The sequence below is a fragment of the Zingiber officinale genome, chromosome 2A (assembly GCF_018446385.1).
Source record: "Zingiber officinale cultivar Zhangliang chromosome 2A, Zo_v1.1, whole genome shotgun sequence".
Classification (NCBI taxonomy): domain Eukaryota; kingdom Viridiplantae; phylum Streptophyta; class Magnoliopsida; order Zingiberales; family Zingiberaceae; genus Zingiber; species Zingiber officinale.
In genome coordinates, this window is record NC_055988.1 from 177,406,196 (window position 1) to 177,478,284 (window position 72,089).

The following is a 72,089-nucleotide window of genomic DNA, read 5'->3' on the forward strand; positions in this document are numbered from 1 at the left end:
CCGGTCGGTCCTCCTGGGTCGCTCGGATATCCGCTCAGCTTGAGCCTTTTATCACTATTGCTCCACGAGCTTAGCTGCTCTTGCCTCCATTAGAGCGTCGAGTTTCTCCTGGGGGAGCATCACGGTGTGAGGTCATCCAGCCTCGTCCATCTATTCCGCTCGGATACAGGCGCGTTCCCACAGACGGCGCCAATTTGATCCTGTCCGAGTCGCTGAATCGACGGACGCTGGGCACGTGGCGCTCTCCTCTGTCTCCGACCAGCTGCACCGACCTCCGGCGAACCTGCACAGAAGTCGGGCCGGGGAGGGGTCCCCGGCGACGACCCTCCGACGCACAAGTCAGGCAAGCAGACAGCAGATATGAGGCTCCAACATGCGAGAGAGCGTACCTCCAGCGAAGGGTGAGGACCCTTATATAGGGCTGTGAAGAGGCATGTGCACTCATACCGAGGTGCACACGTGTTCTGTGTCATACCTTAGTATGGGCTTGTCAGATGAGCTTGCCTGACCCCTTACTGCTACAGTCCGAGCACGTCTCTGATGGGACAGTGAGCCCATGCCCTAAGATCCTGCGTATCACCTGCTGTCAGAGGATGTTTTTGTCCTTGTCTCCATGCCGAGCGTTCGGACGGTCGGCGGTTTCCTCACGTCCGACCGGTCGGATGTGCTGATCCGCTCGGGAGCTTCCTGGTCGCGTGCTCGGGACTGTTCGCAGTGTTGATACTTTATTCTTTCGGCCGAGCGGGCCATCCGCTCGGCACTACTATACTGTTCATCATGAGCGTCGGAACCCCGACTCCCTGCCGGGGTGTATCGCTTCCGCTCGGAAGCTTCAGCCGGTCGTCACCATCATAATCAGCTCGGCCAAGCTTCTGGTTGGCCTTTTACCTTTCGACCTCCACGTGGCATTGACTCTGCTAAATGGGGTCCCTCATTTTTACTGCCGGATCAAAATATATATATATATATATATATATATATATATATATATATATATATATATATAGCACAAAGGACTAATAAAATGTGGCTTCATTGTTTTTTTCTCTAATATAATTATATATTATGCATTTATGCCCCATCAATTGGTATCGTTTGATAATTACAAGATTATTTGATCTAAAAAATATTAGGATTAATTTTTAAGAGTCAAAAATATCTCATGGTGACGTACTGAACCGCTTAGGGTAGATAATATTTTATTTTAATTATATATTATGTGTTATTCGATGTATGATACAATGATGATTATATATATATATAACACACGCACTCACAATGCTCATTCGCTATGTGATTTTTTATTTATCTTAAAGGTGATCACCTCATTTTAGTAGTTTGAAAGAGTTAGTAATATTAAGGTAAAAATTAAAAAGATAATTATAAAAGTTTAAAATTTGGTTAAAAAATTGAAAAGATATTCTTTTTTATCATTTGTCTTGTAAATTAATTAAACTTAATTAAAATTAATCATCACGTGTCGTGTTACATAATACATAAATATATATAAATTACTACCATAGGTCAATAAATTATATTTGATAAGAGTATACTAGGCTCATGAAAAAAAATCTAACATACTCTCTTTCATAAAAAAATTAATTAATTAATTTAACTAAAAGAGTAAAAATGTATATTTTCTAATATTATATGTCTAAAATATTTATAGAAACTTTTTTATTCACAAATTATCAATTCTAATTGTGTGTTTGGTTGAAGATTATTCTTGATAACTTTAGTTATCTATCCAAAATTATCAATAAAAACACTGTTTGGTTTAGATAATTGATGATCCTGAGTAATGTTTCATGCCCAACACCATTAACAAAAGGGACATGCAATCAAGAATAAGAAAATCTCGAAAAACTAAGATTTTTCTTGATTTCAGGGTTAACAAATTTTTTTTACACAAAATACCGTCGAATACGAGAAAAATGTGACAAAAAAAGGAAAATATAAAGAAAAAAATAAAATATATAAAAAATAAAATTTAAAAAAACAAAAAACCATAAAAAATAATAAAAAATTGGGGAAAAACTTAAAAAAAAAATAGAAAACCATTTAAAAAATAGAAAAACATAAAAAAAAAAAGAGAAAAAACATAAAAACGCAAAAAAAAGTTAAAAGTAAAAAATAATAAAAAAATGTTAAAAAACATAAAAAATAAGAAATTTTGTAAAAAACATAAAATTTTTTTTAAAAAATAAAAAATAAAAAAACTTAAAAAATAAAAAAATGGGGAAAAAAAATAAAAACATAGAAACAACAAAAATAAAAAATATATATAAATAAAAAAATGTGAAAAAGAAAAAGTAAAAAAATTAGAGTTAAGTATAGTTGGTTTTGTAACTAAGGGTAATATAGTAAAATAATTAAAATATGTTATTCATTAAAACCTTTAAATAAACATATTTTTGTTGCATTATCTAAATTGAACCAAACAATATATAATTATATTTTATTTCTCATAATCTTGGTTATATGAGTATCTGATAATCACATAACTAAGGTTATACATGATAATTTGAACCAAACGCACCCTAAGAGATGAGACTAAAGAGAACCGTGCATATTTTTAAATAAAAAATAATCAGAAAAAATTACTAATAAATTTTAAATATTTTTTTAGTGTTAAAAGAAAAATGAAGGATATTAATATAATTTAATTTTAAAATTTATCAAAGTTAGTAAAAGGTCAGATTAAAATATTTTAATTTAGTTAACTTTTTTATACCACCTAAGTACTTGGATTTTATCTAATTTAATTAAATAATCTTACCGCCCATTCCCACTGGAAATATGAAGCATATATATAATATAAAATATATTACAATAGCTATAATCATAATAACCTATTTAAACTTATTAAAATTATAACAATTAAATTTTAATTACATTCGATAACAAATGTGGCTGTAGTTTAGTGGTTAGAATTCCACGTTGTGGCCGTGGAGACCCGGGCTCGAATCCCAGCAGCCACACTAACATTTTTTTTCCTCGAATCATATTTTAGCCTGAAAAGTTATTTTTTTTTGGCACCGTAACGCGGATCGGATGTTTCAGGATTTGGGTTCGGATTCTACTTGGATCCGATCCGATATGCAACCAACCGGGCAACCTTCTGGAAGACCAACCTAATCCACGTGCAAATGCGAAGAAGAGCGATTTGATAGAGGAAGGATCGGAAGATTTCCCCTCTTTCCTTTCTCCCAACCACCTCGCGCTTACCGATTGCGCTCTCCCACCCTTTCCCCATGGCCAGATCCTCTCGCCATCACCTCCTCGCCTTCCTCCTCCTCCTCTCCCCCGTCGCCTCCTTCGCTAGCCAACGATCGCAGCCTGTGTGTCCTGTCTCGGACCTCTCCTTCCTCGACCACCTTGGATCTCGATGCCCTTCTCGTATCGATCTGTCTCCGTCCGTCGAGGTACGCTCCTTGTATCCCCCTTGAGTATTATTGTACAAAGGCCGGTGCTTTGATGTCGTTTTTTGGTGACGAGATTATTTAGGGTTTGATTTTTCTTCCATTGCTATGTCTTAGAAGAATCCCTATTGCAGTTCTTAAAATTGGTATTTTTGGTGTCCCGTGTGTGTTTGGCTATTTGAAATAGGTTATTTGGGACTCGTTGTTTTTGCTTTGATTGAACGAACGACAGATTTTTTTTTTCCTTTATTGCTTTGATTATGTGTTGAATATTTGATTACAGACGGGGAATGGAACTATATGTAGGGCAAATTTCAATGCTTTTATTTAGTTGTAGGCGTCAATTTCAATTAGCCTACTTTTGGCTTGCTTGAGTGAAAAAATGTGTTCATTGAAGTCCAACTCATGGCGCAGAAAGTGCAAGACTGATAGAATATGTGAAGTAGTTGCTGACCTCTTTTATGTAATTCTTTGAATAAACGTTGAGGTGGACCTATACTAAGATGGAATAAGTCTGCCAAAATTTTAACTTAATTGTGAACTCATAAATAATCTAACCATATTGCCTTGTTGTGTGAAAGAGAGTCTTGGCACAACGGTAAAGTTGCTGCCGTGTGGCCTAGACGTCACCGGTTTGAGTTTCGGAAATAGTCTCCTGCAAAGCAGGGTAGGTTGCATACGATAGACCTGTATTGGTGGGAACTTCGTGCACTGGGCTGACCTTTATTACCTTGTTGTGCGCACCATGATTTTTTTTTCCCACCCTTAGCTAAATCATTGGACTCCTTAAAGAAGAAGTGAAGGAACATTTTTTGGAGCACTAAGGATTATGCTGCCACATACTATGAACCTAACCTAGGTTCTATGTAGGGACCAACTTCAGTGTCCATTTTATAATGCTAGACAATTGGCTACTAATTTAAGATATTGTTTAGTTGTTCCGGTTTATTCTTGTATTGGCATGATCTCTTATTTCTTGCTCATTTAACAATCTCCCTTAGAATAAAAGAAACCCACAATGCTGGCTGAAGATAAGAAGGTTCTGTGGTTTTCACAAAAAATAGTTAACTACATGTTTTTTTGTCTTAATCTATTGTTTTTTCCCTTTTTGGAATTGAGAAGCATCTACAACATTTTATTGAGGTTTCTCTGTGTTCCCATTTGTTAAATAATATTGTGTTCTTCTCATAGATTAGAGAGGTTATATTTTTTAGACTTGAATTGGGTAATAAGTTGATAATTTATCACTAGCATTATTTGATCTTACATGGCTACGTGCCTTTTTAATTCAGGTTAAAGGGAAAGTAAGTGATAATTGTATTATTGTAAAATTCATTTTCGGTGTGTTTTGGTCATCATTAAATATGTGCGCAAAAGGTGTCAGTCATCAAGGTTGAGATGATATACACTTAGATAGATCAGTAACTTATTTAAGGTAGTGATGGGATAACTGATTTAGGTCTTACAGAAGATATTTGCCTTTGACAAGATATTTATTGGTAGTTTGGCTAGTGAGTTTCTCCTCAATGCTCATTGGCAGTGAATAAGAAATATTGATGCGCATGGGGACACTGATGCCAAATTGACGCATCATGAAAATTGAACTCGAACTAACACAAAATTGAGGCAAATTAATGTGTCACAAGGGATAACTATCTCAAATTGACAAGCTTACACATAATGAAAACTCACAGAAGAATATTATTATGCAAAACTGAATTACATAAGGGAAACTAGGATCCTTATATAGATTATAATCCAGACTAAATTGATAATAAATTAGAAATAATTAGGGAAAGAAATAGCCTTATTTCTTAAAAGATGCAAACAACTTGGAAATAAACTCAGTTGTAAATTGGGAAAGAATTAAGTTAATTTAAACTCTTATCAAAGTTTTTCTACAATTCTAGATTGATATTACCAACTTTGAAACTTCTTCAAGGATTTAATCTCTTTAAGAGGAGATCCACTCCAGGAACAATGACTGAAATCCTCTTTAGCATCTATCAGATGATACATGTAGTTAGACCAAGGCCGATTAATTCTTGTTTCTGATATAAAATAAGCTGATGGAAAGAAAAATTTACATAGTAATATAAAACAACCTTTTAGTCTCAGCACCTATAGCTGGAAATTTGATGTATGATACTTGCACAGGAAGATGGGAGTTTGAGGATTAATAGAACTAGTGATTCTCTATTCATTATGAATAATTGTTTATGATTGTGATTCCTCCTTGCCTGCCGATTTCTGCTTCATCACAAATTGAGTTTTGTCTGATATTTATGCTTGTAATAAAAACCTCTTTGGATTTTTTTTTCCTTTTTGTTTGTGGGAGCAACTGTGAATGAGGAGTTTTTGTATGATTTATCTCAAATCATTTTGAAGGTGAGCGGAGAGATGCTTGAGAAAGAGCTGGGTTCTGGTGAGAGCAGTGCTTATTATTCTGTTCTCTTCTATGCATCATGGTGTCCATTCTCACGCAGCATTAGACCTACCTTTGATGCCCTTAACTCAATGTTCCCTCAAATAAAGCATTTAGTAGTTGAAGAATCATCCATCATGCCAAGGTATGTTGAAGCAAATTATTTCAGTTGCTCTGCTCCAAATCCTGATAAGTTGCCAGCACACTGTTTTTTGCAACTACCTTTTGGATGATAACTTCTGTGCTGTTATTCAGTGTCCTCTCAAGAAATGGTATCCACAGCTTTCCCTCTATATTGCTGATCAATGGAACAACAAGGATTCGGTATCACGGGTCAAAGAGTCTGAACTCTCTGGTGTACTTCTACAAGAAAAGCATTGGTACACTGCTCTAACTGCTTTCCTTCTCTTAGCTAAACTCTCATTTGTGTTATCCAATTTTCTACCATATTTGTTTGTTTTCCCCTTTTTAGGTTGACTCTTGCAAGCATATAACTGATTTACCTTTGATTATATAATATCATTGGCTTTTAGAATGAAGGATCACATGATTTGATTTTAATTTCATCTACTGAGGCTATATCTTATGATTCTCATCATTTTCTTCATTTCTTGTAACATTATTAATTTATACCTTTAAATTGTTTATCTATTTTTATACAGGTTTGGATCCAATCATACTTCTAGAAATAGATCAGGTCAGTTCAGCAAAGATCAGGACCCCTGTACTCCATTTTGAATCTGCAAGGGAGTTGATAACCAAGGAACCGTATTTGGCATTTTCCCTTCTTTTCATCTTCCTGAGAATGATCATATGCTTCGTTCCTTTGCTATACTCTCGCGTTAAAGCTTTTTGGGCCTCACATGCCTGGTGCCTGAACTTGAGATGCCTTCGCGAATCAAGCCAGCTGTTGGAGCAGGTGTTGCACTTAGTCGACATCAAAAGGGTGTGGAGCAATCTTAAGATTTGGAACCGGACAAGGAACCTTCAGAAAGGAGCAAATAACGCACGGGTTTGGGCATCTTCCCTTACCTCCGTCTCACTCGGTGAGTCATCCTCTTCATCAAAACTCTCTCTTTCCAACACACAATGATATCTTTCCAGTATTCATGGTTGAGACTAGTTGTGTTTTGGTGGAATGCATGTTCACTTTCATAGATCAATGCTAGGCTTAGGCATATGGGAAGGCATATGAGAAGCAAAATCTCATGTAAATTTTTGGATATGAAATCTTTTTGTATATTATTTACTGTCGTTGCATTTTCTTTTAAAACAAAATGCACTCTGTAATTCCCTCTCAACTGTATCTTTGTATGTCTAGATTATTTATTTCATCTCAATTGTATCTCTGTGTCTGAATATCTCTAAATTTCAAGCTTCATTAAAAAGGCAAACTACAGTAGAATCCTATGCAAGAATATGAACTGAACATATATTTAGGCTGTGAGCTAAATTGACATCATATACATGTTGATTGTCAACCTTCTTCATTTCAAGCAGTCATCCATGGCAATAATAATAATAATAATATCTCTATCATGAACATGAAAAGGAGATATAAAGTGAGGTGAAAGGTGAAGGCCCTCAAAATAATGATGGAAGAAATAATTTTGTGCTTAGGATATCACATGAGAAAAAGTTGCTACCGCTTAAAGTTGTCAGTCACTTTCACATCAACCCTATAACGAAGAGTTTCGAGTCAGAATTCTTCTTTACAAAATTATTCAATTTAGCTTCTCTCTAATCTGTCCAATTCATTCATTCTATTCAGTTTTAGGAAAAAAAATTGAAGACGCTGAAACATACACAATCTCATTTAGAATGTTTGGTTGATGAGTTTGGGAATAAGAGAATGAAATGATAGTAAAAGATAATGTTTGGATTTTAGATTTAGAAATAATAATTTAGAAATGATTTTCAGATTTATAGAAATTAGCCAAGTTCGTCATTTCAGTCATTTAACCAAACACATCCAAAACAAAAAAAAAAAAAAATCTGAGGACAGAATTACAAACCAAAACAAAGAATTAAAGTAACAAAAACTTCTCTCCAAACACAGATCAAACTGAAATATTTATGGGCAATTGGAGTTTCTTCCAGGACCTCCAAAGTAGAAGTAGTTCCCCCATTTGCCACCACCATGGCCAATCTGCACATTATAGCAGTTTGCTTGCTCAGTGAAGGCAGCAATGCCTGTTGGATCTCTCAAGTTGTTTGATCCATCAACTACTTGGATGTTCCTGAAGTAACTGGATTTGCCGAAGCCTTCTTTGGGAAAGTGGCCACTGCCCATGGCGGTGGAAGTGTGCTCGCCGCCTGGCTCTAAGTTCACAACCTCCCCTCCCCATTCAATCATGGAGGCACACTCCGAGAGGTAGGAGAAGAGGAAGGAAGGCCAGTAGCCAAGCACATAGTCGTTCCCAAATTGTAGCCACCAGTGACCTTCCTTTGGATCCTGCTCAAACAATCACCATGTTTAGTCGATGCCATCAGAACTCAAACTAGTTTAACCTAACCAGTTCAGTTACATAGTTGCATGAAAATGACATTATATAACTACTAATACCTTCCAAACAAGGATACTGATATCATATTGGAAACCTTCATATTTAGAAACAGGGTAGATTGTGGCACCCATTGCAATCTCACTGTTTACTTGAATGAATCCAGAACACAATAAGTTGTAGCAACCTGTTGCTTGGTAAGAATCAGTCTGTAAGTTTCAAACACAAACTGTTAAACAAAAAACAAAACAATGAAACACAGAGCAAATTGAGGTGGATGAAGAAGCTTAAACAATGGCAGGCTTCTTCTACTTTGTGAGTGATGACTTACAGTCCAGTAAGTGAAGAGTCTTGTGTTGTTATCACCATAAAGGTCTGGACTCACCTGATGAATTGTGATCGACACCAGAAGAATCACATCAAGACTGAAATGCTTGATCAAAGTTCATCAGAAGGATAGTTAATCACCTGCCAGCCAGCTTCAATGCTGTTGAGATCCTCTCCAAAGGAGCCCCCAATAACCCAGACCTGAGACAGACTGAACTCATTCCCCTGCTCAAGCCTTGGCTCCCAGACATTAATGGTCGCCCTTGCTCCATAGTATGAATCCCCCTCCACATAAGCAATTGCATGCTGACGACATGACTTAAAAATTCTTACTTACCACTTTACAGAAAATGGCTTCTCTGTGTGTGTGTGTACCTGGTGACCACTCTCATCGAGGAGGTCAGGTTGAAGGGAGAGTGGATTAGGGGTGGTCCTTTGCAGCTTTCTGCCATATTTCTTCATGGAGCTTGCTCTGAGCAGGTCTTCCTTCTTTGTTCTGCGAACAGGGATAGTGTTCTGGGGACACCTGCCAATGTTGTGCCAGAGCTGGGATCGGGGAGGGGGTTTCTGCTTTGAAGTGATCAGTTTGTTCTCGTCAAGGAGCACTTGTCCTTCTGGGTGATGTGATGGTCTCATCTGGTGAAATCGGCAAAAGTTTTAGGTAGAGTAGAAATGAAGACGAAGAAGGGGAAGAATTAATGGACCTGGATCGTGTGGTTCTTGAGGAAAGGGTGGTCGAAGGCTGGCTGGTGAGATATGTGTACGCAGTCGATGATGTCTCCATCAGGGCTCTGCAGAAATGGAGAAGATGAAATCGTTGCAAGAAGAGAAAAGATACAGAATTAGGTGAAAACGAACTTGAATTTTAAAATTTTAGACGAAATTGTGTTCTGGAAGAACAGAGGAGGTCAAGGGAGCAACTTTTATGTTCTTGAAGAAATGGAGATAAAATCTTTGATACAAGGAAAAAAAAGAAATAAAGAGAACAAAATTAGGCGACGAATTCAGAGCACAAAATTTGTGCTCTGAAAGGAGAGCATGCAGCTCAAAGGAGCGACCTTGATGCTCTTGACAGCTTGCTTGTTGAGCCTCTTTAGGTGTCTCTGCACCTCCACCCGCCGCGTCGCCGCCGCCGCCTCGGCGCACGATAAGCAGCACACCACCGCTACCAGTAGGCACGCCACCCCGAGCCTCGCCCAATTGTTAGACTCCATCCCTCTCAACAGCAAAAAAGTACCTTTTCTTCCTTAAAATTAGCTCCTTTCAGTTGTTTCCTTCCCCGAAGCAAGTCTTCAACTGTCGTCGTCTACGCCATTTGTGTCCAAAACTGAATCTCCCCAAGCTTTCCCGACGCTTCGAGTGGAAAGCGAAGCCAAGTGAATAAAAACAGAGCCCACTAGTGCGTGATCGATTCTTCTTGATTCCTAATCAATTCTCAATCAATAGCAGAACTCTGTCTTTTTCTCCTCCCCCCTCAGCTTTTGCGGCAGCGTTACTAAAGTTCCTTCTTGTATATACATACGAGTGCATGCTGCTACGTACGGGACGCTCTGAGCCGTCGGTCGACTCACGATCGTCGACGCTCGCAGGCGTAGACGCCGTCTAGGCGACCCCAACCACGTGCTGCGCACGTACGGGGCGACAGCTTTATAGGTGGGGGTGGCGTTTTCTGACGCAGGGCAGAGAGGGATGGGCGCCGGTGTTGTTTACGATCTGCAGAGTGTGCAGGCAGGGGCTGCTCGCCACCAGTACCGTCTGCGAGCATGATCCTTGGCCATGGCGGATTGATACTCGATGGTGGTGGAGCGCGGGATCTGAGGGACAAGGAATTCGAGTGCAGCAACTCCGAGGCGGTCTTTGTTTGACGGCCGAGGAAGGGGACGCATGGGGACGTCGGATTCTGCATGGCTGCGCACGCATTTTGAGGCCCATTCGCTGCATCAGTTCGAACGGTAAATATTCAGATCGGACCCTCACATTACGAATTTCAAATTCGGACAACCTCCCTGTCATAAAAAGGAACACATTTTATTTGCGTAGAGGTCAAATAAGCATTTTAAAAAATATTTATCCATTTAGACTCGACCATTTTCACTTAAATTTAATTTAATAATAAAATTAAAAGTCATATGTACTTTTTGACTATCTTTTACCATCGATCGACTATCTTTTACAATCCTTATCTCCACACCACGTGTATGCTTTTTTTAATCTAATTAAAAATTTAGAAAATATTTAAAAGGAAAAAAAGTTGGAATGAAAAAGGTGATTGTGATGTGACCTCCTCTCCAATTATTGTCAAACCCTAAAATTTATGTTTGACCAACTTATTGGCCATATGAAATTAATGATCCATTTAAGTAGCACTCTATTGTGGATGATGATAATAATTAGTAGAACTTTGTGTTTGATGTGATGATGATTAGATAAGAATTGAGATGGACTAATCATGCCAACTTCATTTTTAATTTACTTAAATTTGAATAACTTAATTTGAGATAAAGAGATCACTACTAACTTTAAATGAAATAAAAAATAATTTAAATTTTAGTTGAGAAATTCTCAACAATCAAGTATTATCCAGTATCATTAATTGTTCAAACGCAGTATAAAATGCGCTGTGTGGATTTAAAACTTTAGAAATTAGAATCATGGAAAAAGTTATGAGAAATTTAACTTTGGATAATTTTAGAGTTTTAAGTTGGGTAAATGAGGTTTAGAGTCTCATTTGATATGGATCGACAAGTTGTCATTTGATATTAATTAAAGACAACCATCGAATGAGAGGATCATATTGATCGAAAGAGTGATTAGTTGATGATTCTTATCATTGGTTTAATTTGAAATGAGAGAAAAACTCAACTTACAGTAGAGCTAACGGTCTAAAACCCTTCTCTGCTTACTTTAGATCAAAATAAGACTACAAGGCACACATGTTCTCCTTGCTACCTTGCTAGAAATATATATAGTGAATTCATCCTGAACTCGAAATGGCAATGGACATGAAGATTGATGTCCAATGCTTCTCATAAGTAGCAAGTACTATACTTGACTAAAGATTACAATCAGGTTGCTGAAGGCTCATTAAAGAATACATATACAACAATACATTTCCATTAGTCTCATGGTCTCTGTACAATAAGGCAGGTGAACGGCCGAAAATTTTGATGCAAGCAGCAAAAAGACTCGATGTGCAGTTTGCATATGTTAAGCATCAATGCATAGAGACTTTGTTCTAGTGTGGGCACTTGTGGGTTCGGTGTAGAAGTTCTTTGCCGTGAACATCTGCTCAGGGCTGGCTGGAGAATTCACCTTGCAATTTTGATTGCTGAGGGATTGCAAACTGCAATTTCTTGAATGAGTAGGAGTCGTCTTAAGGTTGCCGGGTTCGTTCGTGTCACTATAAGGTATGTGGAACGAGTTTCGCTTGCCCAAATGAAAAGACTTCATCAGCTCTCTTTCTTCTGAAGAACCTGTAAAGCTATTTTGTTTGTTACTCTCCTTGTTCGTAGAGTCAGGGGGTGATCGCAGTCCTCCTTTGGATGTTCTCTGCGATTCCATCCAGTAATTCGCGTCGAGCCATTTCAGGTCTTGACTGATGTCAAGTTCATTGGGTGCCACTTTCTGGTAATCAAACTCTGATGAATCAAGATATTGTTGCAAAGAATTTTTGGATTTGCCTCTTGAGCAATCATCCATGTGTATGACCTTTTCATCCTTCCCCGACAAGCCTAATTGTTCAGATTCTTCATCAGAGTGATCGAACCTTGACGAAAGAAAACAATCCTCAAGTCCATCAGATTGGCTTGTGGATAGCATAGGCACTTCCTCGGTGACACAAAGCTCAGTTTCTTCAACTTGGTATGTTATTTCCTCGAACCGGCCATGCATTTCAGCACACTCAAAATGGCAACAGTTGATAGCTTTCATGCTTCTGTTGGATGGATTTTTCACCGAGGCACACTCTACCATTGAACCATAAGAAGAAACATTGGAAGCACAATTGCGGCAAAATCTTGGATTTTCTTCTATGCCGGGGCCTGGCTTCCATTCTGGCACCAGAGAAGCTACCTCTCCATCGATCATGTCAGCTATTCTAGTTACTTCATAATCTATTATATCTAACTCCGCTACCATCTCTGTGGCAACACTCAGTGCAGTATCAGCCTCGATATCAAAGAGAAAATATATGTTTCGTACACAACCTGCATAAAGATCGAAATTTAGCTTCCATTTCTCAGGTAACGATGAAACAAGGCAACAAAATTCCAAGATGTAAATTGTTGTTACCATCTAGATCTGAAATCCTTAGTCTCAAAAAGATGTTCCCATCTTCTTTTCTCTTTCCCTTGATAGTAATATCCACATTTGAATATTGATCATCTTTGTGGCAGTCGAAGAGGCTCATACCGCGTTCTACCATATTGACAACATCGTAATCCCAATGATTCTCCAATTCAATTTGGTGCTGTACATTGTTTGACAAATAATTAGTAGCCAAAGACCCATTACTTTGGAAAAGTTCAAGGTAAGGTTCCATAAGTGTTTGATCCACAAGGCCAATGTCTTTTTCCTCATAATTCGAACCAAGATCAATTTGTAAAAAGGGATCATCGAGAAGCTCCCTAGCAGAAAGCCTCTCGGATGCGGTTGCAAGGCATTTTTCAACAAATACCCTAATCTCGGGATCTTTAACTTGGTACAACGATTCCGGCTTTGTTCCCTGACAGTAAAACAAAGATCACCTTAACTACTTACTCGCCATAACAATTTTCTAAAGGTAGTTGTTTCTTACAGAGATAACTTTCTTGTATATCTGAACAGGGTGGGTGCATTCACTGTAAGGGTACTCAAAGGTGACCATTTCCAACACGCACATCCCGAACGAGTAGATGTCCACCAGTTCATTGTATTCCTCCTCATACACCTCCGGCGCCATGAACTCTGGTGTGCCTGTGGATGATTCCAAAAACCATTCCAAACTGGTTACACATTACAACACAAGTTATCAAAAGTCTAGGAACTGGAGATCATCTACAATGATCGTACCAACACAATGGATAGCATGTGATTTCCGGAGAATGGCGGCAAGGCCGAGATCGCCAATCTTGACTTCGCCTTGATTGCCATTAATGAAGATATTGTCACACTTGAGGTCCCTATGGATGATTGGGGGGTCATGGCTGTGGAGATAGAGAAGACCACTAAGAATCTGCCTACACCAATGCTTTACTGCCCTGATGTGAACCCTTCTATGCTTTTGCCTATACCTATCCACATATCGAAAAACCGATCAAAATACAACAATAATTTAGCGAAAAAGGCAAGAATTTTCAGATCTAAGAACTTACTAAACTTAGAGAGAACAAACAAGCATCAAAATCCACTTACTGCCTTAGAGTGCCTGAGGTGAACAACTCAGTGACAAAATTGATGTTCCTCTCAGTGGCGTCGACCCAAGAGGTGTAGAATTTCATAATGTTCTTGTGCTTCAAGGTCTCGAGGAGGTGAATCTCACAGTAGAGCCTCTCCAGGTTCTCAGGGCTCTGCAGGAAATCATGCAGTTTCACTTGGTTCCAAGCAACCTCAATCCCTTCATACTCATCAAAAGCCCTATAACTAGCAACGCCAACAATAAAACCCCAAAAAAAGAGGGCAAAAGGTCAGCAAAAGTAGAAGAAAGCCAGATTTAGGTTAAGGAATGCTCATACACTGTCTTGGAAGCGCCCTTGCCGAGGATCTCATTGTACTGCACAAAAACAAGCAAAAAGATGACAACTTTAGCCCCCCAAAACTGAAACTTTAGGAGAAATAACCAAAAAAGAAGAAGGGAAAGTGCAGGATTTGAGAAAAGCAACTAGTATTACCCTGCCATATCTGCCTGTGGGATCGACCTCAACGAACTCAAGGTGAGTTGGGTCTTGAGCTCCCCTGCCCATGCTTGCTCTACAGGCCACGGAAGAACGCGACCATGAACAGGATCATTGACAGGGAGGAGGGGGAGGTACTGGGAATAGGTGGAGAGATGGCATGGCAGCAAGGAATCAAGGTGGAAGATAAGGGAGAGGTGGAATGGGCATAGGGAGCTTCACCAAACAAGAACAAGATTTTGCAATGAATCAAACCACAAGGCTAAGGCTAAGGCTAAGGCTGGGGGAGAGAAAAGAGTTGGCATTGATCCCACAGGACAAGAAAGGACAGACTTTGGGTCCTTTTATTTTCTTCTATAAATATATAATTTATTTTATTTCATATTTGATTTTTTATTGCCACCTTCTTCTTTTCTCTCTATCCACAAAACAATTATTTTAAAAAATATATAAAAAATCAGGAGATTTTATTTGGGCGAACGTTAAAACAACACCCATTTGTTTTATCGTGGTAAGGGACGTCATATCGAATATTTTTATTTAAATATTATAATAATAATAATTATAATTATGACTGCTAAAATAATACTGAATAAAGTTATTTTTTATAATAAAAAATATAATAGAATATTTGATTATTTTTTTTTAAAAAAAATGGAATGTCATAATAAAAATAAAGAATATCTTTTTTTTATCTATTTTATTTTAGTACAATTTTCACTTCCCCACTTTCTTAAAAATTTCAAAATTTTCTATTTGAAAATCCAGTATATTAACATTAATACCCCTCATTCGTAGAAAAGAATGAGATAATTAGCGTGAGATAAATCAATTTTCTAAATTTAGAATTTTTTTTTGTTTTCCATAGGATGGTAATATTAAAAATTTTAATATATCATACATAAAATATCAAAAAATACTGAATTAATATATTAAAATTTTTGATATGATATCTGAAAATTTATATACAATTTAATAGTTTAAATTTCAATAATTTAAATATGATATCATTATATGTTTTTTATATATTGAAATTTTTGATATAATATAAGAGCATAATAATAAAGAGGAAAATACATTAAAATAAAAATAAAAATAAATCGCTAATAATATTGATGTATATCCGCGTATGTTAGTGGCTGCTGGCTGCTCCATTTGCTATTCCGCGCCGCGCCGCGCCGTTAACGCACTAAATTCCAAAATTAATATTTTTTTATTACTAAATATTTAAATATTTAATAATTGGTGGATTTGCGTGGAAAATTTAGCGATATGTCAAAGTCAAAGATTCATATTCCACACTTCTAGAAGGTAAGAAATAAAAGTAAGAGCACACATGTTCTGAATTTTGGTAAAAAATTTGATCTATTTTTTTTTTAATTATTTTCATGCGTGGTTCCATTTCAACGAGTACGGCCCGAGTGGAGTTTGACGTAATTACGTCAATAAATTTTAAAATTAATTTTCAAGTGATATAAAATATTTGATACATTATCTTCTCGTACAAAGGATTAGTGCACTAAATAAATATTTCTCATAATTTATAGGATGAGTCCTAAGATAACTGACAATTTATTTTTTAAAACGAAATTTGGTCAATTGATTCAGATCATATATAATTCTGTTTGACTGTTACATGAAATTTGATCATTTGTTGACTAGCATAGATTTTTCATTTCGAATTCTATATGTTTATTAGAACGTCTACTAAGAATTAACATTTAAATTATATATTATATTATTGTACAACAGATTAATTAATAAATCAGTGGGGAAAAAAATATTTTTTGAATGGTGAAATGTAAATTTGGAATAGGGAACGCGGACCATATCTTTAGATCCGATTTGAGTTTGGATTCGGATTCGTTGGATAGCATGTCATGTTCGGGAACAAAGGATCATTGGCTTGTGCTACGACCAGTATTGCGACTGCATTAGTGTCTTTAACCTCCATTTACTTGGAAGGGAAAATTTTTTTTCTCATATTTCGAATAGTCAAAGCAACGTTTCATTTTAATTTTTTATCAAAAAGACATCCCATCATATAAAATGTTAAAGATATCCCTCGTACATGCATCTATCTAGGAGTGTAATCGATCTGAGCTAAGTCGAGCCGAACTCTTGAATATTTAAGTTTGACTCGTTTATAATCGAGCTGAGCTCGAACTTTATTTAATGAATATATTCATTGCTCATGAACTTATTCGAGCTTTTATCGAGTTTAAACGAGCTTAATAAATATAAATTATAAATTTAAATATTCATTAAAAACTAAATTATATATTTAGAAAAAATTATAATATTTTTATTAAAATTTATAATTTTATTCTAATAAATAAATTTAATAGAGTGTAAAATCTATAAATTTAATATCAAACTATTATTTTTTATTTAAAAATTGATTCATGAACTTAACGAATCATATTCACGAGCTAACAAACCGAATATTATGAAGCTTGCATTTAGTTTGTTTATCTTAATTAGTCTCATTAAACGAGCTCAAACAAACTTTTATCGAATCAAGTTTCGAATAACTCATGAGCTGAGCGGCTTGGTTCATTTACACCCTTACATCCATCTGACACGTAAAATGCCCCTTTTTTCCTTCCTAAATTTTGTCGCATTATGACATTAACGGGAACATAACTACTACAACTATAATAATAGTTATAGTAGTTACGAACAAGCAACTATTACAACTGCAATCAATGCACAAGAGGAATCAAAAATTGATTTTTAAATTGAGAAAAGAGTGACAATTCCGTAAATAAGATACTTGCTCAGAAATCTTAAGTCTAAATCCATATTGGTCGATGAATTTTTATTATGTGTATGCTACAGCGAGTGATTCGTTAAGTAATTAAATAGTTATGATATACTACTTATGATATTCTCTTCTCTAACTTAACTTGATGAGATAATTAAGAAATTAACTTCATAATTAGTATATATCTATCTCATCAACGTCTCTATAACACTATAAAGAAGAAAAACATTAATACTCTATTTCCTTCTAGGTACCGACAATTTTACCTTACAACTAACTTTCGCCTTAAAAATTCACTGGCACAACTACTTTCCGATAATGAATTGAATCAATTTGCAAATGAGCAATGATATGCTCAAGGAAAAAATCTCAAATAAAAGTTCAAAGATAGACATATACATTCATGACCTACCATTTCACTTTTTGTGGGCCTTATGAATTTATGTGTCTATCATTGAATTTTTCATTGAGATTTTTTTCTTGAACATATCATTTTTCTTTGCGAATATCCCACACAAGCAAAATGCAAAATCCTTCCAATATTGATCCAGAAAATCTATCACCGGAAATCTTTTGATTCTATAACCATTCATTGGAGGAACCGAAAGTTACAGTTATTACGTTTTTGTAGTTATTACAACACAGTTTGCTGCTCGATTGTAACAGTTACAGTTTTTAAACGTGATCGAATTTAAGTAGAAAAATAAGCGTGAATATACATGCAGCGCATCGAAAGACATCCATGGCATTTTATAAGGGGGTGAGGTATCCTTTTATAAAAAAAATTAAAATAAAGTGATAATTCCGTGAATGAATTTATAAATCAATCCGTTCATTATTTGATAATGAGTAAACATGTGAAAGAATAAGTAATCCCTACTTCTTTTTGAACTAAATAACGGAAAACTTTCTATGCGGAAAACTTTTCATACTGAAAACTTTCCTTAGTTTTTTCAATCCGTCAATAATTAATTTAATAATTATGATATGTTAAATTCATCATTCTTAATTGTAGCAGCTACGAAATCGTAATTGATACAACATAATTTTATTACTCAATTGTAGTTATTACGATTTTTATAGTTGTTACAACACAGTTTGCTGCTCAATTGTAGCAGTTATAGTTTTTAAACGTGACTGAATTTAAGTAGAAAAATAGATAGAAATGTACATGCAGCGTATCGAAAGACATTCGTGTCATTTTATAAGAGGATGAGGTATCATTTTATAAAAAAAATTAAAATAAAGTGATAATTGAAAAAAAATAGAGCGCCCCATGATTTTTACCTTAAAAACTTTTCAATGTCTATTTCGGCAAATAAAATGAATTACTCATCCTCTCACTTGTTTATATGTTATAAAAAAAAAAAGATGGATAAAATTAACTTTTTTCCTTGGATATTTTTTTTATCTGTCTAAATCAGATCTCTTCTCCTCCGTTTCCCTGTATCACATATTTATTCTCATTTTTTTTCTTCCTATTTTGTCTTTTTGTTTTTCTTCTTCTTCTTTTCCATAGAATATTAGGATTCTTATATTTTCCTTTCTTTAACTTTTCTCCTCCTTTTCCTTATTTGTTTTTTTTTCCAATTTCTTTCCCTCAGTCCACGCAGATAAATATAAATTATAAATATTGAGAAGACAAAATAAAACTACTATAAAAATTAAAAAAAAAAATCAAAGAGATAAAGTTTCAGCAGAAATAATAGACAAAAAAAAATCAACCCAACAAAATTTTGATAATAAAATTGTAAATAAAAATTATATATATGAAAAATATGCGTTCCAGGTATAATAGAGATCAAATAAAAGATCTCTTTAGTAAAAAAATAAAAATAAAAATAAAAAACTCTACTGTAGAACTAAAATCTTGTTTACTTGGGCTGAAGGAATTAAGCATAATGAGGAGAAAAGTTGGACTAGTTTAGTTAGAAAAAGAGAGAGGAATACTGCATAATGAACATATCTATCACTCAAGGAACATGTGCTGCAATTTCCTTTATGCAATTTGTGGTCCATGAGCACAATAAAACTAGTGAAGGATGCTGAGTCAATTGTCTAGATATAGCTTCTGAAATATATGAATAGCTTGTCAATCTTCTCAAGTTTGTGAATTGAGTTCAGTTAAGAACAGAAAGTAGTTTTCTTCAAGTAAATATAATAAATTTTATTTCTTGAACCATTTAGTAAGAGAATAAACAAATGATTCATCAACTCTATACTTTGCATAGATTTGAGGATTTGTTGTCGATTCACTAGGAATCATGTTGATAAAGATTAATTGTAAGTTTTTCAATTACAATTTCCATCCAAACTATGGTTAATTACTAGTTTCACTGATTTCATCAGATATGATGATACTCTTTCTGAAAATTGGAGAACAAATTAAAGGACATACAGATAAGAAAATGATAAGCTAAGAAAATTTCATGCCACTATAGCTGATTGTAGGATCCTTGAATAAGCGAGTTGAAATTCCAGATTCTTCAAAGACAGCATCAGACCAATCACATTGAAGAAGATGAAGAAGAAGAAGAAAAGTTAATCAATCGTTAAGTGCTGATGATAGATGAAAATGATTGATCTGAAGGGTAATTAGAAGGTGTCATATGGATAAAAAAGGTTAATAACCCTGCTGAAATGGTGATTCCAACAAAGGGAAAACCGAGTCGACCTTCGACTCCTTGGGTGCCCTATGTCATTCGTATCCTGACTCCTTGACTATTTCAGAATTATTTCACGAAGAAGATAATACTTACGTGGATTTCGTGATTCAGAATTATTTCAGAAAGAAGATAATGCTCACGAAGATTTCAAGATTCAAAACTGTTTCAGAAAAAAGATAACAACATGAATAAGCCTTCGATTATTTAAAAAGTTAAGTAATGATATTGTAAAGAAGGGGACATAAGGAAAGAGTTTGTTTTTTCCCTTTATAAAAGATACCTGCATGTATACATTTAAGATGTAATGTCCATCTTCTTCTCTATTTTCTAACTTGTAGCAGTCATTATAATCCTCTTTTTTTTTGTTTACTTTCATCCAGACTTGTAGAATAATGTCATCATCCTCGTTGTCATTTAGCGATTGACGATTAAGTTGCCATCAAAGTCAACTCGTCATTGGTCATTCAAGATGAAGGATGATTACAAAATGCAGCAATTGTTATGTCCTTAAGCAAGAGATGATAGGGTGATGAAAAGGATTTATCAAGCTGTTTGAAAGATTTCATAAGGGAATTAGCCAACACATACATCATGTATTCCTTGAGCAATCATTGAAGATGTCCACACAAGAAATGTGCTTTAATGGTGACATCTTCAGCAGAAATGAATTTTTCCCCCAAGCTCACAATACAGACAAATAGACTAAGAACATCAGGGTTTGTTTTCTTCTTGTAGCATGTATTTAACATGTCAAATATGAAAAGATTCGACATCAGTGGAGAAAAAAAAAGGTAGTTTGGAAGGAGAAATAATCAGCCTATTATTTAACAAGGAAACTAAAAGCCATATGAAAAGTAAACTTTTCAAATATGAATGCCAAGAAAATGTCAATTTTTTCGACGTCAGTGGAAAAAACATAGTCCTCTGGATGAATCTGACCCGTCGAGTATTTTAATTAGTGTGTCAAAATTATAAAATTACATCTTTATTTATCTAATATTAAACAGAAAATTAAATCATTTTTAGAAATTAGAAATAAATTATAAGCTCGTTTAGATTTTGATTTGTTAGATACCAAAACATCGATGATAATTTTATTTCCCTTTTTCTCGTATTTCCCTCCAAGTAAACACGGCATAATATGTATATTTATATAAGGAAATAATCCGAATTAACTTGTCATTAATCAGCCCGTAGCTCTGCCGCAGTTGTACTTTCCACGGTGATGGTGCCTGCACCGGAAGGATCGGGGATGGTCTGTCGGCGAGCAGATGCACCGGCGACTCGCTGTCGTCGTCGCCGGTAGCCGCAGCGCGTTCGTCTCGTGCACCGGCGTCTGCGGAACACGGCCCTGATGCCGTCGCCGGCCGCGATCAACGGCGGTACCGCTGGTACATGGAACCAGAGCGTGGCACATGGTGCAATCTGATTGACTGTTCTTGTGTCTAGCTTCCTCTGGCAGCGGCTCGCCGGCGGCGGCGGGGCGATAAAGTTATCGTGCGGCGGAGGACAATTAATGGACGACGGCGATGCCAAGTAGCTAAGGAATGTGTCAGAGAAAAGGAAAGGATTTGGTCTGAAAGAAAGCAAGGCAGATCCTTTGAAAGGGTAGGGCTATAAATAAACTGGGCCGAAACGAGTTTTGGGATGTTTAAGTTTATTTGATAAGATAATTAACTGCTGCAAAAAAAAAAGGTGGAATCACCACCCTAGCGGCCCTCTGGGCCTGGCCCCCCAAGATTCCAGAGGGAGTAAATCACGGTTAATGCTGGGTAAGAGAGGTGACTGGGGGTCGCAGGAATTTTTGGCACAGCAGACCAAGATTTTAATCCCGTGTGCAACTGGCGACCTTTGACCCCAGAACCTTAGCTGCAAGAATCAGGCACCTCTCCAGCTGATCCAGCCCGTGGGGGCTATTTGATAAGATAATTAAGCTAAGTCGAATCGAGGTTAAAATGAACTAAACTTTTGAAATGAATGTTCAAGCTTAACTTGATTTATTTTTTATGAGTTTAAGCTTTTTTGAAACTTGAATTGAATTTGGTTCGTTTAGATTATCAAACTCTCAATTGAAGTTTGACTTAAGTTTGATTCGTTTAGATGTTATCATGCTTTAAATTAAAGATTGTTTGGAACTTTTAATTATTTAATTAATTATTGAATGCTTTAAATTAAAGATTGTTTGGAACTTTTAATTATTTAATTAATTATTGAGCTTGATAATTTAAATTTATTTATTTTATTTTATTTTATTATTTATTTAGCATATTGAAAATTTTTTATTAATGAATATGGTCCGTGAACATTATTTATGAACGTTATTCATCAATGTTAACGAGCTGAACACATATATGTTCAAGCTTGTTTATCTAGCTTAACGAGCTATTCAAGTTTGTTTATTCCTATGTATATTGAATGAATATAAACAAGTTCTTATCAAGCCGAACACTAAATTTGTTCACGAATGATTGATTCATTTATAGCACTAAAAGGGGAAGCAAAGTTTATGATTTTGTCCTTAAATTATCTAAAGGACTGAATTAAAAACTGTTAAAAGTTATGGGCCATTTGTAACCATAATTCGGCCTCCAATTCAATAGCCCAATACTCCGCCCACTGTTTAATATACGACAATTGAAGCCCAATTAATTTTAAATAAAATAATAATACAATAATTGATAGTTATTATTATTATTATTATTATTATTATTATTATTATTTTTTGCATTAATGATTAATTTAATTTGCTTTTCCAAAAGGAAATGAATAATTAATGGTGGGTGCTCGAGCTTTGTCATCATATTTAGGTTTGTTTGGCATTATTTAACTAAATATCAACATATATTTATTATTGACGACCATATAAAAACAAATAGAAACTATAAATATTTGTTTTATGGAATTAGTTTATTTATATTAAATTATATATTTCAATTAATAACCGACTTTATAGATAAGATTTCCCATCCATCAAATTTATGTAGATATTCCAATTCGATCTCAAATATTGGGGCTCACATTAATTATTGATTACTACTATATACCATAAAATATAATGAAAATTTATGATTATTTTCTTTGCTTATGTAAAATCAATTGTTCAAAAAAATGACCCTTATGCTAATTACTTAAAATTTTTTAATAGAACAAGACTAATATTATCTCTATAATTACTTAAAGAAAGATAGCTTAGTAGGCTTAACTAATGTACTTAACCCCCTAACCAATAAAAAATTAATTGTTTTTTGAATAATTTTTATGTTAATCAGTGTTAAATGTTAATCAACATCATTGGGGCATGTTGTCACAATGCAATGATAATATGTCAAGTGGAGCCTTCAATCTTTTTCATTGTATTATTGAAAACAATTATTACAACTGTTGAAAAAATAATTAGCTAATAATCGAAGGACGTATCCTAGTTAAGAGGGCAAGGGCTTAACAGTGATAGGTATTATATGAATACAGCCATGTTGAGCATAAAGTAGAGGTACAATAGCTTTAAATTTAACAGTGCTATGTTCTATCGACGAGGTGTTTTAAGTGCTCAGACTATGAAAGTACTCGTCTCATGTGGAATGAGGCTGGAGGGGATGCGTTGGTATAATCGATCTCAATTAAAGTGGACTTAATTTGAATTTTAATATTTGATTAATATATAGTAAGATGTCAAGTTAGGATTAACCATGTATTTGATGATGAAAAAAAGTTAAATATGTTAAGATTTATTAGATATTTGATGATGTTAGAAGTCCAATAGAAAGTTGATATGAGAAGTTAAATAGATCAAGATTGACTAGATACTTGAATAGAAATGAAAAATCCAACAAGAAGTTGATAAGAGAAATCCAAATGGATCAACATTGATTGGATACTTGGTGATCAGAAATTCAATAGGAGGTTGGCAAGAGAAAAGTCCAAGCGAGTAAGGTTGACAATGGGAAATTGGCAAGAGAAAAGTTTACGTGGGTCATGGAGGACCGAACACTTGACATAAGTGAGGAAGTTCTGACAGGTCAAGGTTGACTGGATGCTAGACAACAATGAAGTCATGATAGGTTGAGGTCAACTGGATACTAGGCAATGACGAAATCTCAATAGGTCAAGGTTGATCAGATATTGTACAACGAAAAGTTCCAACAGATTACGAATGACTCAAAGTTTGTTGCATGATCAATCGATTAGTGAGATTCACCAATCGATTGATAAATCCTAAATCCAAACTTCATGGTTTAGAGTTGGCTAATTGACTGATGCAATTGATTGGTAAAATGTGGCAAGTGAACAAATGTTTCAAAGTTGATTGGTCCAATTGATTAGCCTAAAGTAATTGATTGGTTAAGCAAAAATAGCCATTGTACTGGTTTAACGGTCGAATCTAATGTGATAATCAATTAGTGAGTAAGGTCAATCGATTGGTAAGTAAAAATCATCCCAAATAGCAATTGTATAAGAAGGTTTTGTTTGGAGGAAGATGGTGTTGAATCTTGAAGTGTTAGGGACAAAGCGCCGCTACATTTTCAACAAGCAAGCTTCCAAAGAAAAGATTTCATATGTAAAGTTTATTTTATTTTCATTTGCTTGTGTATTTATCTTTCTTGTTGTGTTCTTGTAAGAATAAGGTTATAAGAGACTTCTTCGTCTCCAGAAATTATCCAAAAAGGAGAAATTCATAATGAAGGGAGACCACTAGGAGTAGGTCTTGGATTAGTAGTTTAAGGGAGAAAAAATAACTAGGAGTAAAATCTCAGAGTTGTACATACGAAGTTATCAAGATCTCCGCCATGCATTCAAACGACGAGTACGAGATTAAGATGAGAAGTGAAAGGAGTTATTCACCCTCCTCTAGTTAGCACAAGTCCTAATAGAAATGATGAAGATATCAAAAAATTGCTACTCTAAATGCACAAACCTAGTGTAATCTACATTATATTTGCTAACGGATAGTAGGGTTACAAAGCTCATTTGCTTCTTGTAATATGTAGACAGAGACAAGGACGGACCTAGGAATTAGAGGTGGGCTAGACTTTGGTATGAAAGGGGTGGAGTAACGACACATCAAATAACTATTGATTCCATTGATTCATGTACGAATATCGGAAGCCACTATTGAATTCATTGATACACTTATAAATACTGGAAGCGACCTTCTATAACGTGTTGATTCGAAGGGTAATATGAGGAAATAGGAAAAACACCATGTTCCAAATAAGAGACGATGACTAAAATACCATTAATCTAAACTATCTTCAAAATATAAAACATGACACTTATATAGACCTCATACCCTTAACTCTAAGAAAGAAAAGAAATCCTCATAAATAAATCTCAATTCTTATCTTTTACAGAAAGAAAATAAATCTTATTAGAAAAAAAATTCTTAACAGAAATCTTAATTAAAAAGGCAGGATACTAGCATAGATAAATCCAACTCATATATACCAGAAATACCAAAATACACGAAATAGTATAAAATGGTAATCACTAAAAATAGTAAAAATATATATGGAGGCTTAGTTGAGGGTCTAAATGGTAGATTTTGACTTTGAAACTTGGCAGCTACAAGTTCCCTTGTAATAAATAAATGTAGATCTTTGAATTCTACACGCGTGACCACCGACAGAACCTGATTTTGAGTTTCAAGTCAAAAGTTATGGCTTCTGAAAAATTATGCTATCACCTACATCAACTAAGAACTATAATAAAATGAACAAAGAGAAAAAGAAAGAACACATCAATTATCCTTGATACAAAGTTGTAAGTTATAAAATACCTATGTAATTTTTTTTAGTGCAGGACTACAGCCTAGGATAGCTCTATCATTCATCTCTAGACATCGAGGATATAAGTAAGAACAAGATAAAAGGAATAACTTTACTTATCTTTGGATATGTTAATTCAATGTTTCAATGTTTCAATGCTAGAGTTATAGAGTTGAAGGGGCAACCAAAGATCCTAATCAACGAAGTTGGTGCTTGTATCTAGAGGCCCTAGAACTAGCGAGTATTCTAGGTGTTGAATTAGAGGGTGTTCGAGTTACAATAAAGATTGGCTTGGAATAGAGAAATTCATTCGATCAAGTTAATGATGGATATGATAGATGTTGGCGCAATCATCCTCGGGTCAATGTTGACTAGTTTAGCTAAGCACGGGTTGGCTCGAGCTTGAGTTTTGATATTTGACAATATATGAGAAAGAAATATATAGGATCGAAAGCAGTAGGGGGTGAATAGCGCTCATGACTTTTTCATTTTTCAGAAAACACAATCGAGTAAACACAGTGGAATTAAAAACAAGTAAAGAAAATAATAACACAAGTTGATTTTACTTGGTTTAGAGTCTGTTACAACTTTTACTCCAAGGCCTGCACTCAACGACAACTTTTAAAGATATGAAGTTGCGAGCCTATGTCATCAGAGCAGTGTTTGGGTGTCGTAGAAGCATTTTCTGAACAACACGCGCGAGAGAAACTTCTTTGAATTGATGTTTTGAAATTGCTGGTCGAACCCTTCTTTTATACCCCAGTCCAGGCACCAGGATCCCCTCCCGGGCGTCTGGACTGTGCTGACATAGCGAGCTCTTATTGAAACTTCATCCTGGAAGTCTATCCACGTCCAGACGCCTAGACCGTTGACGTAGGTCGTCCAGTCGTCGCGCTCCAACTTAGCATGAAGATAAGTTTTCGCTTGTCTGAAAGCTTCAAGCAACTCCGAGCACCCAGACCGCCTAGGTGCCTGCTAGGCACCATCCCGGGGGCACTCCTTTATCGAAGCATGCTCAAGTGCCTAGAGCAACTCCAGGCGCTTAGAGTCCGAGCGCCCAGAGCCCTTTTGGGTGCCTGGATCACCTTTTTCCAACTTTATCTTTACTGTAAAAAAAGTTAATTCAGGCAACAGTATATATAAAGAATAAGTTTTGATAGCCTCCGGATTGTCCAGTCCTAACTTTGAATTTCGCTAAAACTTTAGGTTCGATTGATGCCTATTGTTCCCTCTAATTATAGTGTTTAGGTATAGTGTTGGCTTAATTATTAATTTATTTTAAGTTAATTGAGTTAATTAAATTAGAGTTATTCAATTTTAGTTTATCTTTATTAACTATTTTTAGATTATTTAATTGAGTTAGTTAATTATGTTGAGTTAAATTGATTAAGTAATTGTTTAAATATTAATTAAGTTAAAATTTTTAAAAATCAAATTAAATTTTAATTAAGTAAATTTAAAAATTAATTAAGTCAACTTACTTAAGCTTAGCTTGTTAGAAATTAATAGGGATGACAATGGGCAGAGTTTAAATCCGACCCCATATTAAATCTGTCTCGTTCATGACGGATTTAAACCTGGTCAAATGAGTTACGAGACAAGTTTAAACTCGTTGACCGGATTTAGAAGCAAGTTCAAGGTGGGTTACGGGTTTCAATGAACCACCTCGAACCCGCCTCATGTATACAATAATAATAATAATAATAATAATAATAATAATAATAATAATAATAATAATATTTATGTTTTATATTTATATGATATAATATAAAATATACAATAATAATATTTTTTTACTTGTATTTTTTTTAAGCTCGGCAAGTTGGCAGGTCCAATTCACTATAGACCCGTCGAGTTTTGAGCGGGATTGAGGCGGGGCATGTTCGTGTTTGGATCTATTTTTTTCTGGCGGGACGGGTTCTAGGATTGGCCAAATCCGACTTGAACTCATCCTATTACCATCCCTAGGAATTAAGTTACAGTTTGATTAAAGATTTTAATTAAATTAATTAATTTGTTAAGAATTAAAAATTTGAATTAAGTTGATTAGTTTTAGGGTTAATTAATTAGATTACTTAATTAATTAAATATTTATTAACTGAGTTATAATTAAATTAATTAGGTTGATTAAATTAATTAATTAGATTAATAAATAATTATGTTAAATTAATTAGTTTAGGTTTGATTTATTTGAGTTTGATTCATTAATTTGAGTTTCAGTTTGATTAAGATGTTTTAATTTAATTAATTGATTAAGTTGAATTAATTAATTAATTTAGTTTGATTAATTAGTTTAGATTAATTTACTTTTAATTAATTAAGTATGATTATAAATTTAATTTGAGATTACTTATGTTAATTAGTTAGTTTAGGGGTAATTAATTCAGTTCTATTAATTAAAATGAGTTCGATTAATTAATTATTAAGTTTAGATTATTATTATTATTAATTATGTTTGAATTTTAAGTTAAATTAGGTTTTGGTTAAATTAACTTAACTAATTTTAATTTAAGTTAAAATAATTAAGTTGATCTTAATTTGACCTAAGTCCATCTCACATTTTTTTAGTTTTCAAATAGGGAACCTTATAAGTTTTGTGAAATGATTATTAATTTTATCTTTATCAATTTAATTTAAAATCTAAGAATTAAAAGATATTTGAGTTAAATTCAGGTTTAACTATCAGTTAATTAAATACACATTTCAAAAATTAGTTTCCAGGCTGTGGTGAGATATAAGAGCCTTCTTGGGTATCGGAACAATGACTACTTTTAGAAAAAACCTTTTTAAGAAATTGTATATTTTATTTTCCTATTGAAAAATTTTGGTCAAACTTGTCTAAGATATGGTGAGGTAGTTTCACTTAGCTAAGTAAACCAAATAGGGTACGCCTTACTCTCTTTGACTTCTAGACCATGCTTTCCTAGCGTGCTATTATCTCGCCACACCTTGGTCCTAGTTTGAACAAGTGTCAAACAAGCCTAACTCTTAGTCTAACCATTCTAAATTTAAGCATAACAATAAGCAAATAAATAAATCAGTCAATTAAACCAACATACAAGTTTATTTAATAACAAAAATAATTTTTATATTGGCTCTCTGATAATCATCAATTTTGCTACATATTTAGATTCATAAATGGATGCTTTTATGATTTTTTCATAGGTTAAACTCACATCTACATCACATTTCATAAATTACATTTATTCTTGGACCTAATTATAAACTATCTCATTATTGCAATATTTGATGATAATATTCGAATATGATCTTTGTAAGCATCAAAGGGCAAGGACTTGAGGTTGATCAAAAACTCCAGATTGACCTCAATTCTTAGATTAAATGAGGAGATCAAGGTTTGGAGCCATCTGAACTGTTCATTCAAGATCAGGAGCGATCTGAGCCATACATCAAGGATCTACTCCATTCAAGCCAAGGAGAAGTAGATCACAACCATTGATCAAAATATGGAACTTTTGATCCAGATTTGGAGTGATCCAGCCATTGAATGAGATCTGAAGCATTCTCAGTCGTTAATTGAGATCTAATGAGATTTAAAAGGAAATGAGAAGCTATAGTAAGGGGGATCATCAAATTCTACAAGGGAAATCTTGTCAAAGTAGAGGGAGGCGGACGTGTTCCAGCTCCAGCGACTTCTTTCCTTCCTTCCACCGTCGGCAACCAATGGAGGTCAAGGGCTCTTCCCTTCCTTCGGTCATCATCTATTTTCAAGCCTACGACACCACTTCAATCATCTGATCTCTATCTTGGTCGCGATTTCTGAGTGCAGAGGAGGAAGCGGAGAAGTGGAGCAATCTGGAGGTTTGAGCCGATTCCTTTTCCTTCCAGTCGACGATCTTCTTCCTTTGAAGCTCCGACTACAACCAAATGGGGAGAGGCATTTTTTTATATTTCCTCTTTTGATTTACTGCTTCATTTTACTGCATCTTCTTTAACCAAAGAATCTGATTAGTTCATCACCTCTTGTATGATCCGGACATCTTCGTCCAATCTAGTGAGTGCTTTGGAATGCTTCAGCTCACCTTGGTTCATCACTTCTTCTAGATTTCATTCCTACATTTCTGTCTTTTCCATTTCTAGCTTAGTTTAGTTGTGTTGTCGGATTAGTTTCGTAGATATGAATTGTTTGGGTTAGATGAAGGCTTAGATATGTTTCCTTGTTCTCAATTCATCTGAATGTTTGCTAGCTCCTTGACTGGGGATTTGAATTTGAGCTTGCGTTGGTTCATGGGCTATTTTCAATTATTGTGTAATTGGTTCTTTGTTTACTGTTCTTTGCATTAAGTAGATTTGAATCTGTTTTGCTTCTCTTAGTTCTTGCTATATTTAATTATGTTCCTCTTCATGGATCTGAGTAGATCTCTTTCCATGTGACGAATGGTTGTTTGATCTCTCATGCATCTAATCTTTGTAATTTGGTTTGTTCTTGTTTTAATTTTGTTTAGTTTCCAATCTATTTAGTTATGTTAATGGTGTAATCCATAGCACAAAGTGACAGTATGGTGTGGGTTCATGATTAATAGATAGATAGGATCTCTTTTATTGCATTAGATTTAATTTCATAATTGTCATGCTATTTCATTCCTCAGTTTAAGAACTCAACAAAATCAAAAACCCCAATGTCTCATCAAAAATTCAAAAAGCAATAACAAAGTAATTCTAAGATACCATCATTGTTATATTCATTAGGAGACGACCTGAGTCATCTCTTTGCTACATTAGTATAAAATGAATTCAATCACTTAATTTTTTTGATACCTATTTCATGATAAAATTGGGTCTATCACTCCCCCTAGATCATAGCCTTGATACGATCTATCTAGGTAATAAATTTGATCCTTAGGGATCCAATACTGATTTAGTACAACTTGATTAATCAAGTTTAATTTAGGGACCTACGTTTGGACTTGGTTTCTAATGTTTAGATTTATAATTGATAAGTAAGATTTAAATCTTATTTTAGCCTTATATCCAAGTTCAAATCGACTGCATACAACCCTTTATTTTTCAAGAATCATATCAAGATTTTTGGAATTCAAAGTGAACTGTTCTAATGAATCTTTAAGTTCTTTGATTTGAATTTTCATAGTGGAATTTTCTTCCTCAAGTTGTTGGACTTCAGTTAAACTTCCACTTTGAATTGGTTTAGTCAAAGAACTTGTGTAAGTCTCCTTCTTGAGGGCTCTTACCTCCTTTTGAAGTGACTTGACCTAGACATTGGACTTGGGTAGCTTACGAGTTAAGTATCAAATTAAATTGTGCAACTTATCTATTAAAGGAGAACTTACATTGATGTTTGTTCCTTCAAAAATGGATATGGATCCATGGCTTGACTCAGACATGGCTTCGGATTCGATCTCGATAACGTGAACTTGTACCAATAGAGTAAGGAAACTTGCTTGAGCTTATTCTTCTTCTTCAGAGTCTTCTGACGACTCGGACTACATTGTTTTCAGGGTATTCCTTTTTCTTTGCTTTTTTAGAAATTTTTAAACTAGGCCAACTAGTTTGGAGGTGATCTCCTTGTCGTCTTCTAAGTCCATTTCGAATTCAGGTTCGGGTCAGAATTTGGGCTTTGACTTCTTAGTCTTGAATTTTTCTGTAAGCAAGGCAATTTCTTTCTCAGCAAAGCATACATTTGTCTGTTTATGCAATTCAAATTTGGAAAATAGCTTGTCTAGTCTAAGAGATTAAAGATCCTTGAAAACCTTGTAAGCATATGTCATAGATGCCTACAAAATGTTCTTTGAAAATGTGTTAAGAGCATACCTTATAATATCACGATTCTCCACTTTTTGTCCTATCGAGTGGAGTCCGTTGAGTAGATCTTTGATCTCGATGTGTAGTTGACTTAATGATTCTCCATTCTATATTTTGATGTTATATAATTTATTCAAAAATAGATCTTTCTTACATACCTTAGCATCGAAGGTTCCTTCGTGAAACTTGATCAATTTTTTCTAAAGATCCTTTGTCCTACTGAATAGTCCAACTCAGTTTAGCTCCTCTTTAGTCAAGCCACACTATTGGTCTGAGTGGCTTTTGTATCTGCCTCGATCTTCCTTTTTCTTAGTTCATCCCATTTGTTGCAGGTGAATGGTTCTCCATTTTCAGTGGGGAGTGTGAATCCAGTTTGGATTATGATCCACATCTCCACCTACGTCTTGAAGTGGTACTCTATCCGGCCCTTCCAGTAGTTGAAATCCTCGCCGGAGAAAAGAGGCGGTCGGGCGGTATTGTAGCCTTCTTGATGGACCATTTCATATCATTGATCTTGTAAAACAAAAATAAAAAGGAAAATGTACCAAGACTTGGTCTTGGATTAGTAGTGCAGAATAAAAAAAATAACGTACTCTAAAAAAATATCGCTCAAGTGGTGTTGCACCAACTTCGAGAAATTTTGAAAAAGTGAGAAATTTATTAGAAGAGGTTATTTCACTAATCCTAACTTATAACTAAAATTTGAAAATACAAAACTAGAAAAAGGGGTAAAATTGTAAGATCGTGATGGTATGATCAATTTAGAGCGCCCCCACTTTGAACTGAAAAAGGAACGAAATGCTCTTATGGTGGTTGCATTAATTCAAAGCGTCATCACTCTGATACCAATTGTAAGATCGTAAAAGCACTAGAGGGAGGGGGGTGAATAACGTGAGTTAATTTTTCACTTTTTTGGAAAACAGAGAATACGCAGCGAAAAATAAAGTAAAAAAAAAAAATGCTAACACGTTATTTTTTTACTTGGTTCAAAAATTTGTGACGACTCCTACTCCAAGATCCACATTCATTGAGTACTTTTGATGGACAATTCACTAATAACTCGAATATTATAAGAGAATTCAGAATTTTAAAGTGCAGGTAATAAAAACAAATATGTCGACGACTTTAGAGTAGAAGATTTAGCATCATTGGAGGAATGTTTCAACATCGTGGAGAGCTTTTCGGAGTAGCACGCAAGCATGGAAGTCGTTTGGAATGATGTTTTAAAACTGCTAGGTGAAGGCTCTTTTTATAGCCTTGTCCGGGCGCCTCCATCAAGCTAACGTGACATGACCTCAGCGAAACTCTATCTGCCAAAGTCTATCCCAATCTAAGTGCCTGAACTACTCCCGGGCGCCTGGACAGTAACGTGTGCTAGCTAATCAAAGTGCGACACCTTATCTGCACAAGTGGCTAGGTTCAGGCTCATCCAAACGCTTGGACCCACTCTGGGTGCCTAGACCATTCCTGGCCCTTAGAAGCACTTTTTCCAACCAACTTCTAGCTTTCGATTTTCTGCATCATAGAGTTAGCAAAACAAGCATAATATAATATAATAATCATAATGATCAGGTCAGTCTCAGGATTGCCTGGTTCTAACTTTGTATTTCATTGAAATCCTAGGTCGAACCGATGCCTATTGTTTCCTCAACGGAGAATGCATCCTCACCTACTCCTCTCAAGAGAGATTACCTTTTGCCAAACATCTGTTTGGACTTTTGCTCAGCATCTGACCTTGACCTACGAGACTTTTGCTTGACGTTTGATCCTCGATCCGCTTAGACTTTCGCCTGGTATATGCGACCCTAAGATTTCTGCCCGATGTCCTTGATCTACCAAGTCTTCTATCCAGTCCACTCGACCAGGACTTTGTGCATAAATCTCTTGACTAGGACTTTGTATCCAATCCCTTGACTAGGACTTCGTTGCCTAGCCTCAACTAGGTCTTTCCTGTACACTCAAGTAAGCTTGTTAGATCACAACACAACTTAACTTTGAACCCTTTGCCATTATCACATTCATGTTTGATTAGCTGATACTTCCAACACCAACATCTTGTGCAATCAAAATGGACATTATCAAAATCAATGTTCAAAAGGGAGACATCAAAGAAGAAACAATAGAGGAAACTCAAATCAAGGGGAGCTTCCAAGAGCACATCTAAGGTACTATTAATTAATGGTATTCTTTCAGATCATAATAAAAAGCAAAATAGAAATAAATTTTATAATTTTGGTGTTATTTATCATGAAAATAGGAAGTATGATAATCCTAAGAAAAAGTATAGATTATATGATGCCAGAACAACCTTACCTGAAGATACGATGGTAGAAAACAATAAGTAAAAATAGATATATGCTTAGGAAGAAAAATGTCCAAGGCAACAATGAAAAATCAAAGGTTGAGGGTCGAAAATCCTGTTTGAAGGTCAACACTTGATAAGTTTGAAAAGACCCTTGGGAAAATGATAAATAATGTCAAAGGTTCTATAAAGCAAAACCTCAGCTTAGATAGACACGAGTCATCTAAGTGAAAGAAAGGTTTGGGATATAAAGCTAGAGCTAAGAGGATGTGTCATCATATCATAGAATTTCATATAACAATGAAACTAACCCTAGGTCTAGAAGTCAAGTCAAGGTTATAAGGAAAGTTATCCCTAAAGTTGACTTTGAGGAGACTAGTGTGACTAAAGCTTTTAAGAAGTCTAGAAAAGTCATTAGGAAGGTTTCTACGAAAGTTATCCCTAGTGAATACCTAGATTATCCAAGGAGCACCAATAGACATTGGGTTCCTAAGAATATGATCTCTTCACACTAAATGGGTTTAGAGTGTGTCAACTCTAATTGGAAGGGTAGTTAACCCAACCATGGTAAAGTTGGTACCTTAGGAAATTTTCAAGATATTGTAACACCTTGAAAATGAGAAGTTGATGTTTACTCTTAGAGAGTAAAAATGAGCCAATAAAAATTTGATAAATTGAGATTAATCAAATTGACACAAATATGATGTCATTTACAAATGTGTCAAATTGAGACTTTGGCACATTCTAGGGAAATGGGGCAACTTATGCCTATTTTGGCTTAATATTAGTTGATAATGTTAAAGTGTATACTAAAAGCCTAGCTTTTGTAAATATTTATTTTAAAATAAAGAATCACATTGGTAAAAAATGTCTACATTTATGCTAAGTGTAGTTGTTCAATTAATTTATATTGTAGATAACATGGTGTGTGGTATCACACACAGAAGATCATGTTATCGGTTCTTTATAAATTATAAACAGTAGCTCGCGACTAAGATGGAAAGGAACAAACTATTGGAATAGTCGTAGTATAATTAAGTATAAGTTTATCTTGACTGATAAATTACACTAGTACACTCCGAGTGTATTGAGCAGGATCATTTAAGGTAAGTTCTTTTTATACTGACTTAATAAAAGAACAAGACCTTAGTTATTATGAAAGTGTGTGTTCTTAATTCTAATATAATAACAAGTACATATATTTAGTATTTATTTCTTTGACTTATCAAAGGGTGAGATTTAGCTCGATAAATCAATAGACCCAATAAGTTGGGAAATGATATTACTTATAATGTGTGTTATTGATTATAGAAGGAAACTGTGTCCTAGTAATCTAGGTTGATAATGCCCCCAAGAGGAGCTCATAAGAATTGTCATGGAAACCCTGCAGATGGACTTAGTCCGACATGACGATAAGGTTGAGTGGTACTACTCTTGGATTGATATATTAATTAAGTGAGTTGTCAGTAACTCATTTAATTAGTGGACATTCGACATCTTAAACACAGAGAGACTAACATACTCATAATAAGAAGGAGCCCAAAATATAATTTGGGATTGTTGCGGTAGTTCAATAATAATTCTTTAGTGGTATGAATTATTATTGATGAAATTAAGTTGGGTGTTCGGGGCGAACACGGGAAGCTTAATTTCATCGGGAGACCAAACCAATTCCTCCTCTCGGTCCCTATCGTAGCCTCTTGTATATAGAAAATTATACCCACCACATATCCACTTCCTACCCACCTTAGGTGGCCGGCCAAGCAAGCTTGGAGTCCAAGCTTGGGCTAGCCAAGCCAAGGGATGAGTCAAGTGAAGGGGGTCGGCCATAGCTTGGAGCCCAAGCTTGTTGTGGCCGGTCCTAATAAAATTAAAAGGATTTTATTTTAAAATATTTTCTTATGTGGATATCATGTTTTTAAAAGAGAAAGTTCAAAATTTAAATCTTTCCTTTTATAGCTTCTACAAAAGATTAAGTGAAAGATTTGATATCTTTCCTTATTTGTAGTTAAAAGAAAGATTTTAATTTTTGATAAAACTTTCCCTTTTTTTGTAACCATGTTCATGATTTAAAAAGAGAGTTTTAAAATTAAATATTTCCTTTTATAAGATTCTACAAAAGATTAAGAAAAGATTTGATATCTTTCCTTATTTGTAGATTGAAAGGAAGATTTTAATTTTAGAGAAAACTTTCCTTTTTGAAAATCATCCACATGTTTTAATAGAGAGATTTTAATTTATAAAATTTTCTTTTATAACCAATCATGAAGGAAAAATTATTATAGAAAATTTTATTTTAAAAATTTCTGGAAGCAAATTAGGAAGTTTTAATTCTTGTGTTATTAAAACTTTCCTTCCTTGGAGCTATGAGGTGGCCGACCATGTTGTTATAAGAAAAGGAAATTGGTTTTAATCAATTAAATTTTCCTTTTCATAGCAAAGAAATTAAGAAATTTTTTATTTAAATTTCCTTATTTGCCAAGACCAAGGAATATAAAAGAGGGGGTAGAGGTGCCTCACCTTACATAACTCTATTCTATTTCCCTCTTCTCTCTTCCTTGGTGGTGGTCGGCCCTAGTTCCTTGCTTTTCTCCTTTTCTCTTCCTCCTTGGTGGCCGGCGGCATCAACACTAGAGGAGTCCTTGGTGGCCGATTCTAGCTAGGAAAAGAAGGAGAGAAAGGAAGCTTTGCTTTTGCATCCCTTGGAGCTTGAAGGTTGGTGGCTGAATCTTGCAAGAAGGAAGGTGTTGGTGGTTCTCATCTCGGTAGATCGTTGCCCACACAACGTCCGAGATAAGAAGAGGAATACGGTAGAAGATCAAGAGGTTATTGCTTACAAAAAAAGGTATAACTAGTAATTGTTTTCCGCATCATACTAATTTTTATTTGTATAAATTCCAAACACAAGAGGCTATAGATTCTAGATTTTAGGATTTGTAATTCGAAGTTGTGTTTCTTTTGTTTTATTTGTCGATCTTGTGATTCGATTGTTCTTTTTGGTTAAACCTAAGGTTATATAAGGAAATTAAATATTAAATTTCGTTAAGAGGCTTTGTCGAGGCAGTGGTGGATGTTCCCATACCCAAGAAGGCCAAGTGTCTCGCCATGTTTGACCTGAGAGCCGATTTCCGAAATAAATATTTAATTAAATTTGTAACCTAAGTGGATTTGGATCAATAATGTTAAGTATCGTTTGCGATCCATGTCTAAACCACTAAGAACAGATAAGTTAAATTTGGAATCAATAATGTTAAGTTTCGTTTGCGATTCCAAATTTAATTTCTAAAGAATACAATAGGTTGTTAGGAAAGGTTCGACACTTGTACAAAATTTTTGTACAGTGGAACCGGTACAATCTTCCTATGACCAACCAATAGATAATATTTAGATAGAAAATCTAGGTAGCATTTTTATGAGTCATAAATATCATGATTGTGTGCCCTATCACATATCATGATATCATATCATGCACTCATTTTGTTATGAAAAATACTATATGTTATGTCATACATGCATCATTAACCTATGATATATTTTTTTTTAAAAAAACAATTATTCATTTGATCTATGATATAATCATTATTATGCATTGTTGTAATTTCTTAAAATTAAGGACAATGACATAAATTGACATCCTAGATATGATAATCAAAGTTAAAGTGTAGATAGAGATGCATGATCCTTTAGTTTAGGAAAAACAACCTATCATACATCTCACAAAAATCATAGAGTTGACTTGTATATGTATTGAGATACATTAGATATAAGTGAGATGTTAAGAGGATGAGCAAAACTTAAGATATTGATTTAATGCTTCTATTTGAGTTTTAATTTCATCAAAACACGTAGATTTTGTGAAGTTCAATCATAGAGAAAATTAATGTGCAAGTTATGTGCATTTAGCTCAAAGATCATAGTTGAAAATTATTTTTGAAAATCATTTCAAAATAATTTTAAAAAATCTTGGCAAAGTCTATTTGTCAATAGAAATCACCATTTACGAATTAGATACAAAATTAGAGTGAAATATTGAATCTTTTAATAGATTTCAATTTTGTATTATTCTTTTAAAATGTGACTTATTTTCATATAAAATTATTTTTCCCCTTGATATTATATGACATAAGTAATGTCTATATAAAATTTTATGATTTTTTGTATATCATAGAATTAATTATGATTTTCTGAAATTCAATTTGAATTTGAATTAAAAAATCAGAAACTTCAATCTATTGGCCACTCGGTCCAATCTATTGGGGTATGTTGTAATCGATTGGCGGCTCACGTCAATCTATTAGCATTGGTTGGAAATGATTGCTAGCTGAAACCAATTGATTGGCAGTGCTATGTTTAGTTGAAATGGTCTGATTTTAATCCATTAAGCGACGTTTAGTTAATTTAACTATTTCTAACCCATTGAAATGCCTTGATAAGTATTTAAGGGTAATTTGCTTGATGAAAATAAGAAAGGAAGGAGACTAATTTGGAGTTAAGAAGAAGGTTTAGATTCAAGGTTGAATTTTTAACCCCATGACTCAAATTTTGAGATTTTCTAAAGTTTTAGGAACTCAAAATCATTGTTGGTGAAACAGTTAAGGATAGGACATCTCTTGAGGGGGAGATGCACATTACAGACGTGATTTGAATAAGAAAGAAGATTTATAAAAGGATGTTGGTTGAATACTCAAGGAAGAGTATTTGATACAATGAAAGGTATGAGATTTTCATTGGGATGTTTGAAGGATAAGAGGAATGAATTTTGGGAGAAGATTTTTTATGTGTGTCAAAGAAGGAGAATGTAGGGTTTAAGTTAGAAAACTCTCATTCATGCTTTGGCATAGGATAAAGTAGGAAGTTGGGTTAATACATGTTAGCCTAATATTGTCAAATATCAAAAGGGGGGAGATTGTTGATGTAATCATCCTTGGGTCAAGATTGACTAATTTGACTAAGCTCGGGTTGGCTCGAGCTTGAGTTTCAATGTTTATCAATGTGTGAGAGAAGTCAAGTAGATCAAGGGAGGACCAGATACTTGACTGAGAAAGTCTTAACTGGAGGTTAGACAATAAAAAGTCCTAGTAGGGCTAGGCGGTATAAGACCAAGTTGGAAACTAGCGATGGAAGTCCTAGAGGGGCTAAACACTGGAAGACCTAGTTGGGAACTAGGTAATGGAAAATCTAGTAGGGCTAGGAAATGAAAAGTCCTAATTGGAGGTTAATTAAGCAACGGAAAGTCTTAATTGGAGGTTAAGTAGCGAAAAGTCATAACTGGAAGTTAGGCAATGGAAAGTCCCACCTGAGGTTAGGTTAGAGAAAGTGCAGGAGAGAAGTCTATCGAGTGACTAGTTTTAACTGGAGATTAGATAAGGGAAAGTCCAACGAGAAGTTGGCAAGGGAAATGTCTAAGTGGGTCAAAGGTTGAATGGATACTTGGCACAAGATGAAAAGTCCAAGTAAATCAAAAGTTGATTAAACACTTAGCAAAAAAGTCTTAGTAGGTCAAAATTGACCGGATATTAGACAACAGAACCCTAAACTTGGATTCCGGGTGTTAGGGTTGAGCAATCGATTGACCTAAGACAATTGATTAGTTAGGATAATTGATTGAGAGGTATTTTCGTGAATCACAGAAGGGTGTTGAATTGATTAGGACAATTGATTTAACATAGGTTACTCAATTAGGGCAATCGATTGAATGATTTTTTGTAAGGGAACAGAAAAGCTTGGAATCGATTGAGGCAATCAATTCAGGCTTCACTAATCAATTAAGCTAATCAATTGGGGCATTTTCATGATTGAATAGAAGTTGCTGGAATCGATTGGGGTAATTAATTCAATAGGTTTCAATCGATTAGGCTAATAGATTAGAGTATTTTCACGAAGAACAAAAAGTTTCGAAATCGATTGGATTAATCAATTAGAAATTGATAATTGAATAGTATAACTCACCAATTGATTAGTTATGTGAAAAAGAGTCATTCTGTAGATTTTGAATGGTCATGCTGACATGACAATCGATTGAAAATGAGGCCAATTGATTAAGAAGCATCAAAAGAACCTTAGGAAAGGGGTTTTGTGGAGTTTCTTCGATTCCGGTTCTTGAGGTTTGGACAATAAATATTGCTACACTTTCCAAGTATTAAGAGGCTAATCAAAGCAAGAAAAGAACAAGTAAAATAAAATTCATTGTTATAAAATCATTCTCGATTTCTTATGTATTCTTATTTGTATTCTTATATTTTAGCTTGTACGAGGCTTTTCCACATTCGGAAAAGAGATCTTTATAGTGGAGTTGTGAGTGAACCCTTGAATTAGTCACATTAAGGAAGTAGATATAAAGTAAAATCTAAGCGTTAGTATTCTAAAGATTTTTAATTTTGAGTTTCTACTGTAAATCAAATTCGACGAAGCGAAGTGAGTTATTTCTCCTAGACTCTTATATGTCCTAACAATAGGTAGTACGTAGAGAAGCATGGCTATGTGTGCATTTGAGGGATGAGACAAGATCACTATCTTGGGAAAGGATGGCTACAGCAAATTATGGGTTCGATAAGGAAAGATTGGGAATCACATTCGTTAAATAGATTCCAAAACAAAAAAAAAAAAAAAAAAAAAAGTGGACCGACACGCTAAAGCTAAGGCTATTAGAGCAAAGTGTAAGATAATGACCTTAGACATTGCCTTAGAATTTAAATGGTAGTCTAATTACTTTCGCTTGTGAGTAAAGGGCCAAGGCCATCACTTCACCTATTGAAAATCTGGTGATCTAGAAACACACACACACACACACACACACACAAAGAGCCAAAGGACAAAATTGTCTATTGAGTGACACTACTTCATGTTGCCATTGATGGTACCTTAGCTTAGTTTACACCACTAATTTCTCTTAAAATCTCAAAATAAATTAGCCTTTCCAATCAACCGACAAGGGTCGAATAGTTAACATGAGGTATGACTCTTAACTACGGTGATAATGTAACAATCATAACGTTAATGATCGAGATTGTAATCTCGAATAAGGCACATGGCAATATTTGACATTATTATCGGTAGGCTAAGTGATGATGCTAGGCATACGCAGTGTTGGAGCCAAGAATTATAATATGTCCGGATTAAAAAACTTTAATGAAAAACAACAAAAAAAACATCTTGAGCTAATAATAGAATAGGAATGACCTCCGGTGGACCCCGTGCTAAAGCCCAAGTACACTTATACTTGACTCCACCCTTGGGCATACAAAGGCTCACATCAAGAGAAGATGTCGGTAGAGCATAAAAAAAAAGAAAATAAAAATAATCCACATAGATTTTCATAGATTGTTTCTCTTTTATTATAAGCAATAATCCCCTTTCAACCTAATCAACTATCTTTTTCAAAATAATCATAAACAACAGCTTAGAAGTTTCAATTCGACACTCCTAATTAAGCTGATCGTACTAATAAAAAACAGGGTTTAAGATTCAATAAAATATATAATCAACTCGTGGTGCATATCCAGAGTTATTAACATCTTGATATTATATATTATTATTTAATTTATTAGATTTGAATAAAATAAAATAAAATAAAATAAAAATTGACATATATATATGTCATTTTATTTAGATAGGAGACAAGAGAGCCAGCCATGCAGCAGCTGTACGCCAACTAGCTAAATACTTAAAAAAAAAAAAAAAAAGAATTTTCATGCACGCAATTAATTGCATGCATCTCCAGACTCAAATCGACAAGATGATTATCGAGAGCGGTCCACTTATTAGAGTCATCGTCAGCTACTGTCTAATCTCGCGGCGTTGACGTGTTACCTGCCACCTCGGATAAACTTCTCATGCAGCCAATCAATCACCGCCTCGTTTTGACCCCTTTTGGACGCCTCCCTGCATGCATGCACATCCGTCCCCCTTTCACATCCCCATCAAAGTAAACACGGATACATATCAAGAAAACGAAAGATTATCCCCGGGTGTACGATGCCATGGGAAAAGATTGAACGGATTTCCTACACAACAGAAACTCCAATCTTGACACTATGTTACGCGTCCTCGGAGCTAGATACAGTAAACGGACGTTCAATTATTATGTAAATATCTATGATTTAATTTTTAATTATAATATATTTATAAAAAAAATAAATTATAATCTTGACACTATGATTGATTTTTCGAAAGTAGATGATGCTTGGTAGAATCTATATTTGTATTTTTTTTATTTATCTTATATGGATTAAATTTGTTATGTTCAAAATTAGTCGGTATATTATCAAAAAGTAAAATATTATCGGCAAAGAAGAGGCTTCATTCTCCTATTCTTATTGGGTAAAAGCAGGAAGAGTGCCTCAAATTTTATAAATCATCAAAACGGCTTCTTTTGTTTTTAAAAAATTAAAATATAAAAAAAACTCCATTAATAATTTTATCTTAAAAATACTCCAACAAATATTGTAGTAATTATTCAATAATAACTATATTATGTAGAAATTACTTGATAGCTATTATAATGTATTCACAATTTAATTTGATTGAGTGTAAAAGAGATGATTTTTATATTATAGTAATTACCGAATAGTTATTAGGCGTTGTAGATAAGTCCTAACCTTTAAATTTTGAGTGCAGATTCTCTAGAAAAAAAAAATAAAAATTAGGAAATGGATTATTTATAATTGTGTCTGGATTATGGTCATAATCCGGTCACAATTAGTTACAATCTCTTTTTGGATTGACCGCCCCCAAGTTATAGTTAGGGTCAAGACAGTGGTCGGAGGCCACCCGAAGACCGCCTACAGTAGACAAGTGGTCAGGCAATCTGGTGTCGAGCGAGGGACGACCTCCGGGTGGCCTCTGATCATTTGTCCAGACCCAAATTATAATCTGAGGACAATGAACTCGGAGAAAGATTGTAACCAATTACAATCAGATCACGATCACGATCCAATCGTAATTACAAATGATCCATCTCCTAATCCATTTTTTTATAGATCACAAGATCTAGATTTTTCACCCCACCTACTACATGCTCGCTCAATATGTTATGATTTACCTTCCTCGTGATGACCTTGGGTCGGGTGCGACGGGGGCACTGGGGACGAGTGATTTCGCCTTTACCACCAGATCTAGACTCTCAAATTTTGAACCTTAACTCTAAACACTCAACACAATTATATCAAAAAAAAAAAAATTATTTATCAACTTATCAAAATTATTTAAAATTACTTTAAAATAAGTATATAAGTTATTAAGTAACTACTACTGTAAATCTGTAATAATATTATATTATGTGTTACATATTATAATAGTTGCATAATAGTTTCATAGTATAGTAGTTAACCGTAATTGTTTAAATAGAATTGAAAATAAACAATAATGCTATACTTGCTAATCATTAGCTTTCTCCAGATGCTCGTTATAACATCTACATGTAGCTGTTACAGCAACATTGAGATGAGATAAAGGGTATTTTAGGAAAAAAATATTTAACAGGGTGCACTTTTATTTTATTTTTAAAAAAGTGACGTTGATATGTTTATTTTAATTTAAGGCCTCTTTTAATTTTTATCCATTCTTATGTATCGGCTAAATTATATTATATCGAATAACGAAACTCCTCCTGTTTGACGATGAGTTGACTGGCGATATTTCTGAGGACGAAGCCTTAAATTTTCTATTAATACGAATTATTTGTTCAGTTTTATTTTGGTGAAAAAAAAATGTGTATGATAATTGTAACTCGTCCTGTCCTATCCATGCTTATCGCTTCCAGTACACGCAGTCCAGCTATATATATCCCTCCTCCAATCCCCTTCCTTCACACACTTCGATACCCGCTCTCCTTCCAAGTAAACATTCCATGGCGAGTGCCCCGTACTCGTCGTTCCTGCTCGCCGCCCTTCTCGCCCTCGTCGCCGGTGTCTCGGCGATCAACTTCCTCTCCGACGTGGAGATCACATGGGGCCGCGGCAAAGCCCTCAACAGCGACATCCTCCAGCTCACCCTCGACCGCGCCTCTGGCTCCGGATTCCGCTCCCGGCAGGAGTTCCTCTTCGGCCGCTTCGACATCCGCATGAAGCTCGTCCCCGGAAACTCCGCCGGCACCGTCACCACCTTCTACGTAATAATTCGTTTCTTTAGTTAAGAATTAATTAATTGATTAGTAAATAAAATCAAAAGTAGTAAAATAAAAAAAAAAATTGCAGTTGTCGTCGTTGGGGGGCACGCACGACGAGATCGACCTGGAGTTCCTGGGGAACGTGAGCGGGCAGCCGTACGTGCTGCACACCAACGTGTACGCGCGGGGGACCGGCGACCGGGAACAGCAGTTCTACCTCTGGTTCGATCCCAGACTGGATTTTCACACTTACTCTGTTCTGTGGAATCCTCAAGAGATTGTGTAAGTTCGAATTGAATGCGTCAGAGTTTAATTTGTTGATTAATTTAGGGGGGAAAGGATGGATTGCCTGACAATTGATGAAAATTTGCAGGATTTATGTGGACGGGACGCCGATCAGAGTGTTCCGGAACAACGAACGGCTGGGGGTACCATACCCGAAGAGTCAGCCCATGCGGGTGTACGCCAGCATTTGGGACGGCGACGATTGGGCCACGCGCGGCGGCCTGGATAAGACCGACTGGTCCAAGGCGCCCTTCATCGCCACCTACCGGGGGCTCACTGCCGACGCCTGCGCCGTCGGCTCCTACGGCTGCTCCGCTAACCGCCGCGGGTGGTGGAACCAAGTGCTGGACTCCGCCGGAATGCAGAAGGTGAGGTGGATGCGGGAGAGGTACATGATTTATAACTACTGCCGCGACCCCAAGCGGCAGACGGCGAGGGGCCCGCCGCCGGAGTGCGCGGTCAATTAATGAGTGTGTTTATATATACGCGTGCGGGATTACGTATACGCATGTGTTTAATTATGTGTTCGTATAATGCTTTAATTGTTTGATTTTGCTATGTATCTAAAAATTACGGTCGAATAAAATATTAAATATGCACGTTTGATTTTACGTATACGCATGGTTTTAAGTACTGGAGTGAAATTAATTATTAATTCAGTAGGAAATTAATTAATGAGTGTGTTCGTATTGATTTTTTGCCCTCCCTCCGCCAATCTTTCTCTCCTCGTCTCCTCTTCCCCTCGCCGCTTGCGACGCCGGCCCGTTGCGACAGATCAAGGGCTGATCTCTTCCGCCAATCTTTATGACGTCGCGATCTGGTTTGTGAGGCAAGATAGGAAGATCTTCGTCTCCAAGGTTTACGATGGCGGCCGACAAGAGCAAGAAAAGGTAAGGGGGGAAGCACCGGAGATGGGAGGAAGAAAAACCCTCCACGGAGGTCGGTAACCCTAAACCTTAACTTGCTTTTTCTCAGCGCCTTTTAGCTTTGCTTTTACGCTGAATCCTATTCTCTATGGGGAGGAAAAAGCAATGTTCGAAGGATATTTCCCTTTCTCTAAGTTCATCTTCTTGCGATGTTATTGTGCCCGTCCCTGATGTAGTTCCAGATCTGTCCGCGCTAGGGTTTGAGAAATCTCCTAATGATCCTGGGCCTTCTCTCAGTCCTAGGGGCCCTTCATTGGAAAAGTTCCCTGATCTTAGGACTTCTGACCCTGAGGTTAGGGTTTCTGCTCCTATCAATAATGAACCTAAAAATGGAGTCTCTTCTGGTGGTAATTCCAAATGGGTTGATCTTTTCCGTCAGAATCGTGCTCGTGCTCCAGGTTGTGATCTTTCTTATATCCCGCCTGCAGTGAGTAACGGTGTTCGTGTGGTGAAATTTCGTTCTACAGAAGTTCTTGAGGAAACTCAACGGTGGCAACATGCTTTGATTGGTAGTGTTTATGGGTATTCTCCTCATTATAAGCAAATTGAGAATTTTGCTCTTAATCGATGGAAGCAATATGGTCTTTCCTCGGTGATTCAGATTAAGGATAATCTTTTCCTATTTCAATTTGACTCTGATGCTAGTAAAGATAGGGTTCTTAATGATGGTCCTTTCTTTTTTAATAGTAGGCCTCTCATTCTTAAAGCTTGGATTCCTCGAATGAAGCTTGATCTTTGTGACATTCAGGAGCTTCCTATCTGGATTCAATTACCCTTGCTTCCTTGGGAGTTTTGGACAAAGGACATTCTTAGTCGAATTGGTAGTATTCTAGGCAAGCCTCTTTTCTGTGATCTTTGCACTTTGAGACGAGATAAGCTTGGTTTTGCTCGTATTTTGGTTGATATGCGTATTGCTGGGGACTTTCCTGATTCTATCATTCTTGAGGATGAGTTTGGTGCCCAATTCACCCAGAATGTCATGTATGAATGGAAGCCTAGCCCTTGCAGTATTTGTAAACAATTTGGCCATGATATGCACCTTTGTCCTTTTGCATTGTCTAAATCTAAGCAAGTCTGGAAGGAGAAAGTTAAACATCCTGTTATAGCTGTTGCTACTAATCCTGTTGCCACAAATGCTGTTGCTTCTGTTATCTCTAATTCTGCCTGCGAGATTGCTGCCAAGTCTATCTCTTCTGCTAAGATGGCTGCAGTTAAGGGTAAGGCTGCTTTACCCACTGTAGCCTCGTCTAGTAATTGTGAATCTGGATCGACACTCACTTCTAAAAATGATGTGATTGTATCAGCTCCTTTAACTGGTTCTACTCCTGTCATTATCCCTCCTTCTACTGGTGTCATTGGGGAAGGTAGGCCACGGAGAATTATAAAGCCCCCTGATAGGGGTCAATGATTTGCTCCTGGAATGTCAGGGGATTGAATGATCCCCTTAAGCAATCAGAGGTGTATCCTTTGGTTACAAAATATAAATTGATAGCTTTAGGACTTCTTGAAACAAAAATAAAGCCGGATAATAAAGATAAAGTCCTCACTCATTTAAAGTTGTGTAATTGGTCCAGCCTTGATAATTTTCATTTGCATGCTCTGGGTAGAATTTTATTGCTTTTTGATGGCTCAAAAATCACTTTTACTGTGGAAAAGGTTACATCTCAGTTTCTTCATTGTAAAGCTTGTTTGGGATCCAAAATTTTTTGGTGGACTCTTGTATATGGCTCAAATTCCCCTATAGAGCGTTCTGTTCTTTGGTCTGATCTAGTTGACCTTGCTCTTTCTACTTCTGGTGCTTGGCTAGTGCAGGGAGATTTTAATGCCATTTTGAATAATTCTGAGAGAATTGGAGGTGCCCATATAACAAATTGTGGAGCTGAGTTTGAGGCTTGTCTTTTTAGGTGCGGTCTTTCTGAGCTCAGCAACCATGGTTCATTTTTCACTTGGACAAACAACCAGGACGCCAAGTCTCGTATCTGGCGAAAGTTGGATAGATGCTTAATCAATTCTGATTGGTTAGATGTGTTTCCTGGGTCTGATTATGAGGTCATTAGTCCAGGATTGTCGACCATTCCCTCTTATTGTTCATATTAGGAATTTGATTCCTCGACGTGCCTCGCCTTTTAAATTTTTAATATGTGGACCACTCATCCTCATTTCAACCAGATTGTTTCTGCAGTTTGGAGATCCCCTATCTCTGGCTCTCATATGTTTGTGCTCTGGTCTAAACTCAAGTTGCTAGCTAAGGAGCTCCGTGTTCTTAATAGAGTAGAATTCTCGGATGTCTCTGTTCGTGTTGCTAACTGTAAAGCTTCTTTGGATCATTTGCAGTCAAATCTTCACCAAGCTCCTCTTGATCAAGATCTTTTAGACCAAGAGCGAGCTTTGGTTATTCATTATAGATCTCTAAAATTCTGTGAAGAGAGCTATTTCAGACAAAAAGCTCGTGCTGATTGGTTAAAGTTGGGTGACCAAAACACTAAATATTTTCATCAATCCCTTAAACTTAGATATGCTAAAAACAACATTGTATCTCTTCGTCTTCAGGATGGCTCTATGTGTTCCGATCATCCTACTATCTCTCGTGCTATGATTGACTTTTATGAGGACTTATTGGGAGTTGAGTCTCATGCTCGAGTATATTCTGATTCTTCTATTTGGCAGGCTGGTAAGCTTCTTTCTTCTGAGCAAGCTACCTATCTTTGTAGGCCAGTAAGCTATGATGAGGTCAAATCCACTCTTATGGGTATGAGAAGTAACAAAGCCCCTGGTGTGGATGGTTTTAATGCTTACTTTTTCAAAAAAGAATGGGATATTGTTGGCCCTTCAGTTTTTGTTGCAATTGATGAATTTTTCAGAACTGGGCGTCTATTGAAGCAATTCAATTCCACTGCCCTTGTGGTTATTCCAAAAACTCCCAACCCTTCTGGCCTTACTGATTACAGGCCCATTGCTTGCTGCACTATCATATATAAACTCATTACTAAAATCCTTGCTACTAGAATGTCTCAGGTTATGCCCTCTATCATAGCTTTGAACCAATCTGCTTTCGTCAAAGGTCGCAGAATAGCAGACAACATTTTATTGGCCCATGAACTTGTACACAACTATCATAGAAATAATGGTAACCCAAGGCTTACCCTGAAAGTAGATCTACGGAAGGCCTTCGATTCAGTGTCATGGGATTTTTTAGAAGAAGCTCTTTTGAATCTAGGTTTTCCTTCTCAATTTATCGATTGGGTTATGACATGTGTTAGAACTGCCACCTTTTCCATTGTTATTAATGGGGGTTTGGAGGGCTACTTTCATGGGAAAAAGGGAGTTAGACAGGGTGATCCTATTTCCCCTCTTCTTTTTGTTATTGCTATGGAATACCTTTCTCGCTGTTTTCACCATTTGATCCCACCTGACTTTGGGTTTCACCCTGGATGTCGTACTCTTCAAATTACTCATCTCTGTTTTGCCGATGATTTGTTGGTATTCTGCTGTGGTAGTCTTAACTCAGTCACTCAAGTTATGTCCATTCTTAAACATTTTGAACAAGTTTCTGGGCTCCATATCAATGAGGGCAAAAGTCTCGTTTTCTTTTCTGGTGTTACTGATCATATCAAAGCTGAAATCTTGACCATGTTAAACTTCAAGGAAGGTTCCCTCCCTGTGACTTATTTGGGGATTCCTTTAATATCCTCAGGTCTGAAAAAAGAGCATTGTGACAAAATTATTCATAAAATCACTGCTAGAATTACTTGCTGGACTTCTCGTCTTCTCTCTTATGGGGGTAGGATCCAATTGGTGATTTCTGTTTTACAAAGTCTCTATGTCTATATGTGTTCTGTTTTTATGCTTCCAAAATCGATTATTCAGTCTATTGACAGGCTTTGTCGGGATTTTCTCTGGCATGGCAATTCCAATTCCAAATCTAGACCTGTTGCTTGGCATAATGTTTGTCTACCTAAAAAAGAAGGAGGCTTGGGACTTAAGTCACTGTCAATCTGGAACTGTGCTGCAGTAGGTAAAAATATATGGTTTCTTTTAACCTCTTATGAAAGTTTATGGGCTGCTTGGATCAGGGCAAATAAGCTTCGAACCTTGAGTTATTGGGGGATAATCAAGCCCCCTGATGCCAGTTGGTGTTGGAGGAAGCTTCTTGATCTTCGCTCTATGTTTAAGGGTTTGTTTTCTTACTGCCTTGGTTCTGGTATGCATTTCAAATTTTGGACTGATCCATGGCTTCGGGGTGTTTCATTGATTGAGAAATTCCCATCTATCTGTATTGTTGATGCTAATATTTCTAAATCGGCTTATGTTGCTGATGTTTGGCATGACAATCATTGGCAGTTACCTGATCCTATTGATTCTATTACTGCTCAAGCTTGGGACTTTATTACGGCCCATTTCACTTGTTTTAATGAATCAGACATTATTTCTTGGAAGCTTACCACTTCTGGTATATACTCAATTACTTCTGCGTATGAATATTTCAGGCCTAAAAAGCCTGTTGTGACTTGGTATAATTTGATTTGGGGCTCTTCTCATGTCCCTAAATGTAGTTTTATTGCTTGGCTTGCAATTAAGGGGAGACTTGCTACTCGTTCTAGACTGCTCAGATGGGGGGTCACCTCATCTGATCTTTGCAGTTTGTGTGGTATTCATAGGGAGACTATTCCTCATCTTTTTTTCGATTGTCCACTTTCAGCTATGGTTTGGACTAAGATACTGCATTCTTGTTCTATCCAAAGAGCCCCTTTACGTTGGAATAGAGAAGTCAGTTGGTTTTCCAGGCATGCTTCTTCTAAGTCCAGACGCTCTCAGATTCGTCGAGCTGCTTTCTGCTCTACTGTATATTGGATTTGGAGAGAGCGCAATGATGTTATTTTTAAGGGACAAACTCCTAACTCTGAGCATATTTTCCTTCATGTGCAAAATTTGATTCGTTTTAGATTTTTTGATTTGTTTCATCCCTGGATTGAACATTGTCCTTGGGTTGTATAATTTCTGTGAATTTGGAGGACTATTTCTGTATCTTTGTTGTATTTCTGTATGAATGATAGCTAATAAAATGAACTTCATCAAAAAAAAAAAAAACTACGATAATGGCCGTGTGTACTTGGAGAATACAAAATTCGATATGTTTGTCCTGTTTAGTCTCTTTATTAATGTACGGTACGGACGGTGATTGATTCTTTTTTCTGTGTTTTTTTTACCGAGCAAAATCAGATCTTGCTTCGTAATTCCATGTAAAAATTGGATCTTTGTCGGATGTCTCACGGGACGGATAAAGGGTGGGGGGCGGGATAATGGACGGGATCGTGCTGTTCGCGGATGGCAGCAACGTGCTAAGATGAATACGCTCATCCTTACTATTTCTATCCGTCTGTCTTAAGATCGATATGAAGAAATAAATCAGGCGACTTAAGATCGATATGAAGAAATAAATCAGGCGACTGAGAAGATAAATAATAAATGGGATGAGTTTATATAAGTTATGGAAATTTATACTTTGTCCGTCAGTCTTGAGTCTTGAGTCTTGAGATTTAATCCCAAGATTTTATGTGGTAATCAATCTATCATTTATCAACTTAGGTAAGTCCATAAGAGTCTGATGGCGTCCCCTCGGATGGGTGTAGTGGCTAGCGCATGAGATATTATCATCATGAGGTCTGAGGTTCGAATCTCAACAAAATCGAGGTAAATGCCTCCCTTATGTGTTAGTCACTATTCCAAAGGCTAGTAGACGTCCGTGATTTACCTCCTCCGTATTAACCCTGGGACGAGTTGGCGGGGGCATTGGGGGCGAGCGTATTCACCTTTTGCCATCATAAGAGCCTGATGGCAACAACGTGCACAGATTGGTGATGGGTGCTGATACAGCGAATAAAATGGACCCCTAGAGTCGGACGATGGGACAGTTAAAGTTAAGAAAAGGTCAACACTCGGGGCTAGTACGATCATGTGCCTCGGCCAAGTGGTCTAGTCGATCAGACTGTTGGTTTGATTGGATCTCGAGTTCCTCAGGATTTATGAATTCAGAGCTGAGTCACATGCCTTTGTGAAGTGGCTTGGTTGAGCGGACCGGAGGTTTGATCGGACATATTAGGCACATGACTCGATCGACCGAACTCTTTGGCTAAGTGGAAAGGCCGAGCAGAGGTCGAATCTTTGAGAGGGGTGTGAGTCCGATCCAAGTGCATCTGCAAATGAGAATCGATCGGGCTACACAAAGGATTTGGTCGGCTTGCTAGTAAAGCATATTAAGAGTCCATCAATTCAACTACCTAATATTCCCTTTTAGCACTTTGTGTAATTGTTGTCAAAGAAACTAAGGAATATTCCCTTTGCGTTCTTTACGAAGGAAACTTCTACTCTATAAATCACATAGATAGTGAGTCCATTTTTGGAAAGGTGTCAGAATGTCAGAAGGGTCGGTCTTTTTTTGGAAATGCATCAATATTCGTGCATAGAAGAAAATTTACACTATATAAGGGGTCTTCTCCTAAAGGCGTAGGTGTTCGAAAACAATTTGTTGCCGGAGATTTTTGAGGACTTAGTTGAATTTAAAATTACAGAATTTAAATTCAACTTACAATAGAGATGACCTGAGTGAATAATCTCAGGTTGTCAGCAAGGGCTGGTTTCTGCTATGTGCAAAAGAGCTGCAGATTTGTGTTGCCGAGCGGGCAGATCGACTGAGCAGCAGAGCAGCACTAGCGGGCGCAGCGGATCAGAAAGGCCGACCGGGCGGACAGAGAGAGGTTGACAAGGCAAAGTAGTTATCCGATTAGAGAGACAGAGAGTCGACCGTGCGAGTAGATAGACCTAGCAACAGGTCGGTCGGGCGGACAGAGAGGCAGGTCAGGCGAGCTGGCGTCAGTCGAGCGAACAGACATGCAGGTCGATCGAAGCAAAACAGGCCGGGCGAGAGGTAGACCGGGCCGACAAACAAGTCTAGCGAGAGGCAGACCGGGCGGGCAGACAGGTCTGTCGGTCAGGTGAACAGACAGGCAGGTTGGCCGAAGTAACATAGGCCGGGCGGATAGACAGGTCTGGCGAATAGACTGGCCGACCGGGCGAGGAGACAAGCCAACCGGGCGAGTTGACCGAGGCCTGCGATTGATGCAGTTTCCTTGAAACATATTCACCCTCCTCCGACAGTGCTTTGAGGTTTACTCGGGTTGTCTGTTTCCCAGGATACAACGATTGACCGTGATTCCACCAAGCACTAGTGGTCATAGTAAACTGAGTGACACCCGAATGCTATAACGGGCACTCTACCGAGCAGGAGTTGCACGACAAAGGATGAGGGGAATGGAGATGGAGAGCTTCTGCTTGTGTTGCTATGTGTCTTTTGCGTATGATCGCAGTCTCCTTATATACAAGCTCAAATCAACGACAGCATTAATGGTTGATTAATGTTCATTACTTGCCGAACAGTGAAACACCCACCGTTTTACTCATTATTGCTCGACCGTTTTGATTCTGCATTAATCTCAACTTTAATGCATCAGTTACACAGTAGCAAAATATTTACGTGGCAAATTTTGCCCCGACCGGTCCGACGTTCGATGTGCACAGATCATGCCTACACACGAGTCAACATGGTTCAGTGCAATCCGGACCTTGGATTTGCACCCCCTACGCACTCACGCGTGAGAGAGAGCCTCTCCATGTGCATTTGTTCACATTCTCAATACATGCGAATCAATATAAACTAACCAACATGCCTTGAAACTTTCAACGTGGGACTAAAGTCTCATTCACAATGGAGCATTTTTCCTCTTCCACCTCTTCTCCATTCACATTATTTATATCCAACAGCAAGTACACAACGCTACACAACTTTAAGCACTAGTAGCCCACTATTCATTTCTACTGTTCATTCTAAGCCATCTGTTTGACTTGAGTGTCGTAATGCCTGCGCCAAACACCCTTCCTTGACCCGGTTGCTAATATTTTTCTCTCTATTTCTTGTTTTTGACATGCAGGGTCGCTCGGTGCCTTCTGCTTCTAGCTCATAGTCTTCGCATAGTCAACATCAGAGCCACCTATCTAGCGCACTGTCTTCCTCGATTTTAGACAGGTCAAATTTAGTGCCGTCTGTAGGAACATCTCATGAATCTAAAATGCGAAGATGGAGAAAACTGGACGATTCATTATAATTACTTTATCGCAAGAAGACTTGGAGCTACTAATCACAGTCCGAGCATAGAAGTTAGTGAAGCAACAACAAACACCAGTCGAGTGTCCTTTGCCGAACGACCCGGCTGTATCGGTGATAGACCTTCATACCGAGAGAGGGACCCGAGTGGAAGGGCCGACTGGACTCCCATCGATCCCTCCTCGTCTGGCCGGCTTTATTCAAGCGCTTGTGCATCCGATCAACCTGTCGCCTGTGCTGCCCTCCCCAGTCACGCATCACCGAATATTGTTTTGCACGCCATTCGATAATATGGGTCGAGCAGAAATACTCCAAGGATCATCTTCTGGAGATGCGCCCGATTAGTTTCTTCGGAAGTGGGAATCCCCAATGGCCAGTGACTCCCCCGAGCAGATAAGTATGTCGTTCTCCTAAGAAATTTTGGAAAACAAGTTGCCAAACCATTTTTGAACCATAGCGATCGGAGAGTATTGGGGGAGGGGGGGGGGGGCGACCGACCCGAAGGATTATCAACTCAAATTTAAAAATATAGCTATCCTTCATTAATATACGGATGACGTTAAGTGTCAAGTGTTCCTTATCACTCTCTCCGGCTTGACACAAAGATGGATTAACTGACTTCCTATCTAGTCCATTTGATGCTTCAAGGATTTTCACAGAGCATTCCTCCACCACTTCGCTAGTAGCCGTCGCTATTACAAAACCATGTTGAGTCTATCTTCCCTTAAACAAGGGCCCAAGGAGGCATTGAGGGTGTACATCAAAAGGTTCAACTAAGTAGTCATGCACATTCCTTCGGGCACCCCAGAAATCCTAGTGAGTGTCTTCTCCCAGGGGCTCATAGATGAGGACTTCTTTCAGTCCCTGATCAAAAAGCCCCTAAGAGACTTTGATCATTTGCTCGGAAGGGCAACTAAGTATATCAATGTAGAGGAGACACAGTCCGCTCAGAGAAGGAGCTTGCTGTGCTTGCTCCTGTCTCTACCCCCAAGCGTCGATTGGGCCATCCATCACATCCCCACGAGCAGAGGCCGAACGAAGTCCAACATGTAAAAGTCGAGCGAATGTGTTCCCCAAGCCCCGCCGATGGACTCCGCTGTTCTGCACCTACCATCAATCGGGAAACCATTAAATTGAAAAATGTTATCAGACAACTAAGAGATGCGTCAAGCAGCCAACCAAGGATTTCACCAATGTTCACCATCTCCCAATCAACAACATAATCGTCGACTGAGTGGACCCCCGAGGAGAAGCCTTGGGAATGCCGATCGAAATCAGCAACGACCCCAATAACATAATAACCGAGCCTCGACACACACACTTGTAGAGTTGCTGCGCCAACCAACTCATGAGGAAGAAAAACACAATAATGCCGCTCGGGGAGATATAGGCATGATCGGGGGTGGCCCGACTGGTGGCGACTCAAACCAGGCAAGAAAGTCACACGCCTGTCGACCAGAAATCCACGCGATCGGATGCAACTAGGAGCAAGCACAAGGCCCCGAAATTAGCTTCGGTCCTAAGCACTTAAAAGGGTGGAAGGACCGCATGATTACACTCTAATCATCAATATTGTCGCAGCTAACTATAACATCCACTGAACTTTTGTGAACAAAGGGAGAACTATCAACATTATCTTCAAGAAGGCGCTCGAGCAGCTGTAAATAGAGAAGATTGAGCTTCAACGCATGACAACGCCTTTATACGCATTTATCAGAAATGAGGTATAATCGATCTACAAATCTGATTGGCTATCTCTCTGTGTGAGGAGCCCCTGATGAGGATTCACCGGTCGACCTTTATTATGGTAGATGCGTCCTTGACCTACAAAGTGATTTTGGGCTGATCGACGTTGAAGACTCACCACTTAGTTTCACCCATGCTTCATCCTAATCATGGATAGATTACCGAGGTTCAGGGCCATAAGTAGTGGCAATCGCCCTATGAAGACTTGCTTTCGCTACGGCTCTGGTGGGTTCCCTTAAGCAAGGCACTGCCTATGAGTCGCCGACTTATTCTTCAACAGACTCACAGTCAGAAATCGTATTTTCCTCCCACGTCTTGGGAGCTCACGATTTCATGTTCTATTTCACTCCCCAATGGGGGTTCTTTTCACCTTTCCCTCACAGTACTACTTCGCTATTGGTCACCCAGGAGTATTTAGACTTGCAAGGTGGTCCTTGTTGATTCACATGGGATTCCATGCCCCCCATGCTACTCGGGTTAGAGCATAAGCTTGGTTATATTTTCTTCATGAAATGGGAGATTGGTATTATTCTGGATATGTCAAAATATTTCTATTCAATCTAAATCGAATAGGTATAATGTTGGATTGTAAAGACAATAAAAGGGGGGTGAATAATGTTTGTTGCTTTTTCGAAAGTTGAGATTACACAACAGAAAAGAAACATAAAAATACAAATGCTAATACAACTAATTTTACTTAGTTCAGAGCCTTCGACGATTCCTACTCTAAGACCCGCACTCATTGAGTGCTTTCGTTGGGCAATCACTATCAGTTTGAAAATGAAAGATTATTGACAAGAAGAAAGTAGGAATAGAATTTCTTAATCGTAGGTTGTTAGAGCAGCTTTTCAGGATCGTCGGAGCCTTCTCGAAGCAACGCGCAAGAACAAAAGTCATAACAATTGTTGTGTAGAAGCTGCTTGGTCAAAGGCTGTATTTATAGCCTCATTCGGATACCTGGATCCCCTCCCGAGTGCCTAAACTATGCTGACATGGCGAGCTCTCATCGAAACATCATCCTTAAAGTTTATCTACCTCTGGGCGCCTAGACCATTGACGTGGGTTCAGCCAACCGTCATGCTCCAACTGAACTTCTGGATGAGTTTTCTGGTCCGGGCGCCTAGACTAACTTTGGGCGCTCAGACTGCCCTGGTGCCTGGCCAAGCACTCGTTTAAGGGAATCTAGTTTGGGCGCCTGGATCAACCTCGGGCGCTAGGAGTTTGGGTGTCCAGATCCCTTTCAGGCACCTAGACAACTCTTTTCCAACTTCTCTTTCCTACAAAAAAGAGAGTTAGTCAAGACAGTCAAAATATGCTTATCTTGTAAAACAAAGTTAGCACAATAAGATAGTGGTAGTATCTAGGTCCCATCTCTTTGAGACTAGGATTTAGTCAAAGTCTCAGCTTTGATTTTCTAAATGGACCTAAGTTAAACTGATGCCTACTGTTTCCTCATCCAAGAACACATCATCACTTGTTTTCTTTTCCAGTTGCTTACCTTTTACTATTACCAACTGCAATCGCTTGACTTACCTTTGATCCATCAGGTCTTCCCGCCAGTTATCAAGTTCGTAGACCTAACTGGACTTCGATCGATTGTCAAGTCCCGCAAATCCAACCAGACTTCTCGCCAGATATCGGGTCACTCTTTGACCTATCTAGACTTCATACTAGCAATTGAGTCCTGTGGACCTAGCTGAATTTTAGCTCGGTGTCAGGTCCATCAACTTTTACATATTTGGTAAAGCAATTAGATCACAAATACTCTAACTTTAATCCACTTGTCATTCATTAATGTTAGGGTCGAAATATACTAGAGGGGGGGGGGGGGGAGAATAGCTCGTCGCGCTCAGTGATGTGCTTCTTCGATGATGTGCAGCGAAATAAACAACAAGAAACACACTCACAACGCTAACGCTAAGGATTTATTTGGTATCCACCTTAAGAAAAGGTGACTAATCCAAGGATCTGTAGGGACCTTTGTGCCCGCTAGAGGAGGGATGAATAGCGTTTCGTTGCGCTTGTCGATTGCTTCGTCTTGATAATATGCAGCGGAAATAAACACAAGACACACACAACGCTAACACTAAGGATTTACTTGGTATCCACCTCAAGAAGAGGTGACTAATCCAAGGATCCACACGACACGCTCACTCCACTAATGAAAACCTCCTTCTCAGTCGCAGCCAGAGGCGGAGAAGCCTCGTACAGTACTCACACACAAACACAAACACAAACACGAACACAAGAAGAAGAAACAAAAATACAATGTAATACACCCTTCTTCTTACTTACTTGTGCTTGTCGTCGCCTCTTGAACCTTGGAGAAACTCCCCAAGTGCCTTCAAGAACTGGTGTGAGTAGATCGGAGAAGCTCACTGTGAATCGCTGAAGACCGGTGTAAAAGATCACAAGAGATCTGTTGAGAAAAAGCTCCGCCTGAGCTTTATACAGTAGCTCAAATCGATTGAATTCATCCCCAATCGATCACCACGTCACATCCGGACAATCCCAGCCGCCCACCACCTGCATCCTATGCAACGGTCGAATCCCAATCGATCGATCGATCGATTGGGAACATTTGGATCGATCGGTGGATCGATCCAGAAGCATTCTGTGCTTCTCGCGATCGCGCGAGAACACCCCTGTGGGAGAGCTTCTGTGCTCGCGAGTTCCTGACCCCAATCGATCGGCTGATCGATTGGGTCATTCCAACAATCGCGCACACTCCAATCGATCGGCTGGTCGATTGGAGCCTATTCAATCGATCGCTCGATCGATTGAACATCCTGGACTTGACTCAAACTCAAGTCTAGCTTCCCAAACCTAACTCCCGGTCAACCGTGACCTATTAGGTTTGCACACCTAGCATTTGGCTACTCCCGACCAACCTCGAACTAGCCTTCTAGCCTCCTCCATCAGCCTTGCATCCCTTGGATATCTCCCCATCCTTCACGCCTTGCCTTCTGGAGCTTCCATCGGTCTCATCCTAGTTGTCGGGTTCTCCTCGCCAAGTCACACTAGGACTTACCTTGTTAAGACCACATGCTTGGACTTACAACCTTTGTCAAGATCACACTTGGACTTTCCAATTGCCTGACTCCTCACCAGGACTTTCCTTTTGCCAAGATCACACTTGAACTTTCTAATTGCCTGGCTTCTCACCAAGACTTAATTTCCCTTTGCCAAGATCACACTTGAACTTTCCAATTGCCTGGCTCCTCACCAGGATTTTCCCTTTGCCTAGCTATACTAGGACTTTCCAATTGTCTGATCTCACTTATCAGGACTTTCACCACCAAGTCTGGTCAACACTGACCTACTTGGATTTTCACCCTTGCCAACCTTCCTGTTGGACTTACCTTTGTCTAATCTCCAATTAGGACTTTCCTAGTCAAGTCTCCGGTCAACACTGACCCACTTGACTTGTCTTTTCATCAACCTGGTCAATCCCTTGACCATCTCCACAATCGGACGATTGCTCCAGCAATATCCATACATGGTCAAACGGGCGATTGCCCTAGTAATCTCCATATATTGTCAAACATCAAAACTTAAATCTTGACTCAAGCTTGACTCAACTCAAGCTTAGTCAAACTGGTCAAACTTGACCTAGGGAAATTGCCCCAACAATCTCCCTATTTTTGATGTTTGACATCCCTCTGAGTTAGGCTAAATCCCATAGCATCTTCTTTATACCAAGACTAAATCTCATAGCCTTAACCTCTTCTTTATCATAAGGCTAAACCCCATAGCCTTAACCTCTTCTTTATATCAAGGCTAAATCCCATAGCTTTAATCCTCTCTTGACAAAGCATGAATGAAGGTTTCCTTCATTCTCTCCCTTTCCTAGAGGGCAAACTCCCTCTGCTTGGAATGAAGACCTAACTTAACCTTCCATTCTCTCCCTTTGTCACACATCAAATCAGAAAATAAACTCTTCTTCATAAGAGTTAACTCTCCGTTGTTTACAACCTCATATGTTGTTAACAACCCCACAATGAAGATCTTATACTCTTTATTGTCTCCAAAGCTCCCCCTTGAGCTCTACTTCACTTCACAATACTCAATCTAGAGCATTCACCATTTGACTAATGAAAATCCCATTCATTGTATCCAATGCTCCCCCTTGAGCAGTAATCTTCTTCTCAATGCTCATTCAAGAGCATTTGTCACTATACCAATAAAAGTTCGATCCCCCTCATTGACCCAATGCTCCCCCTTGAGCAAACATCTACTCCAAAATGCTCATCCAAGAACATTTAACATTCTAGCAATGAAGATAACCAACCTTCCATTGCTCTCCAATACTTGACCCTGAGTATTAATTCATCACGAAGGTTTAACCCACCTCCCAAGGTTTTTGAAAATATTTTTATGTTTTCAAAGAGTAACTCCCCCTAAAAACATGGTCAAACTTCTATCATTGCACCAACAATGACTTGGGGTTCCTAAATAATTAGGAAAATCAAAACTCAAAGTTTTGAAGTTCAAAATTCAATAATGAAACTAACCTCAACCTAAACTTCACTTAAGTCGACATTAATCAAACCATGCTTGTTTTCATCATGAAAACTCCCCCTAAGTATATACAAATATATTCCAAAGGGTTAGAAATGGTTAATGACCATTGAAAATCAAAACCTGAAGTTTTAAGGTTCCAAAATTCTGAATTGAAACTAAACCTTATCCTAAACTTCACTTTGGTATTTCTTAACCAATCCATACTTGTTTTCACATGAAAACTCCTCTAAATGTATGCAAATGTATTCCAAGGGGTTTGGAATGGTTAACGAGACTCGAAGTGACTTAAAGTGATGAAATCAGACTTTTCCAACCAAAATCAGACTTCCCAATCGATTGAAGTTGGGACTCAATCGATTGAAATCACTTTAATCGATCCATTGATCATTTCCGCAAGCTACTGCTCGCAGAAATTCCCTCTGAATCAATCGACTGATCGATCCAGACTAGGTCAATCGATCGGCTGATCGATTCACTACCCTTCTGTTCGCCGAAATTGGCTTCCCAATCGATCGACTGATCGATCGAACCCAATCCAATCGATCGGCTGATCGATTGGGTTTCTGATTTCCTGAAATTCTCCCTCTATTGGCACACATCAAAAAGACTCTCCCCCTGAAGAGTTACTCACCGTTTTTCACAACTTCACTCATTGTTTACAACGCCACAATGAAGGTCTCATACCCTTCATTATCTCCAGTGCTCACCCTTGAGCATTAACCAATCCAATAATGAAGGTTTCATACCCTTCACTGTATCAAATGCTCACCCTTGAGCATCAATCCATGTTATAATGCTCATCCATAACTCAACAATGAAGATATACACTCTCTATTATTTTCCACTGCTCAACTTTGAGTATTTTTCCAAATGAAGGATTTACCACCTTCAATGGTTTCGAACAAATATTTCTATATTTTTAAAAAGTAGCTCCCCTAAAAACATGCTTTAAACTTCTGTCATTATACCAACAATGACTTAGAATCCCTAAACCGTTAGGAAATCCAAAATTTAAAGTTTTGAGTTTCAAAAGTCAATAGTGAAACCAAACCTCAACCTAAACTTCAACTTAGCCGTTCCAAACCAATCCATCCTTGTTTTCATCATGAAAACCTCCCAAAATGTATACAAATGTATTTCAATTGGTTAGGAATGGTTATGTAGACTAGAAATGGTTTAAAATACTGAAATCAGGCTTTCCCAATCGAAATCAGGTTTTCCCAACCAAAATCAGCATTTTCAATCGATTGAGGTTGGGTCTCAATCGATTGAAACCATTCCAATTTATCACCTGATCGATTCCACGAGCTTCTGTTAATGGAAATTGCCCTTGAATTGATCAACTGATCTATTCAGCCTGGGTCAATCAATCGGCTGATCAATTCCGCGGTCTCAATCGATTGAAACCATTCCAATTGATCACCTGATCGATTCCACGAGCTTCTGTTTATGGAAATTGCCCTTGAATTGATCAACTGATCGATTCAGCCTGGGTCAATCAATCGGCTGATCAATTCCGCAACGTTTTGTTCATGAAAAAAACATTCTCAATCGATCGACTGATCGATTGAGATCTTCCAATCGATCGGCTGATCAATTAGATTTCTGATTTCCTAAAATTCAATTTCAGCGAAATTCAGAAATGCCCTAGAAATTCTACAAGATTCTAAAAATTATGAAAATTCATGTAGACATTACTTAGGGTATATACTATCATAGAAAAATAGTTTTCTATGAAAATACTTCTTGTTTTCAAAAATTGACACAAACTTGAAAACTTGTAAAAACTTCAATATTTTCTTCTAGTTTGTGTCTAATTTTTTAATGATGATTAATATCAAAAGATAGTCTTCACCAAAGTTTTCTAAAGTATATTTAAAATTATTTTCAAAACCAATATCCAACCATGGTCTTTGGGCTCAATGCATATGACTTGTACATTAGCTTTCCCAATGATTGGAAAATACATAACTACGTGTTTTAATGAACCTAAAACTCAAAAAGAATGCACTAAATCAACATCTTGAGTTTTGTTCATAATCCTAATATTTCACTTGTATCTAATATGTACTAAAACACATATAAGTCACCTTATAGTTTTTTGTGAGATGTAAAATTTAGTTTTGCCCTAAACTGGGGATCATACATATCTATCTAGGCATTTTAATTTATGAACATTCACCTAGAGTGTTACTTGTTAATCAATTCCATTTGTCCTTAATTGCAAGGAAATTAAACTATTGCATGATGATTTTATGGCATACTGTTGGTGCGGGGAGCATCCGACGATCGAACTCGTGTTTTGATAATGGCAAAGGATTCATAGTTAAGGTGTTTTGTAATCTAACAAGTCTGCTTGAGGATTTCAGGAAAGTCCTAGCTGCGGTTAGGCAAAGGAAAAACCCTAGGGGGTGGTAACCCTAGGTCATAGGTGTTGGTGCGGGAAGCATCCGACGATCGAACCTTAGTTTTGATAATGGCAAAAGATTCAAAGTTAAGTTTGTGTGTGATCTAACATGTTTGAATAAGTGTTTCAGGAAAGTCCTAGCTACGGTTAGGCAGGTGAAAAACCCTAAGGGGTGGTAACCTTAGGTCCTAGGGGGCGGTAACCCTAGGTGAGGGAAAACCCTAAGGGGCGGCAACCTTAGGTCCTAAGGGGCGGTAACCCTAGGTGGAGGAAAACCCTAGGGGGCGATAACCCTAGGTCCTAGGGGTGGTAACGCTAGGCGGAAAGTCCAGTCGGTCTGGAGGACCGGACTGGCATCAGGTAATCTCTCCTGAGGGGAGTAGGTGAGGACGCATTCCCCGTAGAGGGAACAGTAGGCGTCGGGTCGACCTAGGGTTTCCGGTTGGGAATCCGAAGTCAGACTCGGACAGTCCGAAAACTGTCAGTTTTTCTTTACTATGTTTTATCAGATTCTAACACTGTCTTGCAGGGTATTTGCTCGGACTAACCTTGTTTTGCAGGAGAGGAACCTGCTGGAAAAAGGTGGTCCGGGTGCCCGGAATGGATCCGGGCGCCCGGGACCAAACTTTATCCCCTGCACGACTTCACCAAGTGGAGCAACCTAGTTGGCTGGCCATGTCACACTTCAGGCGCCCGAAAAGGTCCCTGGCGCCCGGAACCTTATATAAAAAGAGGGTTGAGGTGCAACTTCAAGGACAAGACATTCTAAGCTTTCTTCTGTGAAGTGCTGCCAACGAGACGACCTTGAAGCGCTACTAGTCGACGTCGACAACCCGAAGCTCAGACTCTTCAATCTTTTGTTGTCGGTATTAGTTTACTTATTGCATTAATTGTAATTCAAATTGTAATCTTTCCGATATTATAGTTGTTGCCCATCGAAAGCGGTCAAGGACCGCGGGCCTTCGAGTAGGAGTCGCCATAGGCTCCGAACGAAGTAAAACATCTGCGTCTGTTGTGTTTGCTTTTACTTTCCGCTGCGTAACTCTTTTACGATTTCCGAAAAACGTTAAAATAGCCACGAGCGCTATTCACCCCCCTCTAGCGCTTTCGATCCATCAATTGGTATCAGAGCGGGGTCATTTTGAATCGGTGCAACCACCATTCAAAATATTTTTTCGTGGTTTTTTTTTATTTTCGGAGTCGATTAGAATTTAGCCTCATAGCTATATTCTAATTCTTTTTTCCTCGAATCAGTTTTTTCTCGGAATTGGTGCAACACCACCCGAGTTCGTGATCCATTCTTTTTCCCTACCGCACTACTAAGCCAAGACCAAGTCCTGGGACAATTTTTTGGTTGTTTTTCGCTTTAGGTAAAATTGAAATGGCCCTTCAAGAAGGCTACAGTACTGCCCGCCCTCCGCTATTCACCGGAGACGACTTCGGATACTGGAAAGGTCGGATGGAGGCATATCTCCAGACTCACTTTGAAGTCTGGATGATTGTCAAAACTGGATTCGAACGACCATCTGACAGCGCCGGCAAACCACTATCGTACGAGGACTGGGATGCATCTTCGATCAAGAAAGTGGAAGCTAATGCCAAGGCAACCTGCACCCTCCAGTGTGGCCTATCAAAAGAAGAACTCAACCGCGTCGGCCCCTTCAACAGTGCCAAAGAGTTGTGGGAGAAACTAATTGAACTTCACGAAGGGACATCCGACACCAAAGTAAGTAAAAGAGACCTAATTTTTAATAAATTATTTAACATCAAATTGCAGGAAGGTGAAACAGCTGCCCAACTCCATGCCCGTATTCAAGATCTTCTCAATGGGCTTCATGCAATTGGACAGAAGGTCAACAACCGGGACATCATAAGGTATTCTCTAAACGCATTTCCAAGGAACACCTTGTGGGCATCCATGGTAGATGCCTACAAGGTCTCCAAGGACTTATCTACCATTAAATTAGATGAACTATTTGCAGAACTCGAACTTCATGAACAGACTAATGCACGCCCGACCGAGAAAGGGTTGGCTTTGGTTGCAGGAACAGGGAGATCGCATGAGTCAAAAAACAAGCGGAGAACCGAACTTGAGTCAGAAGAAGAATCAGATTCAGAAGATGACGATGAACTTACAACTGAAATAGTCAACTTAGTAAAGAAGCTCTGCAAAAAGAAGGGCTTCAACAAAAAGGATCTCAGAAAGGCCATTCAGTCTAAAGAAGCCCAACCAAGCTCGAAGGTAAAATTCGAAGTGACCTGCTACGGATGCAATCAGAAGGGTCACATCAAGGCAAATTGCCCGAACCAGAAGGATCCAAAGAAACCCAAAAGAAAGAAGGCATTGAAGGCAAGATGGGACGAGTCTTCTTCCGAGGGATCCGACGACGAAGAACTAGAACAGACGAACTTTCTCGCCTTGACAGCCCGGGACTACACCAACGGATCCGGAAGTGAGGAGGAATCAGAAACCGAGTCCGAGAGAAGCCACGGATCCGCATCCGTTTCCGAAGGACCGAACCTCTCTGTAAGTAAAAATCGTTTATATAGCTTAATTAATTATTTAATGCATAAAGTAGCTAAGTCCAAGATTCGAATCAAAATGCTTCTAAAGGAGGTAACACTCCTTAAAGAAACACCAAACAACGAATCCTTAACTGATCAAGTTCAGACTGGAACCTCAACTCAAGTTCAAAAACTTGAGGAAGAGAATTCCAATCTGAAAAGTCAGGTACAGGATTTGAAAACTACCCTAGCACGATTCTCTTTGGGATCCAAGAATCTTGACTTGATTCTTGGAACACAAAGGGCAATCTACAATCGAACTGGACTAGGATATAAAAAGAAATATAAATCTTACCTATCCTTAATAAACAAACCAAATAGAAAAATGGTCCAAGCATGGGTTGCCAAGTCCAACCTGATCAATCAAGTTGGATTTTGTAACGACCACCCTTCTTACTACTACTACTCTCTAAGGATGACCGTTACTTATCTACTAACTCTACTTAACCGGTGTGATTAAAAACCATATGGAAACCCTACCGAAAAATTTCGGCAGAGTCTCCCCTGTACCGGTGACCATATTCAACAATACATGCAGTATATATACTCAGCCACAAGCGGCTGGAACACATAACAATCAACCACGCAGTATATTAAATCTAACTCAGCAACAATAAAGGAAAACTAATCCACAACCACAACTGAATAGCAAACACAGTATCAAGTGTCCTTATAAATAGTTATCAAATTTTTCTCAACACATAAAGACTTAATTAACCCAAAGAACAAATCATAATTTATTTTATTCGCAAGGATCCCTAGGACTTCCATAGTGCAGACATCACACACCCCTCTTGCATCTCCTTGTCGCCTTCCTTCATATTAACTTTCCTTTTTCTTTATCTGCAGTAGGAGAAAGTGCAGTCTATAAGCATAAAGCTTAGTGAGCGTTATCTAACTCACAAAAACTCGATATGCATGTATACAAATAAAAACATGCTAAAACTGAATGCTAACATTTTATGTTAAACTTTTCAGATTCTTGGAAAGCAAATAACAGTAAGCTAACTCATGCTCTTCTATTAGTAAAGAAACATACTGAAAGGCTAAACATGTAAGGCAAGTCTATACTATCATGATTGCATAAAGAACTCAACTTACTGAATTCCAAACACATTCTGTATCTTATTTCACTTGCTTAAAGACTTATTCTTTAATACTTATGTGAAACTTATTTTTTAATACTTTTGTACTGATGTGAAATTTGTTTTACTTGATCAAAAGTTTATACTTTTAATACTTCAAAATAGTAATCAACTTCTCTTGGGCCCAGGCATAGTACCATTTTATGCGCGTTCCCTAATAGGTTGGGGTAGCGAGCCGCCAATCCTAAAAGAGCAGACCTTGGTCTACCAGGGCCAAAACCTTGGAATTGGACACCTGGATTTGTTTAACGACAACCTTGGAAGTCGGGTACTAGCCTCTTCTTAAAAAGTAAAATACTTATTATCTTAAATTACTTCTTCTTTAAATGCCTTGGCATTTTAATAGCATCTTATGTGCCAAAATCCCTAAAGTCTTGACTTTGGGATTTACTTAAGGCCTTGGCCTTTTCTTTCTTTTCTTTTTCTTTCTTTTTACTTGTTAATGCTTCTAAAAGAATTTGATAGAACTCTTATTTTCCCACTAGAATACATGGTTGTTCATGCTTATTAAAATAGCAAATAAAAACTAAAGAAACTGCTCATGTGTATCTAGTAATAAAGAAAACTGATCATGCTCAACTCATAGCAATTAACAACTGCACATGCTCAATAATATGCTTAAACAATTCTACAACTTCAGTGCATGCATAAAGTCTAATAGCAAAACAAAAAGAACTGCTCATACCCAACTAGTAGCAAATGAAACACTGCATACGTTCAGCTAATGGTAAATAAAAAAAACTGCACATGATCAGCTAAGGGTAAATGAAAACAAAACATACTCAGCTAAGGTAAGTTCAAACAGCAAAGGAAAACTAGAAACTCTATCTATCATGCACAATGCAGGCAACTCAAAGATGATCAGTGCCACAGCAAATCCGGTGATCTCATATTCAACCCAGCAGGTTCGGAATTAATGGTCATGGCAGCAACCAACACAAGCAACCCAAAACTACAACTCTTCCCCTGTTCAATGTCAACTGCCCTATATCTAAAGGAACAAAAAATGCCTAGTTCATACAATTATTTCCTTCTTTGAAGTACACAGCAGCAAACACACAAGTGACTTCACAGCATGCTTCAAAATTCAAAAGACACAAGCATAATCTTTACAGCATGATTCAAAATCAAGAAGAACAAGTCCGAAATCCCCTCCTACCACATGCTTCAGAAATCTATCTCACGGCAAAATCATAAAACCAAAATCCTTTATCACGGCAGCAAGGAAAACAAATCTCGGAGCTATCCTACTGTAGGTGAGTAGCAACTCACCTCGCTGTTCTTGAACTTACAACCGGAGGAAGACCTAGGGTTCGGATGAGCCCCTAACCGAAGGAAGAAGAAGGTTCTAGGGTTTGGAAACTTGCAACTCTCGGCCTCTTCTTGTGCCCGCGCGCTCTCCTTGCCGAGAGAAGCTCGGACTTGTGAAGAATCCGCGGAGGAGGAAGCTCGTCGGCCGCCGGAGTCGCCTAGGTGCGTGCTGCGATTTTCGCCGAGAAGGGTTGGCGCCGTCGCGAGTGAGGAGGAAAGGTTCGGTGAGAAACTTTTAGGGTTCGGGAAAACTTAAACCCCTTTCTTATAACTAAGATTTTTATTAGTTACCATACCTTAAATATATTTATTCCCATATTTAGTTAACAAAACAAGCTTAGCTCGATTGGTCGGGTCGGTTGTGCTTGGGTTCGAGGAGCTGGGTTCGAAACCTAGCTTCTACAACTTTTTTTTTTTAACTTTCCCCTCTCGGTAAAAATAACAAACGAACTCCAAAAATTGTATAAAAATACTCTAAAAATTCCTAAAAATCTCTAGAATATTTTAAAAGCATTTCCAAATAATTTTATGGACATTTGGAACTCGAAATAGGGAAAATTGGGTCGTTACAGATTTGGACATTATTCCCTAAGGATCAAATACATTACCTCAATAAACTTTATCGAGGCTATGATCCAGGGGGAGCCAAAACAATAAAAATTTGAAATTAATCTAATTTAAAAATTTTGAAATTAATCTAAAACTCAAATTTAAAAATTCGAAATTAATCTAAAACTCAAATTTAAAAAAAAAATCGAAATTAATCTAATTTAAAAATTCGAAATTAATCTAAAACTCAAAATTCAAAATTCGAAATAAATCTAAAACTCAAAATTAAAAATTCGGAATTAAAATTTAAAATTCAAAAATCAAATAGAAGGAGGGTCCAGAATAGCTGGCAACTCCGAAATCTATTTACCCGACAGGGTAACCGAACTTAATCTACCCGAAATGGGTAAACAAGAGTAGATTACCCGGATGGGTAAATAAGGATAGATTAAAAAGGGTTAAATTTTAACTTGAAGCATAGTACTAGTGAAGTTTTTGGATGATAGTACGTTGGGAAAAATTGGGCATCGCATGTCTAGGAAGATATGACTTCGACCTGGTGCATTTGGCCAAGTGGAACTAACCGAAGCTACCCTTAAATGGATCCTAACTAGTTAGACCAAGGTTTAGTATTAAGCTCAATGGGTAGGACTATTTGGGAAACCTCGAAGGCATGGTTACTTTAATGAGCTCCTTGTGACTCACCATAGCCCAGAAGTTTATCCAAAGAACGCTTACTTGTTGAATCCAAAGCTAAACCCGAATCTAACATAAAGTTAAACAAAATCCTATAAATTGAACTAATTTATCTCACAAAATAATAGGATCCCCTGATTAAAACATTCATCGGGTGAGATGACTAAGCAAACTAAATTTTAAATCTTACGTAAGTTAAGTTAAACATTTTCAAAAATCAAATTAACTTAAACAATTTCAAAATTGAATTAATTTAAAAATGATTCTCAATTAAACATCAAATCACCAAACAAACCCCCATAAAATTAACAAAGATTAGGTAAGATGCTAAATTAGGGACTTACTTCAATCAAACTGTCTTTTGATCCATCAACCACTTTATGTATAGGAATTGGATCAATGGATGTTGGACAGTGGGTGTTCCAGATATATGACTGGAGATCGGTTGAAGTTCACTAAGTTAAAACTAAAGAACCTAGGATCAGTTGCATTCGGCAACGATGGAAAACTGAAAGTAATCGGAAAAGGTAATATCGAACTTAATTCTGATTTTATTATTCGAAAAGTACTGTTAGTTAAAAATTTTAATTTCAATTTATTAAGTATAAGTCAACTATGCGATACTGGTTATTCAGTCAATTTTACCAAGTCTGAATGTATAGTCAAACATGTCGATAATCCAAAAATCATACTTAAGGGCACTAGAAAAGATAATGTCTACACCGTCTATCTACCATCATCCTCAATAAAGTGTTTTCTAACACAACAAGAGGAAACTGAGTTATGACACAGAAGACTCGGTCACACGCACACAAGACTCATTTCAAAAATGAGTCAAAATGGACTAGTTAGAGGGTTGCCCAAATTAAAAGTTATTGAAAACTCAATCTGTAATGCATGTCAACAAGGAAAACAAACCAAGTCCACCCACAAGTCAACCAATACGGTTAGAACTACCCATCTACTTGAGCTCATTCACCTAGATCTATTTGATTCACATGGAGCCAAGTCACTAAGCAAGAACCAATATTGCTTAGTTATAATTGATGACTACTCCAGGTTCACCTGGGTAAAATTTCTAAAAACAAAAGATGAAACCTTTGAAATATTTAGTAATTTTTGTAAATTAACAGAAAATGAAAAAGATACTAAAATTAAAAGGATAAGGAGTGATCATGGAGGATAATTTGAGAATCACAACTTCACTGAATTTTGTGAGATAAATAGGTACAAACATGAATACTCCTGCCCTAGAACCCCCCAACAAAATGATTTAGTAGAACGTAAAAAACAGAACCTTACAAGAAGCTACCAAAACCATGTTAAACGAATATAATCTGTCTAATCAATTCTGGGCTGAAGCAGTTAATACAGCATGCTACATTCAAAATAGGATCTTAATTAATAAATTTCAAAATAAAACCCCCTATGAAATTTATTATAATAAAATTCCTAACTTAAACTATTTAAAAGTATTTGAGTGTAAAGTCTTTATTTTAAACACTAAAGATTACTTAGGAAAATTTACATCAAAAACAACCCCAGGAATATTTTTAGGGTACTCAACCACTAGTAGAGCATATAGAGTATATAACAAGAATACCCTAAAAGTAGAAGAAACAACAAATATAAAATTTGATGAAGACACTATAGATGAAACTAAGGATACAGAAAATGCTAATCCAATAAACAGAGAAGATGACGAAACTCAACCTGAACCTATTGAATCTGAAGAACAAATCACTAATTTAAATGACATACGACCAACCAGAACAAGCACGAATCACCCATCTGACCAAATCTTGGGTGATCCAACTGTAGGAGTAAGAACTAGGTCATCCTATAGAAACCAGAGTCAAATAGCCTTAATTTCAAAAATTGAACCCAAAACCATAGAAGAAGCCCTACCAGACCCAGATTGGACTATAGCAATGCAAGAACAATTGACCCAATTTGAAAGAAATCAAGTATGGGAATTAGTGCCTAAACCCATTAACAAAACCATAATTGACACTAAATGGGTCTTTAGAAACAAATTAAATGATCAAGGTGAAATAGTAAGAAATAAAGCCAGGTTAGTAGCCAAAGGGTTCAATCAAGTAGAAGGGCTAGAATGATGAGACCTATGCTCCTGTAGCAAGACTTGAATCCATCATTATGTTGTTGGCCTATGCAGCACACAAAGGATTCAAGCTATTTCAAATGGATGTAAAATCCGCATTCTTAAACGGGTTTATAAAAGAAGAAGTATACGTAGGCCAACCCCCAGGATTTGAGGACATAGAGCATCCAAACTATGTCTTCAGATTAAAAAAGGCCCTGTACGGACTAAAACAAGCACCCAGGGCTTGGTATGAACGACTATCCAACTATCTAATATCAAAAGGGTTCAACCAAGGTCAAATAGACCCAACCCTCTTTGTAAAAACCTTTGAAAACAACATCTTTATAACCCAAATTTACGTCGACGATATTATTTTTGGATCAACCAACTCTAAGTTTCTAGAAGAATTTACTAAACTAATGGAAAATGAATTTGAAATGAGTCTAGTAGGTGAACTCAACTTCTTTTTAGGCTTACAAATTAAGCAAACCAAAGATGGAATCTATATTTATCAAACCAAATATACTAAGGAATTAATTAGTAAATTTGGAATGAAAAATTCAAAAATCATCAATACACCAATGGCTACAAATGTTAAAATTGACTCAGACTTAGAAGGCAAACCAGTAGACCTGAAATACTATCGAAGTATGATAGGAAGTCTATTGTACCTAACTGCAAGTCGACCAGACATTATCTTCGCAGTAGGTATGTGTGCAAGATATCAATCCTGTGCAAAAGAGTCTCACTTAACACTAGTAAAAAGAATCCTTAGGTATGTTAAGGGAACCCTAAACGCAGGACTTTGGTACCCTAGATCCTGCACCCTTGATCTAACCGGCTACTCTAACTCTGACTATGCCGGGTGCAAGCTAGATAGAAAAAGCACAAGTGACAGTTGTCAATTTTTAGGGCACTGCTTAGTAAGTTGGTCCAGCAGAAAGCAACACCGTGTTGCCTTATCTACCACTGAAGCTGAATATATAGCACTAGGTGAATGCACATCTCAATTGCTATGGATGATGCATACCCTTAAAGACTATCAACTTGAATATCAAAAAACAAAATCTCAATCGATAACATAAGTACAATAAATCTAACAAAAACCCCAATTCATCACTCAAGGACTAAACATATAGAAGTAAAACACCACTTTGTAAGGGATCATGTAGCTAAGGGTGACATTGTACTCAACTATGTTAAGTCAAAATCAAACTTAGCTGACATCTTTACAAAACCCTTACCTGAACTTGAGTTCAGTACACTTAGAAGACAAATAGGAATGTGCTGGGTAGAATAGATACTTTCAATTCAGTCCTTTTGTTTCTTCTAGGAAAAACTGATTTTTCAAAATCCCTACTTTACTAGACTTTCAAAAGTTGGATTTAGCCTAGGATTTCCCCCTAGAAAATATGTTCCCCCAGGACTCAGCCAGAGCATCTCACAAACACCTAGGTATACCTTGATTGAGTTTGTAAAACATAGAACGGTGTGAGATGCATAGGGTACAGCCTAGACTCGAGAATGCTTATTTCTGTGCATCAATATGAGTCTGGGCGTTAAATACGTGATTAAAAGTAATCAAATCAAGTCTTCCAGCTTTAGTCAAATCTAACTTGATCAATTGACTTGACTTGACTAACCAAGTGAACAATGTTGCCCTCTAGGCAATCAGCAAGTAGCTAAACGGTTAGACAGTTGGTGAAGGAAATAATAAGTTTAAGCATGTCTGTACTTAAGGG

At 37.3% G+C, this 72,089-nt stretch overlaps 4 protein-coding genes and 1 non-coding gene across 6 annotated transcripts; 3 read left to right on the forward strand and 2 right to left on the reverse strand.

Moving 5' to 3' along the window:
- Positions 1–2,909: 2,909 nt before the first annotated feature.
- On the forward strand, positions 2,910–2,981 carry TRNAH-GUG. Its single transcript has one exon. It is a non-coding gene; the product is annotated as a tRNA-His (tRNA).
- Positions 2,982–3,151: 170 nt separating this feature from the next.
- LOC122043479 (5'-adenylylsulfate reductase-like 5) lies at positions 3,152–7,194 on the forward strand. Its single transcript, XM_042604100.1, has 4 exons — positions 3,152–3,425; positions 5,811–5,992; positions 6,103–6,227; positions 6,510–7,194. Exons 1-4 carry the CDS (start codon positions 3,255–3,257, stop codon positions 6,938–6,940), a joined length of 909 nt encoding a protein of 302 aa, XP_042460034.1. The 5' UTR covers positions 3,152–3,254; the 3' UTR covers positions 6,941–7,194.
- Positions 7,195–7,854: 660 nt separating this feature from the next.
- LOC122043480 lies at positions 7,855–10,365 on the reverse strand. The gene is made up of 7 exons (XM_042604101.1): positions 9,737–10,365; positions 9,383–9,469; positions 9,054–9,314; positions 8,820–8,984; positions 8,683–8,736; positions 8,414–8,560; positions 7,855–8,302 (listed from the first exon to the last, which is right to left on the reverse strand). The coding sequence occupies exons 1-7, from the start codon at positions 9,890–9,892 to the stop codon at positions 7,922–7,924; spliced, it is 1,251 nt and encodes a 416-aa protein (XP_042460035.1). The 5' UTR covers positions 9,893–10,365; the 3' UTR covers positions 7,855–7,921.
- Positions 10,366–11,658: 1,293 nt separating this feature from the next.
- Positions 11,659–14,866, reverse strand: LOC122043481 (probable serine/threonine-protein kinase WNK9). Of its 2 annotated transcripts, none has more exons than XM_042604103.1 (7): positions 14,546–14,866; positions 14,390–14,427; positions 14,070–14,291; positions 13,728–13,948; positions 13,474–13,631; positions 12,969–13,401; positions 11,659–12,883 (listed from the first exon to the last, which is right to left on the reverse strand). In XM_042604103.1, exons 1-7 carry the CDS (start codon positions 14,615–14,617, stop codon positions 11,886–11,888), a joined length of 2,142 nt encoding a protein of 713 aa, XP_042460037.1. In that variant the 5' UTR covers positions 14,618–14,866; the 3' UTR covers positions 11,659–11,885. The 2 variants fall into 2 exon arrangements, with proteins under 2 accessions (XP_042460037.1, XP_042460036.1); XM_042604102.1 differs by having other exon boundaries at positions 14,070–14,297.
- Positions 14,867–43,615: 28,749 nt separating this feature from the next.
- On the forward strand, positions 43,616–44,831 carry LOC122043482 (xyloglucan endotransglucosylase/hydrolase protein 20-like). The gene is made up of 3 exons (XM_042604104.1): positions 43,616–43,934; positions 44,020–44,213; positions 44,305–44,831. Exons 1-3 carry the CDS (start codon positions 43,674–43,676, stop codon positions 44,681–44,683), a joined length of 834 nt encoding a protein of 277 aa, XP_042460038.1. The 5' UTR covers positions 43,616–43,673; the 3' UTR covers positions 44,684–44,831.
- The last annotated feature ends 27,258 nt before the right edge of the window (positions 44,832–72,089 follow it).

Bases quoted from the DNA above. Each gene is read 5' to 3' on its own strand.
- LOC122043479 (XM_042604100.1), top strand. From the start codon at position 3,255: ATGGCCAGATCCTCTCGCCATCACCTCCTCGCCTTCCTCCTCCTCCTC. The intron at 3,426-5,810 runs GTACGCTCCTTG...ATCATTTTGAAG, and splicing joins ATCTGTCTCCGTCCGTCGAG to GTGAGCGGAGAGATGCTTGA. The intron at 6,228-6,509 runs GTACACTGCTCT...ATTTTTATACAG, and splicing joins CTTCTACAAGAAAAGCATTG to GTTTGGATCCAATCATACTT.
- LOC122043480 (XM_042604101.1), bottom strand. From the start codon at position 9,892: ATGGAGTCTAACAATTGGGCGAGGCTCGGGGTGGCGTGCCTACTGGTA. The intron at 9,315-9,382 runs GTCCATTAATTC...CGATTTCACCAG, and splicing joins TCAAGAACCACACGATCCAG to ATGAGACCATCACATCACCC. The intron at 8,737-8,819 runs GTGATTAACTAT...ACAATTCATCAG, and splicing joins GCATTGAAGCTGGCTGGCAG to GTGAGTCCAGACCTTTATGG.
- LOC122043481 (XM_042604102.1), bottom strand. From the start codon at position 14,617: ATGGGCAGGGGAGCTCAAGACCCAACTCACCTTGAGTTCGTTGAGGTC. The intron at 14,428-14,545 runs GTAATACTAGTT...GTTTTTGTGCAG, and splicing joins CCACAGGCAGATATGGCAGG to TACAATGAGATCCTCGGCAA. The intron at 12,884-12,968 runs GTAACAACAATT...ATCTTTATGCAG, and splicing joins AAGGATTTCAGATCTAGATG to GTTGTGTACGAAACATATAT.
- LOC122043482 (XM_042604104.1), top strand. From the start codon at position 43,674: ATGGCGAGTGCCCCGTACTCGTCGTTCCTGCTCGCCGCCCTTCTCGCC. The intron at 43,935-44,019 runs GTAATAATTCGT...AAAAAATTGCAG, and splicing joins GCACCGTCACCACCTTCTAC to TTGTCGTCGTTGGGGGGCAC. The intron at 44,214-44,304 runs GTAAGTTCGAAT...GAAAATTTGCAG, and splicing joins TGGAATCCTCAAGAGATTGT to GATTTATGTGGACGGGACGC.